The sequence below is a fragment of the Sander vitreus genome, chromosome 7, assembly GCF_031162955.1.
Source record: "Sander vitreus isolate 19-12246 chromosome 7, sanVit1, whole genome shotgun sequence".
Classification (NCBI taxonomy): Eukaryota; Metazoa; Chordata; class Actinopteri; order Perciformes; family Percidae; genus Sander; species Sander vitreus.
This window is the reverse complement of record NC_135861.1, coordinates 20,027,444-20,099,532: the sequence shown is the minus strand read 5'-3', so window position 1 is coordinate 20,099,532 and position 72,089 is coordinate 20,027,444. Positions and strand designations below refer to the sequence as shown.

The 72,089-nt window shown below is 40.7% G+C and overlaps 4 protein-coding genes across 4 annotated transcripts in view; 3 read left to right on the top strand and 1 right to left on the bottom strand.

Annotated features, from left to right (window-relative positions):
* Positions 1-32,970, bottom strand: part of LOC144521010 (sterile alpha motif domain-containing protein 10-like) — a 45,695-nt gene extending 12,725 nt beyond the window's left edge. Inside the window, exons 1-3 of the mRNA XM_078255184.1 lie at positions 32,595-32,970; positions 12,791-12,975; positions 2,510-2,678 (exon numbers count right to left, since the gene is read on the bottom strand). Of these exons, the coding sequence (XP_078111310.1) occupies positions 2,510-2,678; positions 12,791-12,975; positions 32,595-32,607 (367 nt within the window). The 5' untranslated portion in view covers positions 32,608-32,970. The remainder of the gene's footprint in view (positions 1-2,509; positions 2,679-12,790; positions 12,976-32,594) is intronic.
* A 12,932-nt stretch (positions 32,971-45,902) lies between these two features.
* On the top strand, positions 45,903-62,302 carry prpf6 (PRP6 pre-mRNA processing factor 6 homolog (S. cerevisiae)). Its single transcript, XM_078255183.1, has 21 exons — positions 45,903-46,135; positions 46,745-46,907; positions 47,079-47,197; positions 47,338-47,416; positions 48,595-48,771; positions 49,365-49,478; positions 49,583-49,677; positions 49,772-49,928; positions 50,183-50,345; positions 52,378-52,496; positions 53,211-53,429; positions 55,526-55,648; positions 55,747-55,868; positions 56,079-56,217; positions 56,324-56,443; positions 57,502-57,678; positions 57,868-58,001; positions 58,280-58,371; positions 60,145-60,259; positions 60,419-60,545; positions 60,812-62,302. The coding sequence occupies exons 1-21, from the start codon at positions 45,948-45,950 to the stop codon at positions 60,962-60,964; spliced, it is 2,895 nt and encodes a 964-aa protein (XP_078111309.1). The 5' UTR covers positions 45,903-45,947; the 3' UTR covers positions 60,965-62,302.
* A 984-nt stretch (positions 62,303-63,286) lies between these two features.
* Positions 63,287-65,998, top strand: LOC144520318 (uncharacterized). Its single transcript, XM_078253986.1, has 5 exons — positions 63,287-63,713; positions 64,224-64,358; positions 64,647-64,703; positions 64,979-65,119; positions 65,438-65,998. The coding sequence occupies exons 1-5, from the start codon at positions 63,711-63,713 to the stop codon at positions 65,570-65,572; spliced, it is 471 nt and encodes a 156-aa protein (XP_078110112.1). The 5' UTR covers positions 63,287-63,710; the 3' UTR covers positions 65,573-65,998.
* Positions 65,999-66,441: 443 nt separating this feature from the next.
* Positions 66,442-69,247, top strand: aar2 (AAR2 splicing factor). Its single transcript, XM_078255182.1, has 3 exons — positions 66,442-67,590; positions 67,669-67,898; positions 68,521-69,247. Exons 1-3 carry the CDS (start codon positions 66,825-66,827, stop codon positions 68,686-68,688), a joined length of 1,164 nt encoding a protein of 387 aa, XP_078111308.1. The 5' UTR covers positions 66,442-66,824; the 3' UTR covers positions 68,689-69,247.
* The last annotated feature ends 2,842 nt before the right edge of the window (positions 69,248-72,089 follow it).

Sequence of the window (72,089 nt, the reverse complement as noted above, 5' to 3'; positions counted from 1 at the left end):
GGTCTTTAAATCACATACCGCCATGCCACCATTTTCACTGCCAAGCATTAAACGTTTACAATCTGCCGATATTGAGTGTAATCTAATGCATTGCTTTGCTGCAATTGCCCGTCACAACATAGTGGTGGCGGTACGGTGGAGGTACAGTTTTCAGATCTTTCACTTAAAGCGACACTTTGAGACTTCTGAATGAAGAAATAGGGCATTCATTCTTTAACAGATATAAAGTTAAGCTCAAAAGCAATTCAATACACTCTACAGGTCTCACACAGGAGTTTTTGCTTCTAAAGCCTTACTTCGTCTAATAGGACATGTAGTTTATGGTGGCTAATGTTAGCAAACTATTGATATATGTTAGTTTCTGTGTAATTCCATTAGTGCTGTGTAACATTATTGAGCTAGTTCACTGACTTTATTAATCTTCTTTTCCTTTTACACTACATGTTAGCATTTACCATTATCCTGTAATTGTTACTTCTGGCCACAGTGGCCACTGTTTAGCAAAAGTTACACAGGATCACTTTTAGAAAAAGTAATAAGGCCAGTGTGAAAATACACCTTTACAAATAAAAGTCCTGCATTCAAAATGTTTTTTTCAGGTTTTAAGTAGGTTTTAACTTTCAGGTATAAACTACTGCACCTATGATATACATTTAGGTAGAGTAGTGTAAATTATAATAAATCGTAGTTTATCCTTCATTGAGCATGCAAAAGCTGCAAAATAACTAGTAACTGCAGATGTCAAATAAATGTAGTGAAGTACAACATTTCTCTCTGAAATGTATTAATAGTGGTAATAGAAGTAGTAGTAGTTGCACAAACCAGAATATTCAAATAAAGTACAAATAACTAAACATTGTCAAATATAGAAGAAGTGGTTTGCCACGAAACCAAAACAAATTCAACCTCAAACTTCTTTATTCAAACATTTTCTGCAAGTGGGTAAGCAGGCAACTTGTTTCCAGTTTGCTTCATCAAACTTGCTTGTATAGAAAAAGCAATCACTGGTGTGATATAGGGAACTCAATTCATCACAAGCTCCACGTACATTACTGTGTGTTGTAACAGAATTATAATCACATTGCACACATAGTCTGACAGACTAACATGCTTTTGACCAGCACCCAACTAAACTACTGTATCTAAATCTTGTCTACTACTACTACCAACAATATTAGTAATAAAAACAGACAACAATAAACGGTACAACAAAAAATGATAGCATGAATCTTTACACATATTAAATATAAAAGCTTCAGAGACACTGAGGAAGCTACACTGATCTCCTCAGGCAGTTTGTTCCACTGTAATGGTGCCCTTACTGAGAGACTGAGAAACATACAATTACTTTTAGGTCACTGAACTAAGATGATACAGACACAGAATCCATTTCTCGGCTGATCCAACATCCTTCTGTTTATTGATGCGATTCTTTGATCCTGTCCATATGCATGAACAACAAAAAGACATATTCACCCAACATTTGCACAAGAAAACACAGGAGCTAAAAACCCAGGCAAAATGAAATCCAGCTGGACATCAGCAAGTGAATGCATAACGTATAATTGGATCTACAGTAAGCCTCTGTCTCTCTCTCGCCCTCTCTTGGTTTGAGAATACATAAATAATATGAGCAGATCAGAGCTGCTGTAACTATGACGGTAGCCGCATTGTTAACCCTGAAGCCAGTGTGTATGTATTTGGAAGTCTGTGTGTTTGTGTGTTTGTGTGTGTGTGTGTGTGTGTGTGTGGGTATGTGTGTGTGTGCATGCAAATGTAAGCGAGTGGTGGCTGACCCTACGGCGCAGAACGGCAATCTGTTCTCTGTGAGACGTTAAAAAAGAAACTGCTCAACCGTCTGGTCTGTCAGTGTGTGTCAATGAATGTGTATTTGTGTGTGTTTGTGTACACATTTGTATGTACCTGCTCATGTGTGTCTATTGGTTTTGTGTCTATATGCACTTGCATACATTTGTGTGGGCTTGTTAACAAATACGTGTGTGTGTGTATGGGGCAGGGTGTTTTTTGAACTCGAAACACGACAACCCACCATTTTTTCCGCGGCTTTCCCTTTCTTCTCCAAAAATAGGCTGCACTCCTTTCGTTACCTCACACGAATGCCTTTTAAATCTCCTTTGGAGAGATTTGTGTGTGAACCTGTTTCCGGTTGAAAAAGCTAAGCTTTGGAACCACAAACCTGAAAAATAAAACTTGTGTGACATTTGGTAAGCCTTTCATGGCATTTCGTTTGCAATGTCTTATAGAAGCATCGCTACTGTGCTTATTAAACGGAGCATAGGTCAATGGACAAGGTTTTTGGGGATATCACCGTCAAGCAAAAACATCTACAAGAGCACTCCTAGGTAATATTTATTGTTTCTACACTATTAATATAGTTGCAAAGATTAAAATTAGTAATAATGAATTATTACAACAAAATAATCACAATCAGACACATATGGTTTCAACGATGCTTTGTGTGCATGCATCTTCATGTGTTGTACAGTACCTGTGATGGCGTGATGGGAGAAGGCCTCTACGTAGGTCAGGTAGTTGTGAGGACAGTGTTTCTTAAGCCACTTGCAGACATCCTGCTGAGTCCACAGCACCACAGGTTTGGAAAGACTGGACAGAGTAGGACTGGTGTGATACACAGTGAAGGCTTCGCCCGGACGCAACTGAAACACACGAGAAGCAGAAAACTTTCTATTATCTGATGCACTGTACTGTAGCGTGTGTGTGTGTGTGTGTGTGTGTGTGTGTGTGTGTGTGTGTGTGTGTGTGTACACAGTATTAGCAAGAGACAGAGTCAGTAGGTGTATTTGTGTTTTAATTTCCTGAAGTACAATGTGACGCAAGTTGGAACATTTTTATTGTTGTTATTTTCTTTTAGGTAATCACCTTGTAATTGCTCTATCTTACTTAAATATACAACATACTGGATTTTCTAATTAATGTGAAATTAGCTGGGATGATGTGTGCTAATACAGTTTGCAACAAAATCCCTTCTAGTAATTCCCACATAGGAAGTGTGCAGATTGCATATGAAGCAACGGAATGGAAAGCAGCTTATTAAGGGTTTATATTGTGCAGCCTGCAGTGTTATATCTCATTTATCACAGATACAAGCCAAAAACATTTACACGTTAACTATAAACACTTAAAAGGGTAACACTTTACAATAAGGAACACAAAAATGTAGGTAGTTACTGAGGAACGAATGAGGAATGAATGAGTGCCGAATGGTTAGTTAATGATTATTTACTGATTGACTGTGATTCAAACACTAATGATTAGTTACTGGTAAACAGACTGGTAGCTACTGTTAAATGAATGAGTAACGAATGGTTAGCTTATTATTACTCTTATGATTAGTTATTGATTGACTGATTCAAGCACTAATGATCAGTCAATCAGTAACCAATCATAAGCTAACCATTCGTTACTCATTCATTTAACAGTAGATACCGTTCTGTTACCAGTAACTAATCATTAGTGCTTGAATCACAGTCAATCAGTAACTGATCATTAAGTAACCATTCGGCACTCATTCATTCCTCATTCGTTCCTCAGTAACTACCTACATTTTTGTGTACCTTATTGTAAAGTGTTAACCTTAAAAGTTTGAAATGGTTATAGTCTTCCCTTCGCATGCTCAAAAGCACATAATGAGCTCAAATGTAACCCAAATTAACAGCGTACATAAATTGTAAAAGCTTGTAGGCATAGAAGGGCAAACAGATGTTCTTTTGATTAAAAGGAGCACTCTGTTTTTTCACCTTTCATCTCTTATATAGAGAGGCAAATGTAAATCTGCTATCACCATATTTTCTCACACATTACATTATTCCAATTCTGTCATTCAATGTGGCACTTTGCCCCTCTGCCAACAACATATCTTGATACAGTAATTACATTCTATATATTATTTGTATCAGCATCAGTATTGAGGCTGTTGTGGTCATTTTTCACAGGTAATTTTTTCTGACAGCCCCACCTTCATTATGCGGCCAATGCCGCATTAGTGTGATTCTGTCATATTAATCTTTTTTTATTCCTCTCATGCTCCATTTCTCTCTCTCTCTCTCTCTCTCTCTCTCTCTCTCTCTCTCTCTCTCTCTCTCTCCGTCTTCACACACCTTCCTCTGACTCCAAAAAGATGTCAGGTTTTTCTTTCTGTGTCATGTACAGGGAATTAATATGGACATTAATAAAGTCACAACCAGTATAGGCAGGAAACACACTCCTTGTCCCCTCAGCTCTCTCTCTCTCTCTCTCTCTCTCTTGTGTGACTTAGTCTCATATCTAATCCATTCATTCATGCTCTGACTGTGCCAACTCCACAACAAAGACTTTGGCTGATTTTCAACAGAAAAACGCAGAACTGCTGCCAAACGTTCCACTCCATAACTGACTGCATTTAATAGGATTATGTATGCTGAAATGTCATACACACAAATGCAACTTGCACACACTCTTGTTGCTAAATATCCAATGTTCCTGCCACTTTCTTGTTAATGACACAAAGACCAGCTCCCAGAACACCTTCACATCACAATAAGTGATAGACACAGGTTCATATTTACATCTTTGCCTGCTGTTGTAATGAGATCTCTTCCTGTCACCAATCAGCCCTATCAAGTTCTGGCTGGTCCAGCAGCTAAGCTGTGTTCTGCTTTGTAGGCCTTAATTGAAAACAACTCAATTTCTCTGCTCCAGTGTGTTTGCTTGTTTTCTAATTATACACATACTTCTAACCCGACTCAATGGAGTGCTGAAGCCATTTTAATAACCCAAATGTACTGCTTGCCCCCCATCATTAATTGAGATTGAGTTGGGAGAGGTGTGGAAATGCTCTCTCTTGTGGATGATTGAGTGTGGACTAGAGGGGGGTGGGGGGAGAGCATGCTGATTTAGTCCATGTCATTTCTACAATCCTCACATTGACATAGTTGAGTAAATATTGGAGAGAGTGGGGGCTGCAAATGCCTGGATAATCATTAAGTATGGCCAATTTAACAAGACAAATATATTTTTGTCAAGATCAAGTCAAAGGCAACAAGGCCTGCTGTTTGCACTCTAAGGACCAATCAGACAGGTCATAATCCTGTGACCTGGAGGGCAGTCTTCACAGGTGGAAGTTAATTTTGGTGCTGAGTTTCGAGCTGGACACAGCAAGTTAAAATGGACTGCAAGTGACCTAAAGGCTATCTCACTTTCAAATATTGTTTCAGTATTAATCTTCTTAAAGTGATAGTTTGACATTTTGGGAAATACGCTTACTTCCTTTACTTGCTGAAAGTTGGATGAGAAGATTGATACCACTCTCGATAAAGGTAGAAATATAGAATAAAGAAATATACGTACATACAAAACAGAAATACAAAACATGATAGGCCATGTCTAAAGCATAGAAGCAGAGAATTATGTGACTGGATATATGTCAACAGGATACACAGTGATAGACAACACACACCGGTGGCGTCATGATGCGCGTCATCCAGAGTTGATGCTTGTCAATATTTCAGGATAAGCCACTGTACTTTTCCCCCAACACTGACGCTCCTGAACTCAGCTTTACCATAGTCAATACTACCATGACTACTTCTATTATCTGCATAGCACATTCGGTCTGTGCTACGGGTGTCAATTGACAACTGTGCTGCCTACATGATGCTGCCCATGTAAGTTTCACAGATTTCCCAGTTGCCTCCACAACCCATAACATTAAAGCATACAGTAACTCAACACTATCACAGATAGTGCAGTTAAAGATTCAGGAGGCAGATTCATTATAATCCTGGGACCTATGAGAAAATACATTTTAATGGTGTATATATGCTTCCCAAAAGATGACCCACCCAATCTGTAATAACTTATCTTTAATAGTGACTGAGCTCCATGGCATTGCATCATCACAGCTGAAATAAAATAAAGTAGTTTATATTCCCTGTGGCATCATTTAGTACCCATAACAAATCTGGGAAACAGATAAATATATTTGTGTATCAGTTGCAATGATTGATTATTGAATATATCATGATTCACATTTGTTGACACTTATTTAAGTGTACTGTTTATGTCATGAAAAACTACAAAGAAGAAAAAGACAGATGACAGGCAGATAGGGAGAGTGAACACAGAACGACTAAAAGAAAGAGCACAGTGTGCAGGGGAGTGGGTACTCTTTGCGTGAGTAATGGCCTTCATCATCAAGAAGCCAGACAGAAGGGAAATGGAATGATAGCTCCCCATCATCCCTCCTTCTCTTCTTCCTCCCTCGCTTTCCTTCTACCACACTTTGGCCATCCATCAGACTGTATCTCCTCTGGCCAGTTCTGTGTCATCCCCTCTCACTCTTTACTACCTCCCCCCCTCCTCCCGAGACCTACTTCTGTCCAGCGGGAGGAGCTCCCTCATTCATTATGTACAGGAGAGGAGGGGGAGAGATGGAGCGGGATGGGAGGGTGTGCATATATAGGTAAAGTGAAGGCTGTATATGGAGCGGAAGTCTAATGAGAGATGGAGGACAGAGAGGAAGGACAGAAATAGGGGCAAGGTAATAGATATGCTGTGATATGATGTAGTCAGCACCAAAATGGCTGGGACAGTAAGCCAACGTCAAATGTTTGTAACTGTTAGTTCAATTTGGTTCAACATTTAGGGAAATCTGCTATTCACAAGAGAAGATTGATACCATTATGTACAGTAGTGCATATGAAGCTACTGGGCAGCCAGTTAGCTTAGCTTAGCAAAAAGACTGGAAACAGGGGGAAACAGCTAGCCTGGTCTGTCAGAATACAATATGCCTACCAACACCTCTAAAGCTCATTCATTATTTGTTTATTCTGTACAAAAAAAAGACTTCACTATCAGGCAACCAACAGGAAGTCTCTGCATCTGGCCAAGAAATAGCCCTATCCCTATTAAAACACATACCTTGTGGCCACAACCAGGCTAGCTGTTTCCTGCTCTTTATGCTCAGGTATGAGCTAATTGGCTGCTGACTGTAGCTTTATATAGTGTACAGATATGACAACTGTATCAATCTTGTCATATAACATTCTTATTGACCCAAATTGGCATATTCATCTTAAGGGAAATTGAAAGACACCTGATACATTATAAATTCAAATGAACTAATTTTATGATATAATAGCTATTTTAATGCTCTCAATATATTCAACAAGATGAGTTTGGTCTGTGATATCGCCTACCTGTATTCCTGCTTCCTCAGATCCTTTTTCCCTTCCTCATCCACATACTCTCTCTACTCATTGATCATTGTGTTTGTATCCTCAAACAGCTTATTTGTCCTTCTCTGCGTGCGTTGTTCTATTGTCTCTTACCCCCCCCCCCCCCCTCTACCTGCTCCTCATAAATTGTATCCTTTGCCTGCCTGACACCCTCCCTCCCTGTCCTCCCTCTCTCTTGTTTCCCCCCTTCGATCTTTCTTCTGGCTTGACGTTTGTGCAAGGAGCAATTTTTTGCCCAATTATGTGCCTGTGTTTCTCTGTGTGTGTGTGTGTGTGTGTGTGTGTGTGTTTGTGATTGTGTGTGCATGCCCCTCAGTGTAACTGAATTGGGGATTAAAAGAAAGTCAGGGGAGCGTGGGGAATCCTTAAGATTCACTCGTTGTGACCGACAACGCCTTTCTTCCGATGACTACCTCTGTCTCTGCACGTCCACACCCTGCCTGAGACTGATCAATGATGCTATGCCAATTAGCAGAGAGTGTGTGTATGTGTGTGTGTGTGTGTGTGTGTGTGTGTGTGTGTGTGTCTGTGTATTTGGGTAAGTGAATCTATGTTTTATAATCTGCACATCATGTACTGTAGTCCACATCTGCCTTTCCCTCTCTGCTCTGCATCTTTTCTCGCTGTCACTTCTTTTTTCCACAGGTTACTAAACACTCCTCTATCTTCTCTGTATGCTCTGCTGTCTAACCTAACAATTCTCTTTCTATCTCCTCATCTACAGTACCGCTCTATGTCTTGCTGGGCTGTCGTTATAGAATCAGATCTGTCTCCCCACTCCCAGAGACCCTGACAGATCCTGACACATGATTCTTCATATCTCCTTCTCACCTCTCTCCCCTTTTCATTTCATCTCATCCTTCATTCAGTAACACTGAATCCTCCCCTTTGTCCCTGGCAGTTTCTGTTGCATCATTTAGCACCTTTGTGTCTCCCACTGCTCAGACTAGCCTTGTGCATATGTGTGTTTAAGTGTGTCACTGTGATTCTGAAAATGTTTATGTGCAAGCTTTTCTGAGTGTGCATGAGAGTGTGTGCAAGTGTGTTAACTGTCAGCTTTCATTAGCTCTGCACAGCTCTGCCTTTGGTTGTCCTCGGGACTTGCAGTTTGTAAATGTCTTGCACTCATGCGAATGTGAGCGGGCTCTCAGTGGGAGGACAAAGGGCCAGATGGGATTTTCACAAAGCTCTCTATTTAGCATGAGTCAAACATGTGTCTCAGACAGAGCAACACATCACTGAGTGGAAGGACAAGGACAATACAGGCTAAAGCATTTCTGCCTCACTGCCCAGCAACTCTCTTATTTTTCTCTCTGTGTCTCTCTACTGTGTCTTTCAAACCTCTGTTCTTCGCTGCATCATACTCCAACACAGTGTTGCTGGCACATTAGGATGACAAAAAGCAAGTAATATAGTTTCAAAAACAATTCATGTGAGGGTTGTATGATCTGCCACCTGTATGGTTTAAGTTTGGTCAAATTTAGGCATATAAAATTACTTGCAGGTTAGGCTTACAGATAGTCAGGTTTATGCAGAATTTTAAGCAGATATAATGTTTACCATGCTCACTATTGTGCAAGTAACATTTGCTAGCACTAAACACAAAGGACAGAGGAAGGTGAACAACATTACTTTGGAGGTGTTTGGTCCTAAACCAAAGTATTGGACAATTTGGACTTTTGACCTGATGATGACATGAAAAGTTAGGGGATCATAAAAGTGATTATAATTCCTCCTGAGGGGGGCATGGATATCCTGACCCAAATTTCATGGCAATCTATCCAATAGACTAGCTGTTGAGACATTTCACTGAAAACCTTAAATGTCAACTTCATGGTGGCACTACAGGAAAAGTCAGCAGATTAACAAAGCAAGACAATCATAACAACAGTAACTAATGGTGGATTACATATATTAATCCAGTTTGTGGCTAAAATAATGAGCTCAACTAGAGATCACCAGCCTAAAAATCTAGGAAGAAGCAGGCAAAGTAAGAGATCTGTGTGTTTGTGTTTTCTGTCCAGTAGTTCACAGTTTTGTGAAGGTCAGCCACTGTGTTCTATAATGAGAAAGGAAAAATAATCACAGACTGGTCTTACTCCTTCACCCACCCAGCAATGCAAATTAGTGAATAAGGGCCTCACTTCCTGCAACAGGCTTGGTTCGGATATAAGAAGGCACAGTGGCTGCTGATATTTCCTAAATTGTGTCTCTGTTATTCCACCTATTCCCCAGTGTCATTTAAAGGTTCAATCACAAGCTGTGTGTCAGACAGCAAAATGAGCCACCCACAAACCCCTCCCCTCACCCCATCTGGCTACCCAAACAACAGCCAATTCAAGGATGCCACAGACAGTGTGCCAAGTACATATTGAGTCATTATTTGGAAATATCCTATTAGTGGAGAGGTCTGCATAGAGGTCCACCTGCTGAAAATTACAAAAAAAAAGCGATCACATAGGGAATAAATAGAATTATCTCACCGTTGTATTTTTTCTTTCTTGTTTCAAATGATAAATGCTGAATATTCCATTGTGAATAAGACAAAAACACATATTGTTGCATGTACTTTGGAAACAGGTACATCTGCCTACTTGGTCAGTACTGCAAAATAAACGAGCTGGGAGCATCTTTGATAATGACAGCCATGTTTGTGCATGCATGAACAGCAATATATAGCTAAGATGTCTGTCCTTTCTGCTGTTACTATTTCTTGTCTTTCCTGGTCTGCATCAACATATCTGTGTGTGCGTGTGTGTGTGACGTGTGTGTGTGTCGTGTGTGTGTGTGTGTGTGTGTGTGTGTGTGTGTGTGTGTGTGTGTGTGTGTGACACGTGTACGTACAGGAGTTTGCATAGGAGTACATAATGTGTTATATTAGCTTTGTTAAACAGATGAGGAAGATTCCCCAGGTCCCACCTTATAGTATACAAAAGCTGAGCTGTGTTTCAATTAACTGGCTCCCTCATTACAGCTGATGTGTGCACAGCCAGTGTAATGGAGAATAATCTAATCATCACTCTTGAGAGAACTGGTAGCACGGTCGCCTAGCCACACAACTCGCACACACACATGTGCAGACCCATGAACACATGTTATTAAGCTAGAGGTGCACACATGGACACTGCCGATTTTGCTGGATGGAAGAGACACACAGAGACATCAGAGAGAGCTGGACTGCTCCCCCAGTTGTTGAATAATGCATAAAGAGGCTTGTTGCCACAAGGAAATGATAAGCCTTACTTCTCATGGTATAGAGGAGGTTTAATTACCCAGTCTCTGTGTAATCACATGGAAACAGCTTCCCACTCGTCTTTTATTAAGCCTTTTATAGCTGTTATAGCTGAGGGGGCATTCTTTTATGAATTATTGAGCAATCTTGCCATGTATTTGTACATCTTACAGCCTCACAGTAGCAAACTTTCTTGAAGGCAGTGGGAACACTAAACAAATGACCTCCACTGGACTTTCTGCCCTCTTTCTTGTGAGCAGTAGGAGCCAGGAAGGAGGCTGTTGTGTCATGTGCTGTTTTAGGTCAAACACAGGCAGAATACCCTAAAATAGATTTTTTTTTTCTCTTTGTTTTGCCTCTCTCTGGTGCTGCACAGATGGGATTTCATTTTGCACAAGAGCAATGTGTGAAAGTAAATGATGCTCTGGCTGCTGTGCTTACATTATACTGCTGAGACATTAAGCCACCAAGCAGACATTCCTCACCAGCCATTCAGCACTGAAAAGACTTTCATATCCGGTGTTTATACCAGTCAGTTCTGTTAAAGCTGTTGCTGTGGAATAAATGAGATCTTTTAGACACATGGGTCAGACAGTATTACCTGTATATTTCTGAGTCCATTTTCTATGCAGTATGTGCTCTCTTGTACAAGCACTGTTACATCACAAGCAGTGAGGTAACAGTTCTCGTAGCACTCCTACGTTACATAACCAGTTTCTCTTTGGTGGTATCCAGCACCGGCTAAGGTGAGACCAGCCAACATCATGTACAAGATAAAACAATTAGACTTCCTGGTACTACTGAGATTTGAAAGCTAGAGATGCAGCACTGACGCTGATGCACTAATGCTCTCTGTTGTCTGCTAACAGATTATCTGCCACAGTGAACGTATAGCTTTTTATCCACCCAAGTCAGGGCAGCTTCATTACAGCACTCTTACTCTTATATAGTTAGAGAGACTGCTTTGAAATTGAGCTACCAGTTAATACACACAAGACGATAATACATTACGGCAAAGCTCCCCTCATGGGAAATAATGTGTTCTTAAATAAGCTACTTAAAAAGGTTCTACTTTATTAAAATATTTCATCTACCACTGTGATGTAATTCAATACATCATTCAAGTGAACCATAATATTAATTATGATTTATGTTAAAACAACAGCAATAATTGAAATAAAAATAATTTAAATTTTATTTTATCATATCTTTTTTAACAGGCATGTGAAAACATGTAATGGCTCATCTAGTACCCTGTAATAAGACAGCTTTTAATACATTTCACCAGTTTGTTTTTTTCTTTTAATTATACACTGCAATGACAACAATAAACCACTAAAAAGACTAGATCTATATGTGGACTTGGCTGAAGTGAACCCAAGCTACTACAAAAGTGGAAACTCTTATGATCTTCTGGCCTGACATCACCAGACCAAATCACAAATGTGAGTTGGAGCGTTTTTTATTTCATTTGCGATTTCCAAGGAGCATTATCAACAGCCGTAGTAACTGTAAACGACAGCATGCAGAGATGAGCTGTCATGGTGTAGCATCAATATGTCTGTGTACGAGTGTTGCTGTTTTTGCCATCAGAATTTTTATATACTACTTCAACAGAGTTCCACATTATGTGCAGCCATCTTGTTTTTTGTTTTTTTTGAAAATGCCTCAACGGCACTCCTATTTATTAAGATTAAGGTTTATGCTTGATTAGTGTCCCCTGTGTGAGGGTGTGTGAGACAAAAAGGGGATAATCACGTATTTTGCATAAAGCACGAAGGCACCGCAGGTTGTCCCCATATGAGATAAACAGTTGTGATTTGCCCCACCAGGGCCTGGCCGGCTGGAAATCTGTCTGAACGAGAAGGGGACCAATCACATCTGCCGGAGCAAATGAAACATAAACTCATAGATTTGTCTGGTTCCCAGGCTAGAAATCTTCCTTTTTAGATTTTAAATTGTGACAAAATGTTGTTTTTTTTCACAAACTGCTGTGATTGCCCGGTGGCTTGAACTTATTCCTTTTGAAAAACCTAAAATCAGCAAATCAAAGCACTTCACAGCAGATTGCTTCACTAGTGAAACCAAGTATGGCTCAGGCCTCAGAGGTTTTCTGTCTCTTTCCAGAGAGAAAGGTTGGTCCAACCTGCCCAATTCTGAGCTGTCCCTTCCTGCCTTTATGACTAATTCTAGCAATCTGTAATCTGTCTTTGTAAGCAAAAACACATTTGAAAGTCATACACATGCAGTGAAAACACTCCTCCACACTGCTTTTGGTTTGTTTGTGTGGGCGTCTTTATACCTGGATGCCCTCGGTGCCGGGCTGCTGCAGTAGTTTGACGGTGCGTGTGTGTGCTGTCCTCTGGCCACGGCCGTCGTGCCAGGTCAGGTTGCTGCCTCCGGCGCGACGCGGCAGCTGGTAGCTCAGCTCCTCAGCAGACACCGTGTGCTCCAGGGAGGCACGGCAAAAACTGAAACTGGACGCCGCTGAGGGGAGAGAAAGAAAGAAGAAGAGGAGAGGAAAAACAGGACAAGCAGAGGGAGAAGAACAAACACTGATAAGCACTCACTTTATATTGTCTTTGTTTAAGGGGCTTGCATACCATTGTCAATGAACTGAGCAAACCTAAAAAAAACAAAATAAATAATTGATAATCCTCTAAAAGCTTAACAGGTTGCATTCACTCCAGATTACATTCTTTCTGGACTGACTCTCATAAAGCTACAAACAGATGGCTGTTTTGTTGATGGTGGTGGGCAGCAGTGCTACCTCCCTGTGATCTTTAATTATGCTGAGTGCATATTCACAGAGGCTGTGCATTATTTTTTGGATTGTGTCTCCTTTGCTAGATTAGTCATTGATTATTTAAATCCTACATCATGAATATTTTTTATTCTTCCCTCTCTTTGTCTGTCTATCCTCCCCTCCTTTTCTCCCGGGACTGAGTGTTAGCTGTGAGACAAGTTGTCAATGCAAGGTCAGAGTCAGAGCCACAGGGCATCTTCTGCAGTTCCCATCAAGTTGAACAGGCTACTGTCATGTGGTTGGCCGTCTGTGGCAGTGGGTTTATTTTAAAGGGGACAAATACAGCCATTGCTCCCCTTAGCTAGACACAAATGTATTAGTCATGTGAAAGATAAAAGAGGATTTGACTGCACATCAGCCAGACACAACAGAGAGGACACAGTGGAAGGGAGCAGAAATGGGCAATAGAATTCACGACCGAGAATAGAGCTAGAGATTCTTAAGAATCCAGATTATTGTCAGCTTTCAGATTTTGTAAACAAGAAAGCCATTCCTTAGGCCTTAAGAGAAACCTGGTGACACATAGCTAGATTTGAAACCTGATATTTTGTACATATACATGTACACACTTCAGTCAAGTCAAGTCCAACCAGAACTGAAATAACAAGTTACAGGGCAATGTAAGGAGTAGAAGGCATTTTTTCTCAACACAGAAGTCTGTTCAAGTAAGCAATGGTGAATACAGAGTTTACACAGCCATGATGGAGGAATAAAAAAGAGGGTAGAAATGAAAAATAAGAAAGGCCTGTCAGGAATCACTGATGTGTAACCTTTTCTGCCTCTTTCCCTTCTCTCTCTCTGCACTCCCACATTTCTATACGCTGCTACTTAGGTATCTTCTTATGCAGCAGTATCTTTCTTGTTCCCCTTCTTTTCTTGCTCTCTCTCTCTCTCTCTCTCTCTCTCTCTCTCTCTCTCTCTCTCTCATTGTGATTGTCAGATCTTTGGGGTCGTCGGGACAAACCAAGCCCAGCCCTGATGTAATTACTTCCAGTCAGACTGAGGGGGAGGAGACAAGAGGAAAGAACTTGGGAAGAACTTTCTTTCACAAGCCATAAAAGACAGAGCTTTACAATTATGAGATGGAGACCACCCTACACCTTATAGACATCGCTTTGTAGATGAGGAAATTGCGGCATCATGACTGCAGTTCCACTGAAATCTCAATCTCTGACACATCGCCAGACCTTGCCAACTCAAGCAATCATAAAACGGAGACAGAGAGCTCATTCTGCAAGCTTCAATGGACTCGGTCAATTTAACCTCCTGGCACAGGATACAGCTGAGAATTTAGAATCACCCAAAAGTGATAAAATGTCTATAACTTCCAGTTCACGTCTCTTTTAAAATGACATTGCAGCGTATTCTTCTGTGTATTCTTCTGCCAGTTGCTTACAAAAAATGCAATATATTCTAAATGAGGCTGAATGAGAGGATTGTGATAAAGCTTAGTGTTTTTAAATGGATATTTGCACTCGGGAGTGATAACCGTGGTTAGCATTTAGCAGGGGGATTATATGTCGCCTTTCTTCATCTGACTCAAGATGCTTTTGATCAACCTGTACAACCACCAAATCTCCTCTGTGCTATTTGTCACTAACTGGTGTTGTATTATCTCTCGCTGCCCTTGACTGTGACTTTTATCACCTCTAGTTACGGGAGGGGAGAGAAGATGAGGGATGATGAAAGGTGGATGGAGGGAGGCAGCGTAAAAAGCATGATACGTGTCTTCTAAGTCAGTAATAATAAAAATAAATAAATAAGAAGATATGATGCAGTGCGATTTTAAAAGCTCAGGAATCTGTTACTTTGGCCTCACATACAGATAAAAGAGGAGGGAGGGAGAGAGTGCTGCTGGTGGTAGAGGTGCCAAAACCAAGGACCAGACAGGTGTTTATGTGTGTGTCAGTGTGTGTGCAGAGGGTAGGTAGGTCAACACGACTTAGCCCAGTGAAGTGTAACCTCATATCACCTCCTCTTGACTGAGCAGCATATCTGCCGTGCAGAGTGGCTGCTAAATCTCAGAGGTATTCTCTTTTGAAAAGGTAATTAAGCTGTTAGGTACAGAACCCCGGGAGGTCGTTCCAAGCCAAATCCCACAGTAGATTAACATGGCATCGCTGGACATTACTCATTTGACTCCAAAAGCGAGCTTCTAAATTAGTCTGTGTGGACTTATTTTTGCTGTGTGGGCTTTTTGTAGAAGTTTGATTTTTGCATAACCTTGGCATCAACTTCTGGAAGCATGTGTATCCCCTTGCATGGAGGATGAGGCAAGTGGTCTGGCTAATCCACCTTATTCCAGGCATCACAGAGAGGATGCCATCGTTGTGTATTTCAGCAACATGATATTGGCATCAACTCCCTCCCTACCTACCACCCCTTATTCAACTCAAAGATAAAATGTCTATTTGCAGTCCAGGTTTTATATAAAAAGGAGGAGAGAGAAAAAATCCCAGTCTTCCTCATTCCTATGTAATCTGTAAAGGGGTAAAACTTCATCATGCAGTGATTTCATGCCTGTAAAACCTATTTAACCTCAAGTCCTAAATATAGCATTGAACAGACCGAGGCTGCCAACTCCCACTATGTCTAGTACACCTACCAATGAAACATTTGTTGGTCCTATAGTATGTTGGGGGTAAAGCGAGAGGCCATTTACAACTCTTCCACTCCACCAGACCCGGTCTTAACCCCAGGAATGAGCCATGGAATTACTCTATTTTGAAAGAGCGAGGAAGACGAATTTTTGTTGTAGCTTTAAACATAAATATAAATCCCAGGACCCCAGCGGCTTTTCCTGTGATGCATTGCAGTCTATTACCCACTCTGACATGAGACACTGTTGCACAGGCTGGGGCTGAGTTTTACCTCTCACAAACCATCAGTGTCACGGGAACACGCACATAAGGAAATGGGAGTAAACAATGGACATCCACGACGCAGGCTGATTGAAGATAACAACACACCAACTCTCATCAGGACACAAATGAGGGAAACGCCAGTTAAATCTGTGTGTGTGTGTGTGTGTGTGTGTGTGTGTGTGTGTGTGTGTGTGTGTGTGTGTGTGTGTGTGTGTGTGAAATTGTGTGTTTCAGCAAATGCTGGCATGCTCATGCATACGGGAATGTGACTCATGATGCCAGCATGAAGATTCGCATATCCACACATCTGTATAATCATTGTCTGCTTTCGTTTAGGCCAGCGGATTGGAATAAAGCTGCAGAGAGTCTGTACATGCAGCCATGTGGACAGAGGCTGAATTCTGGATTTAAACTGTGGGGCAATTATGGCTAACAATTCACAGTGTAGCCCAGAACACAGGTGGAGCTGGCATTTCTGCTAGTCGCTGTAGAAGTCCAGCTGCACCCTGAGAGTACAGAGAACAACAAAAGCTTGTGAAAAATGCTGAGAAATGCCACAAATGCCACAAAGTTTTATTCTCTAACTTTCCACTCTGGCACCCACCACACTTCCCACCGAGACAGACAGAACTATTGATTACCCATCACTTTGTCAGAGAACATACAATTACAGATCACTTTAGATAAAACACACACACACGCAGACAGGCACACACACAAACACATTCCACCAAACTCCTCCCCCCGAAGACACTGGCTGTCATATTCAGTACCGCTCAAAGGAACTCACTACATGTTTCGCACAAGAAGTGAAGAAGCAAGAATGACACAGAAGAGGAGATGAGTACAGGGGTCTGACATGGTTGTGCCTTCTTAAGAGGATGAAGGAATGAAGCCCAGGGTAAAAGTATGAACAGAAAGCCGACAAAACGGGGAAGATGACATGTCACAGAGGAGCGAATAGACGGAAAAAGAAGCTTCAGAGCAGAACATTAATATTAATTGCATCAGGAAATGAAGGAGGACAAGGAGGGGAATGATGAGCAGATGAGATCATGTGATTGTCCGCTGTTTTCTCCCCTTCTCAGCCCTCATATGATTACACGGGAGGACAGATTAGATCTCACTGACAATCGATAATTCAGAGCGAATGTCAGAGGAGGAGGGAGGACGAGGTCGAGTAATAGGATGTGAGGTGTGATCAGGCTTGATCAAACTGCGGGACTGACAAGACCACGAGTGCCTTTACATGTGCACTAGTGTCCCGGTTGTCTGGTGTTCTTGTTCGTGGAGTATCTCAGTTATCCTGGTTTTGAGAATATGCTGGCCAAAACCCAAAACGAAACCACCTGGAAATTGAAATAAAAAACCTTCGGTATAATAGAAATTGGATATTAATTTCCATTACAGAGGTGAAAGCACCAGCGTTCAGGCAGCTGGAAGCCAAACTGTGTTCATGCTGAGCTGTTAAGGTAACTCACTAGAAAGGAGTGGCTGAATAATCAAAGATACCTGAACTCAGTTGATCAGAGACATTGATGATCATATATAAAGGGATATGAATAACCCAATGTCTCATGTCCCATTTAAATTTCCCCTGAATAAGATCAAAGCTAGTACAAGACTTATACTGTACAAATGTGCATGTAAATGTAGTCAATGATGTTTCTATTAACAAGACCTTTCAGCAAAAAACGTAAAGCCCCCTTCAAATCTTAAAGCAGCTATTAAGTGATATTTCTCTCCACATGTACTGAAACCAAAACCCCTTTTGCGAATTTGGGATTTACCAACTACTGCACGCATATGTTGTAATCCAGCTACTTTGACCCTGACACCATCCGCATAGAAGAGCAATGCAAGTTCCCGTTAGCTGCATTTGCATAATGAATCCATAGTATAATCATCATAGTGAATCTAGCAAAAAAAAAAGCCTGAAGTGCCAGAGCTCTTCAAGGGCACACACTATCTGTGTGTATTTGCATGATGTTGTTTATGAGATATTGATTTATTATTCAACAAGCTGGCCTAACTGGCAAGGTAATCAGATGAGGAATCTCGTTCACATGAAGCTACTATACTGATATCATTCACGGCTCATGAAAACCTTTGACAAATCCATCCAAATTAGTCTGGTTAGGACTTTAAAATGGATCGTTGCATCAGATGGAACAGAGCACAACATGGGGAAAATTACATTAAAAGGTCAAGCAGGCAGAGCACAACTGTTTAAACAGTTTTAAATCCACATGGCGGTTGTATCCACAAGCAAGCATTATAAAGGTTAAGCTAAATTGTATTCCATCTGATTGGTTGAATAATTTAGTATTGTGAAAGGTCAAATGCAAAAAGTAACTGGTCGAACACACTTTGACTTGCAGATTCAGAAGATCTCAGATGTTTTAATGCAGTGAAAGTGAGAGAAAGACTGACATGTTCTTCTCTATATCTTGAATTACAGTCATTTCAGCTGTAATATAAGAATCACACATTATTCCTCAGCTTTCAAATCTCAATACATGCTGTGATCTAAACTGTCTTCACAGTTTCTCTGTCAAGAAGATCGTCCTCCTTTTTAAACATTTAGTGTTTGTTTACAGCTGTTCCCGTGAGTGGCAAAATGTTCTGCCTGAGTGGATTAACGGATGTTTGGTATAAACAGAGGTGTCAAGTAACAAAGTACAAATACTTCGTTACCTTACTTAAGTAGAAATTTTTGGTATCTATACTTTACTGGAGTAATTATTTTACAGCAGACTTTTTACTTCTACTCCTTACATTTTCACGCAATTATCTGTACTTTCTACTCCTTACATTTTAAAAATAGCCTCGTTACTCCTACTTCAGTTCGGCTTGTTTTCATTCCGGCTTGTCATCGTTCAAAAAAACACACTAAAAAAAAAAAAAAACCCTATCCAGATAAATCACGCCATCCGGAGAGAGTGAATTTGATTGTGGTTGGATGAGAAGTATAAACATATACCATTCCGACACCCTATTGGTTTGTATGCGATCCATCGCACCTGCACAGACCCGGTGCTAATACGGCACCGGTGCCTTAATGACTGTTATCTACCGGACCGAATAGCAACACAGATCTCAGTGCCTTATTAGGTGCCACTTAAACGTCTGCGCTTCTCTCTGATGCTCCAAAAACGGACGTTAGAGGGAACTGAAACATCGCTGCACAGGACGCTAGTTAACACTAAACTTGACAGCAGGTAACGTTAACCTACTGTTAGCTAGCAGCTGGAGTAAACACGGTTAAAATGCTGACAGCTAAACAGTGTAAAAGTGTGTCTGTATTTCACTGTAGAGGATTTTAACACCAGACTGTAGCTGCCGTTGTCTGAAAAACACAGACTAGAGAAATAGAGATAGAGAGAAGAGCCGTGTCACCTTTTTCAGCCCTTCTGAGTTTGCAGGTATGATTTTAACATTATAGTTATTATGGCTTTTAGAAAATTTTGTGGAGGTGGGGTAGTGCACTATAGACCTCTGTGGGGGCTAAGCTTTTGTCCTTAATGGCATTTTTTCCCCTTACATTACTTTTACTTTTATACTTTAAGTAGTTTTGAAACCAGTACTTTCACACTTTTACTTAAGTAAAAAGCTTGAGTTGATACTTTCAAACCCTAGTATCTATACTTCTACTTGAGTAATGAATGTGAATACTTTTGACACCTCTGGGTACAAAATATATTTTTTTAATTACTCCGTTTCCATCTTAACTTGGTAGCCTGGTCTCGATAAAAGGCACACACTGAATTGACAGCAGGAAATAAGTGATTCAACAAGTTACCAGAAAAACATTGTCGGCATGCATTTCAATGTCAAAATATAATCTTTTGATTTCAAGTGCAATTTAAGCTGATCATTCAGAACCAAGAGATAGAAGGCAGATGGTCTACTAATGAACTCTAAAGTGATTCAAGCAATCAGACAAACAGATTTTGCCGTTATCTCTTTTTTACTACACTGGAATTAAAGAAGCAATTTACCCAAGCAAAACGTAGCATGCTAGTTCCTTGAGTTCACAAATACCTTCAGAGATTGCCTGCATGGCAGTCCGACAGGGATCGACCACACTCTGTCTGCTGAGCATAGAGAAATCAGCTCCTTATACTCCATGTGCAGAGGTTAAGCTTGCCGGAGTAAACCGAGTGGAGTCTGGAGCCTGAATGGACTACAGTTCATTGTGATTGTCACATGTGGTCTGTAGATCGATGTGGTGCACTCACGCTGTGGAATGGTGAGAGACTGGGATGTGGAGGAGTTCAGCACTCAATACTTTATTGAATGTCCTTATGCTGACTATCACACAAGTACCCTACTTTGTATGTCACTGCTCACAGACCTCTGCGACATATATTAGAGAAGAAATGTCGGAGCAATGTAGCAGGGCAAAAATAACAACCTGTCAATAGCACAAAACGTACATGTACACACACACACACACACACACACACACACACACACACACACACACACACACTTGCACAAACAAACACAAAGGTTATTGAGCACCGAGGGGTTTGCAAACAATGAAGTGAATAAATGACCGTTAGTGAGAGTTAGTTGATAATCTGCTCTACACCATCACTGCGTCCACACAAAGCAAAGAGGATGAGGGGATGAAAGATAATAAAAAAGGAATGAAAAAGAGGGGGAAATAGGCTTATAGAATGGGCAGGGGGCTGGTGGAGAAAAAAAGATTAAAGTTAATGCTCCACAGAAGCTGAGAGGTAAACAGAGAGAGAGAGAGAGAGAGAGAGAGAGAGAGAGAGAGAGAGAGAGAGAGAGAGAGAGAAAAGAGCACAGGGGAGAGAGAAGGGAAATGTGCCAATGAATTTGAAGCTAAGATAGACGGGGAGAGAATGAAAATAGTAGACAGGGAGTTAGTTTGTAGATCCATAAGCAGCATGAATGATTAGAAAAAGCAACTCGGCAGCAGCAGCAGTGGTGGGGGTTGTGGAGGTAGTGTGGTAGTGGTGGTGGTACATCTTCTTTCAGCCAACTGAAAGCTTTGAAGTTTCTAAAAGTTTGTTGTGCTCCTGTGTGATCCAGCAGGCTGCCTCTAATCTTTCCCGGAGGGGAGGGAAAGGGGAGACAGAAAGAAAGACGAAAGGTGGGTAGAAGATGCAAAGGTTGTGGCAGGGGGCCACACAGAGAGGTTGAGGCAATACTATACTAATACAATACTGAGTGGAGAATTGCAGCACCGCCACTGGCAAAAAGTATCAAACAGAGACATAAAATAACTCCATGCCTTATTTCAACAAGCAACAGAAGATGTAAACCTGAAACTTTGCCAGCCCTATACCTCCTTTTAAAGTGTGCAGTTTGGAGTTTGAAAGAAATGCAAGAAAACCAAGATTTTTCAAAGCAGCTGTAGCAGCAGCAGTTGTCTTCGGTGGGATAGTGAATGGTATGTGTGCACAATACAGTCAGACGTGTTTGGTACAGGCCCTTCAGAAGCTTCCTTGTTTTCAGTCTAACAGCGAGACAAATTAGCTTACACCTGGGGGCACTCGCCCATTCTCCCTGTCTCTGCGTCCACTCCTGCAGTCCCACCTGTCTCTGTGGGTCTCTGCAGCATGATGTGCTGATTGTGGGTCTGTCAGCTTAATTGCCATGTTATCAGCTCCACTCCTGCACTGCCACTTCGCCCAGGCCTTTCAGTTAGGTGGACATGCCAATTACCCCTCCTCCACACACACACACACACACACACACACACACACACACACACACACACACACACACACACACACACACACACACACACACACACTCCCTTGTTCTTCACTCACATGGTTTCCCTCAGCTGTGCTGTCAGGTAACATAGCTAAGATAGACAGCAGCTGGTACAAAGCGTACAGTTTGGGATGAAACAGGAAAGAGAATTGAAGCTCTTTGTGTAGCCCTTATGCACACATGCTGACAAATACACACATCAATACACATCAAGTCCCAGCAGGAGCTTCTTCTCCAGGCTGAAAGATCCCAAGGGAACCTTTCCACTCCCCCTTTCCCCCTAATCCTTTACTCTAAACAAACTAACACTGTCTTCCATTAATTTCTCCTCTCTTTCTTACCCCCCTCTCTATTCATTTCCTTATGGTTTTCTTACCTTTCTTTTTCTTTAAAGGGACAGTTCAACATTTTGGGAAATAGCCTCGGTTTATCTAAAGCCAGCAGGTAATTAGCTTAGCTCATGACAACGTGTTAATGATTACGTTTTAAGTGGTTTTAGGATAGGCCCAGGCTACCTCTTCCCCCTGCTTTACAGTCTTATATCTCCTTCTTTCACCTCCGCAACATCGCCAAAATCAGACCCTCTTACACCCCGCGCTGCTGAAAGACTAATTCACGCCTTCATCTCCTCCCGACTGGACTATTGCAACTCACTTCTCCTTGACATCAGCTCTACCTACATCAACCGACTCCAACTAGTCCAGAACGCAGCCGCCCGACTCATCACCCGCACCAAATCCTGGCACCACATCACTTCAGTCCTAAAACAACTCCACTGGCTTCCCATCTCCCACCGGATCACCTACAAAATCCTGGTCCTCACCTACAAAGCCCTCTACCATCTGGCCCCCTCATACCTCACTGACCTCCTTTCCCCCTACCAACCCTCATGGTCCCTCAGATCCACCTCAGCCGGTCTCCTCTCCATCCACAAGTCCAACCTCCGCAGTTTTGGGGACAGAGCCTTCTCAATCCTTTCTGCAGATTGACTTAAAACACATCAGAAGCATACAGATAACATTCATATCATATTTTATATAGAACCAGCATTCAATGTTGTCATGCCTATTTTACCTAACAATCTGACTTATTAGTGTGATTGAACTGGCTATCATCCACACTACAATAGTACATTTCTTTAAAAATCACTACAGTAATAGTCAATGTAATTAGGTGATTTAGAAACTACTTTCTTTACAAATTTGTTGTGGTAAATACATCACAGCACACCATTAATGCCAGGTTTTCAAACACTATTAGCTCTCTATTAATTTCCTGAATGTTGACTTTTAATGACGCCAGATGTTTCATAGGCGGCACAGGGAAGTAAAGACTGCTTAGGGCTCCTCTTAGAGACCCACCAATTAATCAACCTCTGTGTGTGTGCCTGTCAATGCGTGTGTGCGCTTGCTTGTTAATGCTGACACAGCCACTTTTCATGGTGTGTGTCACAGTGATTTCAGTGATTCTGTTCCAACGTAGCAGTGCCAAACCAGCTCTCATTCCTACTCTCTCTTCCACTCCGCTGAACCATCTCCTTGTTTCAACTACTCAGATGTCACAACTGCACACGCGCGCACACACACACACACACACACACACACACACACACACACACACACACACACACACACACTTAAACACACTCCAATTATCCCTCAGACACATCATGTTATTAACAATGGGGCATTAATAGCACATGCGTGAGCAACCCCGTTTTTTCTATTTCTATGTCACACACACACACACACACACACACACACACACACACACACACACACACACACACACACACACACACACCTGTCTATGCCATTAAATCATATTACACTGCCTGATTGTGGGACCATTTTCACTTTAGATGAGAGGACAAGAGAGAGGAGCTTTATTATCCAAACTAAATTATTTCACTTTCAGCCATAGTAGATGCACCTCGTCTGACTCGATATCCTTCACTACAGTAACTACACTTCCCCCTGCTGTCACCCATTACGGAGGCCTCTAAATTTCAATTTAAAAATATCTGTCTCATCTCTGGTGATCTTTTCTGAAAAGCTTCTATTCCATCTTTTGACGACACAGACATTCTTGCAAATTTAATACTCAACTTTTTTACTCCCAGTGGAAAATCTTTCTCTGTGTCACAGTTGGTGGCCTAAACTGTAAATATGTGCGTGCGTACACTTGAGTGCATAACTGTATGTATGTAGCTTGAGATATGTGTGTGGAAGTATGTGTGTCGGCTTGTGTTTTTTTCCTCTGCCAAGATCCAAAGCCTGCAGAGCACCAGTGAACTGATATGTAGGACAAGACCGAAACGCCGGGATGACAGCTTAGAGCCCGCCCCCACTAACTCTGACTGACAGCCCCGTAACCTCGGCTGCCTCCTGCGACAATGGTTTGGTCCTGCTCCCACTTTAGCGTCTGTCATTCCAAGCTCAATATAACAACTATTTCTGGGACAAAGTTCTAAAAAAAAAACATTGCAACAGGACTGGAGGACAAGACCAGACCAGATGAAGTGGAATGAGAAGAAATAACGACTGTCAAGATCTGCAAAAGTCTTACATTGCCCCGAGTGCTTGTACAGAGTCAAAATGGCTGTACATGTATTGCTACAGGATTTTTCTGTCTTTCAGTCCTACAGCCTTTGTGACCAATGCAGCACTTAGGCAATCACATCCCACTGCTTCAATCTCCCACTTTTATGGGACAAATCCCTCCTAATCTTTGTATAAGATACAACAGCCACATGTCTCAGTGGATTTCAACAAAATCAGGCCAAAAGGGTGCAGACACTCTAAAGAGCATTATTGTTCACAAATAGTGCACAGCCAGTTTTCCCACCACAAGAAGCAAGAGACCAAAGTAAAGGATTAAAACAACCACAACTCCAAAGAAAACTGGGGTCCAAATAAAAACAATGCCATCAAGAAAGAATAATTATAGCTTCAGCTTGTGATCTGGGCTATCAACAAACAGTTTTAGTTATATAGTATTATTTCGTTTTGTAAAATATGATTTGTAGATGTAGTATAAGAGACTGGCATTGTAGTCCCAATCTCTTCTGAGAATGAATCATTTAATAGTCAGCCAGGAGGGGGTACATGAGGTAGTGGGTTACATTTAGGCTAAAAGGGATCTCTTCTGTTCAGCCTCCATGACATCTTCTGTGCTGACATTAAGCAAATCAGAGTCAATTCTAATTTGTGGCTGAAAGGCAGAAAATCAGATTATATGTACATGCAATCAGAACCCTGAAAGTCGCATTATCGTAAACTACTTAACTATCCATGCAGCTTGAGCATGTTATAAATCTCTACAATATATATTTGACATGGCGTAAGGCATTTCTTTAGAGTGCCATATGGCTTTTATTTATCTCATGTGAGCTTAGTGCGTTGGGGAGGGAAAAATTGAAGTTTGTCAAGTGAAAACCTCACATTGCCAATGAGCATGCAACGGATTGACGTGATTGGAGTGGGTCTTTTTTTTTTTTTTAAATGTAACTCCAGAGAGATACCATATGGGGATGACAAGAGAGATGTGTTGCAGAAAAATAAGAGGATGAGTTGAGAGGAAACATGGAAAACAGACAACAAAGTATGAGAAAAAAAAGCTGCAATGTAGAACGAATGTTAGTTCCAGAGGTTAAAGAGAGTCAGAGAGTTGAGCTGAATTTATATGTAAACAACTCTTTCTCTCCACCTCAGCTGTGGAACTGACACGCTGCCTATTGACATGGTAAATTGAGGGTCCATTTGAGCAGCACTGTGACAGCCAGAGGAGGCCATAGACCCTGTCAGAGATGTATATATTCACATGGCACTACAATACACATCACGGGACACAGCAAGAGAGAAGAGGGAGAGACAGCGGAATATGCACAAAGAAGTATGCAACAGAAGGTGAACCGTATGGAGGTAGGACAATAAAAAAAAAAAAAAAAAAAAAAAAAAAAAAAAAAAAAAAAATATATATATATATATATATATATAGGCTGGAGCAGCAAGAGGAAGAGCAGAGAGAAATGGAACAGCTAAAAGGCTGATATGAGGAGAAGACAGAAAGCAAAATTGATTTCTATTTTTGGAAGAGGTATGACCGATAGATAGATTGAGTCTAAAACATGTTCACTTTCAAAGTCACACACACACTCACACACATACTTTTTGTATATGCATATAAAGTATCTCACATTCAGAGCTAACCTGCAACACATCATGCTACAAGATTGCAAGCAGCAATGTAATTGCTTTTGCGGCGGATTAATGTGACCCGTGCTTCTGAGTGTCGGCCTTGTTATGGTGTAGGTGGGGCCATTAGCCATTTGGTTTAATGGGCAATCTGCACCACAGGCTCCACTGACCTCCAGCACTTGGTAGGAGGAGCAGGCCAACCTATTAACAAAGAGTGAAAAGCTCCAAGCTTACCCCATAACACAAGGCCACACTTAATTAGACTGTTTGTTTAGCTGACTCTAATGGGACGGATAGCGAGTGGGGGGAAAGGTTGACTGCTCTCCTTGAAACTGCAGGCTAAAAGACATCTGGCCAAGGATGAGACAGTCGACACGTGGACATATTGAAACGTGGACTCATAAACGTTTGACGTTATCTCATTTTCTCAGGACAGATGGTAATGGTGGAGAGTAACAATGGACAATATTCATAAATGGTCAATTGAGTCATTACAATTTCATTAACATAATTATAGTTTAAAATAAAAGTACACAAATGCTTTGAAAATTGTTTGACAAATGTCTGAAAGGCCAAACACTTTGATGAAATGAATTAAGCATGTGCTGGAAGGGAAAATACAGAGAGACAGAAATGGAGAAAGAGACAGTGATTGAGTTTATGTGTATTTAGTCAGTCAGTCAAGTAACAACAGTGTGGCCCATGAGGGATACAACCCCTATGAAATTATACCTAATTAGTGCAATCCTTCAGAAAAATTACATTTCTCTTTATCATCTATCCCTGTACCCTTTCAGCCCCTCTCTCTTGATCCCTCTCCCTGTGCAGAAGGCTAATTAAAGGAGAGAAATTGGATATGGGCCTGTGCACACTCTAATTCAAGGAGAGAAAGGAAAGAAGGAGGGGGGAGGTGAGGGAGAAGTCAGACCCGGGACAAGGGCACTGGATCAGAACGGTGAAGCCTTGTCATTTCTGTGAGTATTAAAGGGATGGCAAGGTTAGCGGTGAGGCCATACTAGATAAAGCAGTTGAAGTGTGATGCCTCAGAACAAAATCCACCACACTCTTTCACTGCTGATTGATGCCGAAGCAGACTCTCCTCTTTTACCCCTTCATCAATCTCTGAGAGGCCTGTAGGACCAGAGCGTAAATGTTTATGTACTGAATCATCCTCCATCCATCCCACCCTTGCACACTGGGTCAGAGGTCAAAACGGTTGGCGAAAGGTCTGTAAGAACCACTTCACAAATTCAGTAGATCAATAACTCATTGGAAAATGTTCTCCATCAATACCAACTCTCTAATAAATGTCTGAGTTTGAATGGAATTGATTAGGAGTCAGAGATACGGTATTACCCATGGGTTCCTTTCAGGATAATTCCTGTGTATTGCAACTTTGGTCTTATTTCCATTGTTTTGGCCACAGTAATAATCCTGTACTCACCAATTGAATTGATGAGTTACTACATCAATATCACTTTAAACAAGTCATAAAGGGTGAAACACTTGAAGGGGAACTCCACCAAAACTGTCCATCATGAGTGTGATAATGTCATAGGAGTGCAATGCTAAATCAGTGGAGAACTATTTTGAGCTGTAACACAATCATACAAGTTTCAAACAAACTCCCAGTTTTGCCAAATTTATTTGGAAGAGAAAACAAAGACAAACTGTAAAAATATCATCATCACCTTTTAAAGATTTATTTGCTAAACTTTGCGTAGTTATGGGGGCAAACAATTTCCCCATGCAATGAGTGATTGCACACTTTTGTTTTACATCCAAATAAAGCGGTTCAGATAATCTGGCAAAACTGTTGGCTTGTTTCCACTCTGTCTGGTCATCTGGAAACTTGTGGTTCTTATAGCACTGTTAACTGTGTTCCCAGATCTTAGCAATTACTGTGTTTATGCTATCATAACCAGAGAAAATGACAGACAAAACTGCAACTATAACCCCCCAGGTTGTAATACAAATCACATATTATCTTTTAAGATGTCACTCAACTGAGGGAACAATTTATGAGCACTTTTCCAGTCAATCTTCATTGTCAAGACATTTACAGAATTTCAGACACTGAACCAGTTTATACAAACACATCCCTCTCTGTCTCCTCTCTCCCTCTGTCCACTTTGTCTTTATTGCTTTCTCTGAGATTCTAAAATCCACAGGCTTAAGCCAGGTGCAGTTGCAGGGCTGTGGTGGATCAGAGTCGATGATGGATAACAGAGTGTGTGTGTGTGTGTGTGTGTGTGTGTGTGTGAGTGTGTGTGTGTCAGTGTGCTCAAGAGGATTCTCCATGCATTATATTGAGTGACACACTCCCTGCTGTGGGGAGGAAGGGGATGGCGATGGACAGGGGAAAGAGGTTAACAGCTTGCACGCTCTCTCACATGCACACATAAAATCACTTTATAACAACACCGTGCCACTGTAACTGAGAAGGTTAACACACTATTACCATATAACTTTACTACAGAGGCCAGAAACACATTTGGCTCCAACACCAATTGTGCCAAATGGACTCTGTCTCCAGCAGGCAACGTAACGCATGCCAGGAAAACAACAAAGGGTGTATTTGTCTGTGTAAAGCTAACAATCCACAACCCCGCTTCCCCCATCGTCCCACCCACTGAGGTGCTGGCTTCCCTTCTGCTTCATCTGCATGTTCACACACACAAACATAAACACACCCTAAACACATGCAAGAACCCACATGCACACATACAGATTGGAATCCTTGGGCATAGCAGGAGTGCCCCACTAGAAAAGGCCAATTATTCTACAGTTGAATGAGCAAACAACTTTGTGACCCGATCTGAAGGAAGAGTGTGTTTGTGTTCTGTGGGGGTTTTAGGGAAAGGGTTAACAACAGTCTAGATGGTTGACAGTACTTTGGATAGCACAACCATAAAAAAGATCAATGTTCGACACTCTAGATACATACGAAACATAAGAAAAGAGGATAGACTGCTAGCTGTGCATGTTTTCAATAATTTTGTGATGAAAGTATGGTTTCTAAGAAGACTACAAGCAAATGATAGTAATACGTTTCTCAGAAAAGCATCAATGTTTATCATTTATGTCATTTTACTGTCCTTTAAGAAAAATAATCCTATTAAATCCTCTTTGTTTGGGAGACATAAACTGTCTTTCATTTCTTCACCATCCATCTGTTAGCCACCTTCCTACTCACATGTTCATCATGTAGACATCAAAAAAACAACATTGATCCTCCTACGGCAGACTGTCTACCAACATGTTTAAAGAGACCTGGGGGTTGAGATAAATAAATTGTTGTTTTTGGATTCGGAGCCAGCTGTATGCTCGCCTCTATGTGAGCCTGTCAGGTTGATGGTGAGCATATATGTCGAGCAGTGTACGGATGGATGGAAGCCACCCTGGCATTCTCTGCAACGACCCAGATCTTTGGATATCTTGCATGCTGAGCTTAGCCAGGCCTGCCTCTTGGAGTAGACATACACACAAGCACACACAGACAAACACAATGTGTTGCCTATTTTTTGTTATGTTATTAAGGGATGGACCACGCCACTCTCTCTCTCTTCCTCCTCTGAAAAAAAATACCTGCTCCTGGATGACGTGCACTGGACAATGCACTGGCCCAGTAGCGTCATTTGTATGGCTGCTTATCTCAAATATGACAATACAGCCAGATGTCCTGGGCGATTTAAGGAAACGTCTGATGAATTTCATCCACTCTGAAAAGCCAAAACATGGAGGGGGCATAATTATATAGTGTGACTTGTGCAGCACGCAGCACGATTGAAAATGTCATTCTCTCAGCAATTTCCATGAGACAAATATTGTCCATTATACCATTTAAAATGTAGATCACCCCTTGTTATTGATAGAGTCACAGGCTTGTAGGTCACCTAATAATGAGCAAGCAACATCCTGACAAATATAAATCAATGCAAACATTAACAATCAACTCAGCTATTATGCTGTACATACACCACCTACATATCCAGTTATGTATCAAATGGCATATACAGACAAAATCAGACAAAATCCTCTCAAATAAGAGTCTGTGCTCTAACATGTATGAGGACAATCTGAGGGGTCCCTGGTTCTGGTTGTTGCCCCTGGTTGTATATCAAACCCAGTGTATGTCCTCAAAACAGTGCTACACTCTTCAAAGTTTAAGTGGCACAGCACAGTGTCAGGGTGGCGTCAACGCCCATGGCACTGAGTAAATTAATGATGCTTAAGTAAACTATGGATTAATTATAGATAGCCCAATGTGTCACTAGGCATATATGCATATCTGACTGAGTGTCCTACCTGCAGCCATGCTAATGAAGAGCTAACCTGCTTCAGTAGACAGAGGACAGATGGAAAACACACTTGCTCTCACACACCTTATTGCCCTTGAGCAGAGAGAGCCTCTGATTAGGCTTCACTTAAGTTAGTTACCCCGGCGCAAACACCGGCCAGCCAAACACAGGAATGATAAAGGGATCGAACAACAACAACAACAACAACAAGGATACAAACAATCCAAAAATACTGAAAAGCTCTTTATGCATAGTATATTAAAGGCCATTCAGCTTTGTCCCTGACGCTGGAGAAGTGGGCAAGCTATCTCAGAGGTTTAAAAAGAGACATTTGTTTTAAGCTGAGGCTGCATGATTCTGACCTCGTAAGGACGTTTGATCAATTAAAACATATTCTCTCAGAAATGTGATGTTTGTAACATGGTTAATAATGCTTCCACTTGCCATTTACTAGAAGTGTATTTGTGTACTTTGGTTTAGTGTTCTGTCACTTTAAAATATGTATGCGGTCGTTTTTAAGGGAATGACGCACCTTACGTTCTTGCGTATAAGCGGTAAGTCATGTTTATAACACTGTGCAGATTATTTTAAGAGATTGTTGATTTTTCTTCATTATATTGATGTATATTGTATGTACTTAGAGGAGTTTAAATGTGGACAAAGACAAAGTGCAGCTGTTGATTTGCATTATCATTTCTTGTCTAAGAACAGCGGCATGTAGGTTATGTTGCTAGCTAAATTAGCTAACTACTAAGCTGTGTGTGCGTGTGTGTGTGTGTGTGTGTGGTATCAAGTGTTTCCATATATCTAGTGTCATCATTGCCGAGGATGAACAAGAACAGTCCAGTGACCACACTTTGTCTTTTACCAGAACAAAACAACTCAACTGTGATGTCTTTTCATAACACAACGCAATATCACACCTGTTAGACTATGAAATCCAAACATACACACACACACACACACACACACACACACACACACACACACACACACACACACACACACACACACACACAGACACATAATTAATCAATTAATCAGTCAACAGAAGATTAATCAGCAACTATTTTCTATAATGTAAATAGTTTCAGATTTTTTCAAAACTACCAAACATTTTCTGTTTCCAGCTTATGAAATGTGACAATTTGCTGATTTTCTCTGTTTAATAACATAATAAATTGATAATCCTTGTGTTGTGGTCTATTAGTCAGACAAAACAAGCAATTTGAAAATGTCGTCTTGAGCTTTAGAAAATGTTGATGGGCATTTTTCATTATTTTCTGAAGTTCAATTGAGCAAAGAAATGGCTTGATTAATTGAGAAAATACTCATCAGAGTAATCAATAATAAAAATAATCATTTTCCGATTCCACACAAAAGAAAAAAAAAACATTTTCCCAGTCTCCACTACACAAATTGTATATGCATTGTATTCCGATATATATAGAATATAGATATTCCGATTTGATTTCACACATCAGAAGAACATATTTGTTTTTGTATAAAAGAGCACATCTGTTTACAACAGTTTATCTCCATCTTAGTCAAACAAATGAGAGAACAAAATATGCTGCCTCACTGTAATATCCCTGAGGTGTAATTTATCCAGGTGAGGTTGATGCCGGCCTACAAATATAGACCGGCTAGTTGAAATAGACCATGATAAACACTGAACCTCCAATATAGGCTAGTTCTCTCTCCAAAATAATGTGTAGGCTACTTAACTGCAACGAATATTAAAATATTCTAAAACATCTGCATCAATGAAACAATACTTTGTGACTGCATGGGTGATTCATACGTTTCAGAGTGGATTATGTTAAATTCAAACTCAACCTGACAGAAGATCAGTGGAGTCACACTTTGTCTTGACAGCATCTGATATCCTGTCAGATGATTTATTTTGGTCAGGAAAATAATGGAGATCCAGAAGGTTATTACAAAATCAAGGGAATTACAAGTCCCTATACGTACATTTATTTTAAACATTTTTTAAACAAACAATATTACATTTCAGAATAAGCACATGTCCCTATGGAAATGTTCTAATGTGCGATAAAAAAACAAAAAACAAAAAAACAGTGAATCAAAGTACTGTAGGGTCAAAATGAACACTGTTTTTGAACGATGGGGCTTGTTACATGCTTTTAGTGGAAGGAATAGTAAGCGCTCTTACCGTCCACAGCCATAGTCGGTCTCAGCGTGTATCTCTCCGTGGTGTCAACAGGACTCTCCCATTCTTCTGCCAGATGGATAAAATGTTCTGAATGTAAAGGATAAAGAGCGCTTTCTCTGCCCTCTCTAACCTACTATGTGAGCATGGAGACGGCTTGCACTGTAGTCGTACACAGAAAAAAGAGAAACCTGGATCATCACAGTCTCCCTCTCTGTCGGTTCACGGCCATTTGTTGTGCGGGACGCCGGGACAAGTCCGATGTGAAGCGGCTCCTTCTGAATCTCCGCCCCCCTCTCCGTACCTGACCGCCGGGAAGCAAAAGGTCATTACGCCAGCTGTTACTGGATACAGACTGGATACTGCTCTCTCTCTCTCTCTCTCTCTCTCTCTCTCTCTCTCTCTCTCTCTCTCACGCAGAGGCACTACAGGCTACAATACGAATATTAGGCTACTACTTTTTCCCCTGTGAATACATTCCAGAAAAGTATATTTTGCTGTCACTTAAACGTTGCAGCACCATACACTTTGCCCTATACAACAAGGATTGAAATTTGGTGACAAGAGTATTGGTGATATTACTGCAGCACTTATAAAGATATGTCCATCAGCTATGCTATGGAGCTCTTTGTGTTTACTTTCAGTAATTACTGTAAATTATTTCTGTTGATTTCTTTTATGAGAGCTGAATAATTCCAAAAGTTTCCAATTCCTCTACAATTGAGGTGGTGAGTAAAACATTTCAAAAATATGAAAATAAGGTCCAGGTTGTCAAATACTGGAACTTATTATTGCACATGCATAAAGTTGGGGGGCACAGAAGAGATACAAAAAAAGAATGATTAACATCAAAGCAGCAGATGTTAAGATATCAAGTGTAGTCGAGCTTCAAAACCTTTAGATCCTATAATTCAAAAATGTCCTCCCAAGCGTATAACCTTTCAGCAAGTGGCCTAAAACAACATACAGTGATATTATGTTCAAGTGACAAAGCCTGCTAGCATGTGCAGTAATTATGAGGAGAGCAAAGAAAGAAGTTAGGTGATGTTTGTATATACCATGTGATTATCATATGACATCAAAGGACCCCTACCTTAATGAAATAGTCATTTTAACCCAAACCCAATGTTTTCCTAAACCTAACCAAGTCGTTTTTTATGCCTAACCAAAACTTAACCATAGTGTCACATTGATCCATTCATATCCATCTGTGTGATACGGTTGTAGTTCAGTAGAAAGAAAATAGTTACCGCTCACAACAAGGTCAGTGGATTATCTTAACTAAGTGGGTCCTGATTTCTGGAAAGCCACATTGCTGTAGAGTTTTTCAAATGTATTTTTTTGGCGCTTTGAGCACCACAAGATGAGTGCTATCTAGTTGCATTGTATTTGAGAGAAGGCAGACATCTCTGCCGCTGATATCTCCCACACTGGGCAACTCACACCAAAAGAAATCTAGATTGATAAATAGCACTACCGGTAAGTGGACACATATGTTGTTGTTTTTTTTATTTTGGGGTGAACTGTCCCTTTAATGCTGGCTGAAACAGTAGAAAAGTCAGCATGTGTTAGCTGCTATCTATGCAAACACATGATATTTGCACAAACCAAGAAACAGACACAAGAAGGATGCTTGCAGAAAAGCCTAAAAACAGCCATCCGTCAGTAGACACCCACGTCAGCTGCTATTTGCCCATCAAACAGCCAAACTTCACTTCAAAGCGGAGAATGTGGGAGCAAGTTGTGAACGCATCTTTGTCAATGTAATCCCACAACATACCCAGCTAATTGATTCTGCTGGTGTTCAGATGCACGCAGACAGCTCAGCGCCGGTGAAAAAACAGTGAAACGATAAGTCCCTGAAAGACTTCAAGACAGTCCATCAGTCTGTCTTGTGAGATGAGGGCTTTTCGAAGAGTCCAGGCACTGGATCATCAAAGGGCAAACTACGAAGAACAAAGGACTAGCTGGTCCATCAGGGCTTCACTAGAACACATGGTGACTGGGAGGGAAAGCCCTATACTCACTCGCCGTTACATGCACAGATACATACACACTCATGCAGATTAATGTATCAGACATAAAAAGATGGATGGGTATGAACTTTCTGCTGTTAAATGCTGATAAAACAGCTAATAGTAGTAAGACCAGCCAAACATGGTCACTTGTTTAAGAATATGTGTATTAATATTGATGGTTGTATTATCTCTGAAAGCTCACATCAAGGCTATTACCAATACAGCATTTTTCCATCTCAGTAACATTGCAAAAATTCGACCCATCTTATCATATTGTAATGCTGTATATATATATACTGTAATCCATGCATTTGTGTCTTCCCGATTTAATTATTGCAATGTCCTTTTATCTGGTCTTCCAAACTGTGCCATTAGAGGCCTTCAACTTGCTCAGAACACTGCAGCCAGAATCCTGACAAAACCTAGAAAATATGATCACATAACACCTGTTCTGGCTTCTCTTCACTGGCTCTCAGTGCAAGCTAGAGCTGATTTTAAGGTTCTTCTTGAAACATATAAGGCCCTGCATGGACTAGCACCACCTTATTTATACCATATACACTGGCACACACTCTCCGCTCCCTTGATGCTGGTCTTCTGGTCATTCCCCTAGTAAACAAAAAATCAGTTGGTTATAGAGCATTCTCCTACCGTGCCCCTCATCTGTGGAATGGCCTCCCACTACATGTTAAAGAAGCTCACTCAGCTGACATTTTTAAATCTAGATTGAATCCCTACCTTTACTTATTATACTACAGCCAACCATAACACACCATCCTTATGCGTCCTTCACAAAGACTTATTCCCTTATGTTGCTGGTTTTCTATTGTTTATTATTACTGCTTTAATGCTGTTCAATTGTTTTGCTGTCTGTTATTTCTGTGTTCTTTTAATTGTAAAGTGCACTGAGACCATGTTTAATGGTGATTTTACAGTTTAAATTTGATTGATTGATTGATTAACCACATTGCACTTACTGTCTTTTTCTTTAACACACACACACACACACACACACACATCATAAAAGGCCGGGACCTGCAGAGATCAAGGGGTAGATAGGTAGGGGTAGGGGTAAAAACATAAGCAATTCTTGTGGAAATAAATGTTTGTACAGTGTTGTCTGGCACAGCACAGATAAACATGAGGAAATGAGGAGCTCAAGGAAATGTAGTCAGTGGAGTTTCCACTGAGAGTTTGGTTAAAGCATCTTTTCTTGGTGATAAGCAGTTGTGAAAGAGTGAAAGGAACTCAGTGAGTGTTGGTGTCTCCATACAGCCTGTACATTACATCCTGTAACTAACAGATGATGCCATTACACTTTTATTGTCAGTGTTATACCATCACATGTGGCCTGTTCTCCTTGTGCCAAGAGACCTTTATTCTTTTGCTGTGACAGATACATACACACAATCACACATAAACAGTATGTTTAAACAGAAACATTATAATATGATAAAAAAACAAGTGTCTCTTGCCTGTGATATATATATATATATATATATATATATAGAGAGAGAGAGAGAGAGCGAGAGAGAGAGAGAGAGAGAGAGAGCGAAAAAGAGAGAAAGATAGAGAGAGAGCGAGAGAGAGAGAGAGAGAGAGAGAGAGAGAGCACTTCCTCAAGACAAGCTATTGATACTGGAGTGTGGTATCAGGCTTGCCAAAGCTGGTTTCATGGTGAATGGCTGTCCCTAAGTTGGCAGTTAAAAATAATGGTGCCAAATGTAGGACAGAAAAAGTTGGAAAGAAAAGAGCAGTTGAGGAAAGACCAGAATAACCTTGGGTGCATCTAAATTTTCAGAAAGAGAAAAGATTCAATGAGGTTGGCTTTCAATAGAACATAAGCATTCTCTTCTGCCTGTCCTTAATCTGATCTGAAAGGGAGGGCTCTTTGAGGTGGAAGTGAAAGCAATCTAATGAATTCCCACAGGAAGCTATTTACTCCACTGAGATAAGTGAAGATGGTAGAAAGGAATCCACTTTATAGTGTTAAGTTGTTGCCCTGAGCTGTTTTCATAATCAGAGACCTGGGAGAGTTTTCCGTAATTCTGTGGGCATGTTGTGGAGAGGTCTCCTTTGAAAAGCTGTGTCCCCTCTCTGGATTTATTCAGGATGTGGAGCAGAAGATGACAGAACCTATTTAAGAGATATATTCCCTTTGCCACTCCCTGATCATCACCTCTTGTCTCCTGCTCTGCACCCTGTGTGTGTGCCTTTGTGTGTGTGTCGCAGGGGCGCCGTATAGGGGGGAAAAGTTAGGACAATTCCAAGGGCCCATGACTGACAGGGCCCCCAAAAAATAGGTAAAAACTAATTTAAAATTATTAAACCATCATCATTCAGTATATATATTTCAAATATAATAATAAAATTAATGATCTCTCTTTTACTTGTTTTTGGCAGTAGCATCCATATAGACCGACCACCCCCCTGTATCTGCATGAAATGGTTTGGTCCTGCCGTAGCGCACTCGGTGACAGTGTTTAGTTGCAGTCAGCAGCGTTGCCAATTTAGCGACTTTGTCGCTAGATTTAGCGACTTTTCAGACCCCCTTAGCGACTTTTTTTCGAAAAAGCGACTAGCAACAAATCTGGCGACTTTCTGTAGAAGTCAGTATTGTCCAGCGAGCACGCAAGGTATTTCTCTCCTGTAGCCGCCAAAACAGTCTTCTGTTCTGTGACTGAGGAGCAGCGGAGCAGCCTCTCCCCTCTCTCCTCATGTGCAGCAGCACTGCGCACAGTGGGCAGGTAGTTAGAAGGGGAGGGGGACAGGGTGTGCGGGGGCCGGTGTAGGTAGGAGGGTGTAGGTAGGAGAGACAGCGGGACGGGACGGGAGAAAGACGCCGCTGAGCTGGCCTGGACCTGGGCAAGCCAAGCCTTCTTTGAGAATTCTTTATCGATCTTTTTCCCTCCCTTTGTAGAATTTCATTTTTTTTAACTTCAAAGATAGGCTACCTAAGTAATAATTATAAGGTAAAATAAATTCCTGTATTGAATTTGTGATTATTTGGCTAAAGAGTTCTATTTCTTTCTATCTACCTTTCTGACACAACCACTAAGCTTTATACAAATGATTGCGTAATGACGTCAAAAAATATGCAAATGACCGTATGATGTCATCTAGCGACTTTTGATGACTTTTGGAGCTGGTGCTAGCGACTTTCATTGGAAAAGAGTTGGCAACACTGGCAGTCAGTAGATGCAGCAGAACTACAGTGACCACAGTGTTGCCAAGTAACGTTAAATCAAAATCTGGTTTTCAAAAAAGGAAAGAGAGAAAAGAGAGAGAGCAAAGACAAAGGAAAGGGTGTCAAACTGTAACCCAGTTTTTCACCAAGAAAAGTGGGTAGCCTATAGTCTGTGAGTGGTATTAACCTGTTGGCTTAATGTCCATAGTGAAATAAGCTAGCTAGCTACAGACTAATGTTAGCCTACATTTAATCACCATTTAATCAGTGCAGGGAAACGTTTAGCAAGATATTCATATTAAATCATTGTCCCTGCCCCTTTTAGCAGACTTAATAACAGATGAGTCAGCAGCACCCCAGTCTCCCCTAACTGTGCCCCTCCCTGTCCCAGTGAAGAAGGTGAGCAACATTGTGTTCAATGACATGCCAGTTAGCATCATTGCAGGGAGTCTGTGGGGATTTCTCTGTCTTTCATTAATAATTATAATAATAATTAATTTTGTTAAGAGAATTTTCCATTTTGTCAAATTCTAGTACTAGTTTTGAACAACAAAAAGCAAGACAGTTGCAAGCCTTTAATTAGAGTTATGTAAAGCTTTTGATGGGACAGTTAGGTCCTAGAGATGTGGTGACAACAGCTGCGCAGAGGGGGCCCAATTTGATTTTTTTGTCATGGGGCTCAAAATTCCTGGCAGCGCCCCTGTGTGTGTGTAATGTATGGGTGCTTCTTCTGTGTGTGTGTGCATGTGTATGTATGCACATATGTGTAGGGAGGGAGGGATGGGAAAGGAAGGCAATTCAAATTCCGCTCACTCACTTGATGGTGACCTCACTGTTATGCAAATGACCACAGTGTAACAGACAGTGTCTGAAGCTGAGCCGTGCTACAAACACAAACTCTCTCTCTAACTCAGGCTATGCTTGTGGGTACAGGCACATATATCTAGCTATCTTTGTTACTTACATAGTGCCTGTTTCCTCCCCTGTAAAGCAAAGTCCTAACTGAATAAGGGAGAATGCCATCTTGAGCCTGTGGCTGAATGTCATTGATTCTTTTAAAAGTGTGGCACAGAAACAAAATGGTCTATATGTGTGTTCATGTGTGTCACAGTGAGAGAAAGATAGTAAGAGAGATAGAGAGAGGAATATTCCCTTTACAGATGGGGACAAAGGAAGGAACAATCTGAATAAGTGAATGGAGAAACATAACAAATGCAGATGCAAACTAGAAGGGCACTCGGAGAACGCAGACCTCCACCAGTGCCATGCCCTATCTAGCAATGCTAACAAAAGTGAACAAACATTTGTGCATCAGCCCTGTGATTCTGATCCGCTCCAAAATGTATTTCTTCCTTGGCCCATGCAACATGAACATGGTTTGATGAGTATGAAAACTATGTGAATGATATGTTAAGAGCTTTGCAGTCAGATCTCGACACAACTGAATATATATGGGAGATTTCGGACCATCGCTCTCCATCAACAAGATCAAATCAAATCATGGAATATCTTTTGTAATAACATGCTGTTTCAACCCTCCAGTCGAGTTTAAGAGACTTGTAGTAATCTATGTTATTGAAGATGTTCTGGCAGCGCGTCCTAACACCTTACTATGGCAATTTATGTTGGTTGTTCCTTTGCTGTAGCGAATTGCAATTTTTAAGCCACCTCTGTCTCTGTCAATTTGGATAAAGTTGGAAGCCGGACTGGATAAGCATTTCCGGCTTTGCAATCAAACAGTAATGACTTCTTTCTACACAGACTGAGAAAAGAGTAAACCCCAGCCTAAAAATAAAGACACTGTAAAAACCACAGCTAATGAAAATAGCAGACCCTGTAAGTAAAAAACTGAGAAAGGCAACAATTGCACCATCACTCATCATCCCTTCACTACGGTGGCCCTGAAGTGCAAATCACAACAGCAAATAGAAAAATGCAACAGCAAATCATAAAACACAACGGCAAATAGGAAAACAGACCGGCAAATATGAAAACACGACAGCAAATAGGAAAACACTTCAACAAATCATAAAACACAACGGCAAATAGGAAAACACGACAGCAAATATGAAAACATGACAGCAAATAGGAAAACACGACAGCAAATATGAAAACACGACAGCAAATATGAAAACATGACAGCAAATATGAAAACACGACAGCAAATATGAAAACACGACAGCAAATAGGAAAACATGACAGCAAATAGGAAAACACTTCAATAAATCATAAAACACAACGGCAAATATGAAAACACGACAGCAAATATGAAAACACGACAGCAAATAGGAAAACATGACAGCAAATATGAAAACACGACAGCAAATAGGAAAACAAAACGGCATTAACTTCTACCGGAAAAGGTAGGGCCTGTCTAGCAGAGGACGGAGCTTCCTGATTGGACAGACGGACTGTCTCTCTGTTAAAAGTAGGCGCTTTTCTGTGTTTTTCACCTTTCCTTCCTGTTAAAAGACAGACAGTGTACCTTTTCCGGTAGAAGTTAATGCTGTCGGGTTTTCATATTTGCTGTCGTGTTTTCATATTTGCTGTCATGTTTTCATATTTGCTGTCGTGTTTTCCTATTTGCTGTCGTGTTTTCCTATTTGCCGTTGTGTTTTATGATTTATTGAAGTTGCTGTTGCGTTTTTCTATTTGCTTTTCTATTTGCTGTTGTGATTTGCACTTCAGGGCCACCGTAGTATGTAATTGTTTTAAGTGCACCAAATGATCTCAAAAACACAAGCTATATCATTTCTAATAAAAAGCACAATTGGTGCATTAGCACAACTTAAAAGCACTAAGTACAACAGAAATAGTCTCCATTTATGCAACACAACTAGTTCTACTGCTTCTAAATACATGAATACATTTTGTTTCGTATTGCTTAATAACTTTTGTTTTTATAATTGCCATACGTATATATTTATAAATTGAAATAAAGCCATCCTAATATTGTGTTAATGTACATATAACTGTTTATTGGGTTTTGTCTGATGCTTTGGTAACATTGTTATTGAAACTTTCATGCCAATAATGCCCCTTGAACTGAATTGAATTGAACATACAAGTCCACAGATTGTATACCTGAATATACCTTTTACAACTGGAACACAACTTTTTTGTTTTAATCCTCTCTGTTGTTATGACAGCAGTTCAATAATATAATCAACTCTCTCAGTCTTCATTCACTTCATTATCTTCCTCACAATGTCTGTTTTTATCTTCACAAAGTAATGATTCTTTGAATGCAAAGCACTGAAAATGTGAACAAATATCATAAATGTATATTGTGCCTTGGCTGAATTAAGACAATACAAAGACAGATGTTCTGGCATTCAATAGCAGACAAGAAGACGGTGCCACATTCACTTTCATCTTTTTCTATTAAAAAAGACCTCTTTGTGTCGAGTCTCCAGGGATAATTCTGATTGGAAAAGATCCAGGTTTATTCAAGCTTCATACTTCTGAGTAATGGCAGGGTTGTTCAGTGTGTCTCTCTCTCTCTCTCTCTCTCTCTCTCTCTCTCTCTCTCTCTCTCTCTCTCAGTCCCTCCGTTCTTCTTTTTAAATCCAACTCATCTCTTGTCTCTCTTTCTGTCTCTTTCACTCAATGAATTTCTGTTTTGCTGTCCATACCTGTCTAAAAAACTCAAGCAGCATCCTCTTGTCTCAGAAAAGACAGGGTCAGAAAAAACAGGGAATGCATCATGGTCTGATTCACTGTGTTTAAATAACCCAGCTAAATACCAGTCTTGCTGAAACAACAGATCAGGTCAGGAGAACAGCTTCAGTCAATAATTTCATATGTCTGCTCATCCATCGCGGAAACAAATCAGCTTTACCTTGGATCATGTTAGCTGTCAGACTTTTAATGTGGAAAATATGAAAAACTCTTACTGAACCAGTGTGAGTGTCATTGTGTGACTTGCCATCCTTTCTTCTCCCACACTGAGTAAAGTGAGTGCTTACATGGGGGAAATGTAACATGGCAGCAGGGGGATGACATCAAGTAAAAAGTAAGTATGCTTTGGGATTGGGGAATACGTCAAGCATTTCTCATCACTGTGAGTTTAATGCTGTTGTATGTGCATCTGTAAGTATCTGCCGTGCAAGTGTTCTCCCTCAGACTCAAGGTGAACCTATTACTGCTTAAGGAGAGGATTGGAAGGGGTCCTTTATTTTGCACGGCATTTGGCCTAATGAATCATTTCCATTATGATTAACCCACAATGTATATATGTCACGTTTGTCAGTGTGTTAGTATTCACAACACGCCATCTTTTTTCTCTTTTGTTCAGTGCCTCAGATCCTGCCCTAGACTAATTACCAGACTGTCCTAATTCAAAGCTTTTGTTGTTGCACTAAGCTCAGTGGATCAATGGAATTCCATTTGAGCATCTGTTGCCCAAAACGACTCTGGTTGGCCATTCCTAAAGGAAGGCCCTAATAGCAATTTACTGTTGTCCTTTCTCAAGGACACCACTCTTTGTTTCAGAATAATACACAGTCAGTAATAAGCTAAATAAACCATTAATCCTCTCAGAACTCTTCTATGTACCAAATAACGCTTTGTGCACATAGACTGCTTTCAACTAAGAGACGGTAATTTAGTTGAGCATGTGTGTGTAATAGTGAAAAATTATGATGTCCTATTTTACAATTTTTTGCTTCCTGAGCCCACATTGTATTGTTGAATATAATGAGCTAAAATTAACTCAATATGCAGCTCAGGCATTATGATTGATGTGTCTGTGTTTCTTTGTGTGAGTAGGTGTGTGTTTGTAGAAGTGCACGTATATCAATAAACCTGTCATCCCCACACATCTCCTCCTGTGCTTCTTTTCTTCGTACAGCAACTCTCTGTCAATCAGTGGACCATAAATGGAACATGGTGTTATTTGCCATTTCATCTTTAATTCTTGGTATCTTCCTTTAGACTGCTTCTGCTGCATCCATGCAGCCCCACCTACATACCACAGTACATCTACAATTATCATCACACTATGGACATCTGCTGGGACAGATAGGACGGATAGTCCAGTGGTCCTCCTCTCCATCTTGTGTCATATGCACTGAATAAACAGATTAAATGGAGTCATGCGTCCACGTAAAATGGCACACATGAATGGATAAACATGCAGAAACATGCAGATTATTTTATACTTGCACGTAAATAGACACACTATTCTATGCACAGTATGCCAGCTATAATTTGCCTTGTTTATAGCAGAGTGTAATTTACATATTACTAATTTTCTCACGCATAGGTTTATCACCATATCGCAAATTAAAGTATTTATTCACTAAATGAGGCATATTATTTTGTGAAACTCTCTTATTGAAAATGCAATTGTATCTGAACGAAGAGATTAGTCTTTGTTAAAAAAGCTTAGCCATTAAATGAGTGTCTTTCAGCAAACCACACTAATGGTTTACTCTTAGACAAGGAAATTATTAATATTTTTTGCCTTCAGCATAATAAAAATCTTCAAATGGGTTGTCAGTCACAAACCCAGTATCAATAAAGATCACTTGCATTTATTTTGAAAAAAAAAACCCTATACTTTTAGTGCGAAACAGATGTTACACACACTATAAATAACTCTTTGACATTGACAGCAGTTCCTTTTAGTCCTCTGTGTCATGATACCAAGTTGTCTATAATGCAGGTAAACTAGAAAAAGATGTTTAGAGTTTTTTTCATTCTGCATTCTGTTTCCAGCTCACAGCTTCATTAACAGGAAGCTTTGCCAAATGTATTATGGCAGCACATCAAAGGGAATGATTATGATAAGATTTTTGGTAGGACTCACGACCCCCAAACAGATATCATATCCTGCAGTTGTCTTCTGCTGCTTCCACAATTATAGATTTTAAAGTGTGCATCTGTGTGTGTGTGTGTGTGTGTGTGTGTGTGTGTGTGTGTGTGTGTGTGTGTGTGTGTGTGTGTGTGTGTGTGTGTGTGTTTGTGTGGTGGAGATTGGTGGATCCCTGCTGAATGTCATCATGCTTATGGAAACACACTTTTGTTACCGAAATACAATTTATCAGAACTTCTATTTTAGTAGTTTGGGTGTGACTTGAGGTCACTACTCATATATTAGTCACAGCAGAGATAAATGAACCCATTCTTGTGCTAATTAAACAGGTGACAACATGTGTGCTTGGACCAGGCTATAAAGGATTTTCTTATTGTTAAAATTGGCCAGTATTACTAATCAATACAGCATAGTATCACGATATTTTCCGTGGCAATACTGTGTCGATACACAGACGCCAGGTATAGATCTTTTCTTATACTGTATATGTGTTGGTCAGTTTTTCTGCTTGACAATCCCATTTTGCAGCAACAAAATTGAAGTGAGATGAACCAACAGATAAATGTATCTTTTAGATAAAACAGATGTTTCCATTTGGGGACATAATTTGAAATTGGGAAAAATTTGAAGTTGGAAAAAAGGTAACACATTGTAATATATCGCAGAATATTGCAATTTGTTAAAATCGCAATAATATTGTTTCGTGACATAAGTATCGGGATGATATCGTATCGTGAGGCCTCTGGTGATTCCCACTCCTAGCACACATATATGTAATCTGTGGTTTTGTTAATTGTCTTTCACTTATTGTACAAAACATTTGTAAATTTAAGATGCACATTATGCCAGTTTCTAGATGTGATTATAAAAAGCATTAAACTAAAATGAAATGATAATTGAAATAATCACAAGAAAGTAAAAGAGGCCGTATTAGAGATGAAATCAAGGCATGAGTTGCGCTTCATGTTTAAATTGGTCCTCGGCTGTGTGAGCTATATGTCTTCTAATGTGTCTGACAGTCCATTTTCATCATAACGTTCTTCTTCCAGGAGTGAAATAATGTCTGCCCTCCAGGCAATGTAAATGAAGAAAAATGTAAAGGCCTGCATCTAAGATCAGACAGTGGATGGGTGAAGTTAAACGTGATTTAAACTAATTGATGTATGGCCTCACTTCATCTCAAGGGATGAAACCCAGAAATGTCATGTTAGAATGTAATCACTTTTATTGTAGTCTCCATGTTTGAATATATTCTCCAACATTGATATTTTTCACTCATAATGCAAAGTTATTGCTGTAACACAGTGTCTGTCAGAATCACTCTAAAATTACTTCAAATGTATGCTGAATCAACTCTACGATCTAAACGTCCTCTTTAAGACAATGGCCTGAATTCCACTTCAATATGTCATGAACTACTCTTACTGAGTGCCAGAGCATGCTTCAGTTAGGGTTCAATAAACATGGTTTTACTGTGGAGTAGGCCTACACTGATCATTTTTAAATGCAGGAGTCTAGTTAAGCCCTGACATTATGAAGGATGGGATGGTTCATTTCAGTTGGGCAACCTGCAACCTTCAGGGCCTGATTGTTTATTTAAACAAATGCCAGCTGTGTCATATATGCCATGATTGGGGTCACAGATTCATTTGTTACACTCTGTCAAGGGAGGAAATTAAATAGTCTCATAAAATGCTCAAAGATCATATTATGTTGATTACTAAATTGAATTAAATTAGGCTACCAGGCCTTTTGCATATACCTTTAAAGTTTACATTAATGATAAGATGAATTGTGAGACTATTACAATGAAGTAGAATAATGTACAAAATATCACAGGAAAAAAATCCAAAATATGCCCCCCAAAATGAAGTTGAATTTGCTGGGAGTACAAAAACATCATCAAGTTAGTTCAGGCAATAAACTTCAAACTCATGGGTAATATTTCACCGCAAAAACACTAAGTTTAATTAGAAATAGTAAGCTATAAAGCCTACAATAGTTATTTTTCAGGATGTGGCGCCCTCCTGTGGCTTCCGTGGAAAACTGATATTAGTATGAACCATAATCAATATTCTAAAGAAGTAATTTAAAGAACACAGTTACACGGTGAGACGTGGAAAAATAGGCACGTTAAAATATTCACATAAAAAATTTAGAACTAACAACAACAACGATCATAACAGAAGTGAAAATAAAGAGAAATCTGCCTGTCCTGCGGGGGCGCTGTTACAAACATCAACGGGAATTTCGAGAAGGACAGGGTTTGCTACTAACGGAAGTGCGACTGTTGTTTATCCGGCAGTTAGCCTCCTCGTCGTTGGCGTATAACGATGGCCCACGCTGCAGGAAAACAAGGACCTAAAATTGTCTCCAAATCATCTGCGGGAGGCACCGGGGCTGCGGGGGCTGGTGGTGGGCCCCCGATAATGCCCCTCGCCTCTCCGCTCATGGGGAAAAAGAAGAAGCCGTTTCTGGGGATGCCTGCTCCTCTGGGCTACGTCCCCGGTCTGGGTAGAGGGTAAGCTAAAACATGCCTAGCTTGCTTGCTAACTAGCTAACTTAGCTGTTAAGCTAGGTGATGATGAGTGCTCATTATCAGCAAACTATCTTGCGTTATAATACGCCAAAGTTGGCAAGTGAGCTAAAGTGAAAAGACATCGTAACAACGCGCACTAATGCATTAACGTTAGTTCTATTTAGGCACACAATTGTAACGTTAGCTAGCTAGCCTGCTAGTTAAATGAACGAAGATATCAGCTCGGTAATGTCACTGGTTGCATTAATTTGATGTCCTCCGTGTCGTAATGCCAAATAAACTAAAGTAAAAAGTGGCAGGGACTCAATTATTAACTTTATATTGGTTTATTTCTGACCTCGCATAGCCTGCTGAAAATCTATGCTGGTAACATAACTGTTGGTATCTCCTGTTATATTAACGTTATATGTTACGATCTAACGTTAATTAGTCAATCAGCAACATTGTCAAAACATTGCGTAAAGCATATATAAACTTGTCAAGCAACCACCATAAGCTGGTTATGTATTAAGTTAAAAATCCCAGTGCATGCTTATCACAAGTCCACCTATTTTTATTTGTGTACAATTTAAATGAATTGCTTTTCTTTAGTGCAACTGGCTTCACCACCCGATCTGATATCGGTCCTGCTCGTGATGCCAACGATCCAGTGGATGACCGACATGCACCTCCAGGGAAGAGGACAGTTGGGGACCAAATGAAAAAGAACCAGGATGATGATGATGAAGATCTGAACGACACAAACTACGATGAGGTGCTTATGATTGGACTGTCTCTAGCTGTTATTCAATGTTTATAGGGCTGTTTGCAAGGACTTAATTTATCCACTCAAGGTTAAAGTTAAAGTTGACTAGACTATAACTCTGCCTATATAATGATTTATTTTGTCATTTTTTTCCCCGTTATGGTGCATTGTGTCTTGTAGTTTAATGGATATGCAGGTAGCTTGTTCTCCAGTGGTCCCTATGAGAAGGATGATGAAGAAGCAGATGCCATATATGCAGCATTGGACAAGAGGATGGACGAAAGACGCAAAGAAAGAAGGTCACTAAAATTAGTCTATTTCCTACCTGAGTTTTAGGGAGCACCATATCTTTCCCAAGTTTTACAGTGTATGTTTGACATCCTGTGCACTGGAAACTGCATGTGAGTGTAATTTTTAATTCTGTCCTGTTTATTTTCAGGGAGTTGAGAGAGAAGGAAGAAATCGAGAAATACCGTATGGAGCGACCCAAAATCCAGCAGCAGTTTTCAGATCTAAAGGTACAAAATTGCACATGATTCGCCAAACTGTCTTTTTTTCCCACCTGTGATCACATTGATTTTTCCTATACTGTCCACTTCTTACATCGTCTCTTACCCTTATACGGACATATATTTTGTCACTGGGAAAATCTCTATAACAGGATTTTAGAGATTGTCACAGGACAATAGCAGTATGCTGCCATAATTTTATTACAAAGAAACCACATCTTAGCTAGGGTTGGGTACCGAACTCTGTACTTTTTTGGGTACTGACCGAATTACGTCAGTACTACCGTGGACTAATTCACGCTAAATCAAACTGTGCCAAATTTCGGTACCTGAGAGCGAGTAAGGGCGAGTTTATAGATAGCGGGGGTCCGACACACACACGATCAGAGGTGCGGACGGCGCAAACTACGTCGTCTCGGCGGTGAAGTGGTTGCAAGTGTGGTTACACTTTTCAAAACTATGCACACACTGTTCGCGAGTGGTTAAATGCCCTGGTGACTGACTGACAGGCTGAGGTTGTAAGGCAAGGCAACTTTATTTCTACAGCACATTTCAGCAACAAGGCCATTCAAAGTGATTTACATAAAACACAAGAACAATTAAAAACGGTCATGAAAATAAAACAGGCTAAAATAGAAAAATATACAAATACAAGAATAAAAATTACTTGAGTTATTTTATTTATATAGAGACAGGTTTTGGAGGGGAGTGGGAGGGGTTTTAGTTTTGTTTATTTAGTTTTGAGTGTAAATGTTCTAAATAAATAAAATGTTCTAAGGAAATAGGATGAATAGTACAACTGAAATATATTTTTTTTTATTACAGACCAAAATAAGATACCGTTGGGTACCGGAACTGAATTTAAGGTACCGTTATAGGTACCGCTACCGATAAAAATGTGAATGGTACACAACCCTAATCTCTGCTGAATCAAAAAGGGAGCGGAAAGCTGAACACTGACACCCTTGTCAATTAGAGGAGCACCAGGGGGAGGCAGAGTAACGTGATTTTTGACAGTTTGAGCAAATATGACAACGTTTGTTTTTTTTAATGAAATTTATCAGCTGTAACTTTAAAATGAGTGTGCTGTCCTATGATCACAGAGAAAAAAAAACATTGCTGACATTCCAAGTTGCTTCACATCTCTCTTTTGTCGGTCTTTATTCTCTCTGCTTTTCCTTTTTCAGAGGAAATTGTCAGAGGTGTCAGAGGAGGAGTGGCTGAGCATCCCTGAGGTGGGAGATGCCAGGAATAAGCGCCAGAGAAATCCCCGCTATGAGAAACTCACCCCTGTCCCCGACAGCTTCTTCTCCAAACACCTGCAGACTGGAGAGAACCACACCACTGTTGACCCTCTGCAAGGGGTCAGTATACATACATACACACATCCACATACTGTAGACATCCACATGAAAACACATGATGTAGTTTTAGCCTGCACCAGCAGGAGTCATGATATCTCACTGGAAACAAGCAAATAACGTTAACAACGTGCAATTTATGCAGTTTGCAAATGCTCTTGTTTTTTCGTGCAGTCATGTAATCTAAGTGGATAGTAATCCCTGCATAGTTGGGTTGCACAGTATGGCAAATATGGCAATGTTTTTCATCAAAACTTTGATTAAGAATAAATATCAATATCTTTTTAAAATATTGTAAAGAAAGCAAAAACTTTGTAATTGTAAACTGTTGGCCTGTTGTTTGATAAGTTGGCCGTTTCTGCCATGTACACATTGCATTTTTGAATTTGACATTATTACAATGATTTCACCACTTGGTGTAGTTCAGCCCTGCAACACAGGAGAGTCTCGTTCACACTTACAATTTTCAAAGGTATCATTTACAGTGCTGAGAAAAGTGTCATACGATCTTGGCCTATGTTTTCATTATCTTTTTCACCAAGCCAAAACAATGTGTATAATGCGCCTCCATTATCACTGTTTCTTCTCTCCACTAGCTGGGAGGTCTGAACACACCTTACCCAGGAAGCATGACACCAGGGACAGGAGAGCTGGACATGAGGAAAATCGGTCAGGCCAGGAACACACTTATGGATATGAGACTCAGCCAGGTAACTAAGGGTCATCCTACTTTGTTCTATTATAATATCGGTGCTGTCGATACACAGGATTTATTGTTTTCTCTTAACCGTGTCTGGCTTTAATCAATCTTCAGGTGTCTGACTCGGTGAGCGGACAGACAGTGGTGGATCCTAAGGGTTACCTGACAGATCTCAACTCCATGATCCCCACACATGGAGGAGACATCAGGTAGAGACACACTGGCGAAAGAATAATTTCTTAGGGGGTATTTGTGTTAATAAGTTGTGTGTGTGATGGTTTGTATGTGGCTTTGCATGTCTAGTGACATCAAGAAGGCTCGTCTACTACTGAAATCTGTGAGGGAGACCAATCCCCATCACCCGCCTGCCTGGATTGCCTCTGCCAGGCTGGAGGAGGTGACCGGAAAACTGCAGGTGGCCAGGAACCTGATCATGAAAGGCACAGAGATGTGTCCTAAGGTAAAGGATGGTGGTCATTAGCTCATCCAGACCATAGATTGTGTTACATGTATTGTTCTGTTTATCGGTTGATGTTTGGAGGAAGGAGCAAATTAAACCTATAACATCAGTGATAGATAGCAGACCTTTCAATCTGCTTTGCCAGCTTTTTAGTTGAATTACAGCTAAGCTGAATAGTACTATTCAGCTGAGCTGCAGTGGGGGAAATGGTCCGTGCCTACCTGTGGATGTAAGCATTTTCCTTTGCCCACCAGAGTGAGGATGTGTGGCTGGAGGCAGCCAGGCTCCAGCCCGGAGACACAGCCAAAGCCGTGGTAGCCCAAGCTGTCCGCCACCTGCCTGGGTCTGTCCGCATCTACATCAGAGCTGCAGAGCTGGAGACCGACATCAGGGCCAAGAAACGAGTCCTCAGGAAGGGTAAGGCTCCCAGATCATATCAATTGTATGTATATGTATATTATATATATATACACACCGTATTTTCCGGACTATAAGTTGCTCCGGAGTATAAGTCGCATCAGTCAAAAAATGCGTCATGAAGAGGTAAAAAAACATATAAGTCGCACTGGACTATGAGTTGCATTTATTTAGAAATTTATTTCACAAAATCCAAGACCAAGCATGAAATAACATTTAAAAACATGTTAAAATATATATATTTTGATATATAAGTCGCACCTGACTATAAGTCGCAGGACCAGCCAAAGTATGAAAAAGAAGTGTGACTTATAGTCCGGAAAATACGGTACACGTGTGTGTGCACACAAAATCTGACTGTATACACTGTATATTGATAGTAGTGGTGTAACGGAGTAGTGGTGTATCGTTGGTCCGTATAGATCAACACTCACGATTCGGAATGCATATGATTAATTGCTGTTGCTTAAAGTAGACTGACAAATCTCTATGGCGGGTTGCTGTAAATACAGGCAACGCAATTTTCTGTTAAAAACAGTTGACTGAGCATGAGCGACATAAAGTGAGCGTTATTGCGGCGATGACAGTCAAGTTTAGGCACCAAAACAACTAGTTAAAGCTACATTGTGTATATGACAACCAACTGAATATTATTTTCTAGCCCTTCCTCCTACGGTGGCCGAACCCGAAATTTGTTTACACGCAGCTGTTCTAGCCACTCCAATTTTAACGTTGGTCTTGTTGCTTTAGTTTTAGGTCGCGTTGTCGTTTTAATTCTCTTTTTCGCTTCCCTGGCGAGTAATCTCCCCCTTAATCTCTTTGGCTAATGGATTTTAAAGATGGAGGCGCTACATGGCTGCCGTCATTCGAGCGAGTCGCTCGTATGTATTCTGAATGATTCTGAATGTCAGATTCTACGCTTACGAGAATACTTTGATTAGTTGGTGGAAGTAATTACACATGAATGAGTACATATTTGTGAAAGAACAAAGGGTTTTTTGCTAAGAATCAACTTAAAAGAATTACACAATGTAGGTTTAAGTTTAGGAAAAAGATTGTGGTTTGGATTAAAACATTCCCAAGAAACGCATTAACGAGGTTAATGTCATTTGTTTTCCCCAGAAAGCGAACTCCGCTCTCTGTGTTTTATGACAGTTCTTTACCTTTTTTTGTGCTGATCAGATCCGTGACCCCTAATTGATAGTCATATCAATTGTCAGATTGTAAGGAAGTCCAAAGATAAGTTGCTGTTATGTTGCTATGAGAAGCTTTTTGTGTGCTTTCTCAGCAATACATACGTGAATGAATATGTAACAATTTCCCTGCCAAAAGGAAGACACTAATTTCTTCTGGGGAATTTAAAACCAGTCTCCATCTGTCCATTGTCCCATTTCAAACACCCACACAGACAGTCCCTGCACACACAAGATTGCATAAAAGATTTCATAAAGAATACATTTGACAGCTGTGGTTCTGACTTCTTGTCAAGGCCAGGCACCCTTTTTAAACCATGGTGTCAATGCACTTACACGCATGCATGTACACACACACACACACACACACACACACACACACACACACACACACATATATATACACACACACACCAGTATTTCCCAGCAGCATACCCCACTGACAGAGATGGATGTGGAGCTCTCGCCGCCTCTACATGTTCAGTTGCCTCTGCTCTACTTTTCTCCATTACAAACACAACACTCTGCCCTCCCACTAAGACACTATTGACTGTTACTACTAATGCAGGAAATGCAGTTTGGCGTTTGTTTTTATTGCCTGTGTGTTCACTGAAATCTAAAGTGTCTCCGTTTCCTTTTTGCCACTGTATATGATGTCTTGCCAGTGTAAATGTAGTTAATGTCTGTGTATTTTTAGTATTAAAGTTTGCTCCAAGAATTAAAAAAAAGAATTTTGTTACAGTTTATTGCCTTGAGCAACATGCTTGCATACTGTAAATCATTTTGAATCAAAGTGTCAATGAATTGGCTTAACGGTTGTGTAATTGTTACCCATGTAGCCCTGGAGAATGTGTCCAAGTCAGTTCGACTGTGGAAGACAGCTGTGGAGCTGGAGGAGCCAGAGGATGCCAGGATCATGCTTAGCAGAGCTGTGGAGTGTTGCCCTACAAGTGTGGAGGTACGCTTAGCTGTCGTTTAATTTCCCTCCCTCCCCCAACATGAACCACGCACGTACGACTAAAGCGTTGGGTATACACGAGCGCAACACCGTGCGCGGGCCGCTACGAGCATGCACGGAGACGTTTATGCTCAAGGCATTGTTCGTTGCAGTATTCTCCGAAACACCAGAGGACGTACAAACAAAATACTTTGTGAAGAAGAAGAGAGCGGCCTGGCAACAGAAGTAAACGCATCCATGATAAACGGACTTCCCGCGAAACATAACATTTATCGTCGTTTTATTTGTAAAAGCAATTAAAAACAATAAAACCAGTAACTATCAGGTGAGAAATGTAAGACTATTGAATGTGGAAAGCTAATCTGAAGAGGTGTGTTTTGAATGTGTCCAGGTCAGTACAGTCACGGATGTGTATGGGTAGGGAGTTTCAGAGGGAGGGGGCTGCAATGGTGAAAGCTCTGTCACCATTGTTGAACTGAAAGTGAAGCGCATGCAGTGGGCGCGTAGTTACTTCAGAGGTGCACAACCACGCGCCGCGACAGCTTGCGGAGCCTTCGCGCTGGAAACGACAGCAGTGGTGATGTCCTTTTATGGCTCGCGCCGGGAATACCGCGGCTACCATAAACTAAGCTTAACAGGATGCCACAAATTGCAGTACAACATATAAACCATTGCACCTACCTATATATCTAACTATTTGTCTGTCCTCTCTAGCTGTGGTTGGCACTAGCCCGGTTAGAGACATACGAGAACGCACGTCGTGTCCTGAACAAAGCTCGAGAGAACATCCCTACTGATCGCCACATCTGGATCACTGCTGCTAAGTTGGAGGAGGCCAACAGCAACACTCAGATGGTGGACAAGATCATTGACAGAGCCATCACTTCTCTGCGTGCCAACGGCGTTGAGATCAACAGAGAGCAGTGGATACAGGTGTGTTCCTGCAGCTTTGTGGTTACTTTGACATCATAGAGAGTGAGGTGGGTTTCCTGCGGCTGTGTATGGCAGAGGGAAACTTCCTCCACTGAATAAGTAAATGCATTTCCCAAGGTCATAAGAAATTGGTATACTTTCAGGATAGGAAATCTTTAAGGTTAAAGAGGACAGAAGTATTACTTTAAACTGCAAAGACTATATTTAATCAGTAACCGTACTGTATAGATTAGATTACAGTATAAGGTGTTTCTACTATACTGGTCCCCTCGTACATTTCCATTCCACTCCATTCCAGACAGAATACCAGCTGAGATCAGTTGCATTGTTTTTTTAATCAGGGCAGCAGTTTTCAGATTACATTATGTGCTTACATAATTGCAAAAGGGTTCTCGACTGTAGAAGACACTGAAGAAACGCTTGAAATCCATTTAGCATTATGGTCTAAACGTCATACCCAAATTAAAAGTGGTACAGCTCCCATATACTTTGACACTCTGGGGTGTGCCTGGTATCATTGGAAAGGTGATTGATGTGGGTGTGTTTGTGTATTTGAGAAGTGTTGTATTTTGTAGTTTTTTGGATTTTTTCTTTGCACTTTTCAAATGAAAATAAAAAAAACGTACAGACATATCTGTAGGAAAAAAATCATATAAAATCCATTTTTGAGTCTTTTGGCTTCATTTTTTCTGTAGTAAGCTGAGACATGTGGCTAATGCCCTGTGTTGTCTGTCACCTGTCAGATGTGTTTACAGCAGTGTATTCTAATCATTTTACAGATGTATGACTTGGATGGAAATAAAAACCCTCCATTCTAGCCTCTGTAACTCTGTCAGTAAGGCCTAGAATCACCCTGACACTTGTAACACAAACTTGAGTGTTTCCTTTCCAATGATACCAGGCACATCCCAGAGTGTCAAAGTATATGGGAGCTGTACCACTTTTAATTTGGGTATGACGTTTAGACCAAAAAGCATGAATTTTTTTTTTTCAAAGTTTCTTCAGCCACTTCTGTCTATATATAATAATCGACCTATAGTAATAGTCGACCCTTTTGCAGTTATGTAAACACATAATGTAATCTGAAAACTGATTAAAAAAAACAATGCAACTGATCTCAGCTGGTATTCTGTCTGGAATGGACATTTCTAAATGACCCCCTTTTGACCAGTATTGTATGTGTATATATATGTGTGTGTGTGTGTGTGTGTGTGTGTGTGTGTGTGTAAAATAGAAAATAAGAAAGTAGAAAATAAAATATTAGAAGTGATGATGATTAAGTAGAACCTTTTTAACCGCTTTTGATCCAAATTGTCACTGTCAAGGTCTTTCAATAAGCTGCACTAGAAGTAATTCTAAGTTAATACTGTTTTTTTATTCTGTAACTAACACATCAGTAATGTTTATAAATGCTGGGGTTAATCCTATAGTTTCAATTATAATCTGCAGATAAAACAACATTTGAGATGTTTACATCTAGATCATAAAACACTGAGCACACTTCTGAATTATAACGTCAAAATGAATAAATGTGCCTTTAAACCTTGGTATGAGGGCGTAGAGACTGCGTCACGCATTTGTCAGCTTTGATAGCATGCCAACATACTTTGGCAAAGCTTCTCCAAGCTTTTTCATCTGGGTGCAACAGAATACAAGCAAGCACTGTGACTGACATTTTGTTGTGCAGTTCACAATTGTTTTGCAATAATAGGCATTCAATCCAATTTCACATAGAGTTCTTTTCTTGTCCTTCCACCCTAGCTTTTTGTACTTGTGGCAAAGAATGTGGTTATTGTGGTAGGCTTATCAAGGCTATTTGCCAGTACACACATCGCAACACAAACAGATGAACTTAAAAATGACATTCTTAAAAGAATGCTTTTGTGTATGGGACCCTTTTTTTTCTGCCCACAAGAATCTCTCCCTCATAATTATCTAAAAACTGTAAGCCATCTACATGGATATCGCCATCATTCTCCTGAATTTGTTAACTACTATACTTTTGGGGTCAGCAGTTTATGTCTTAAATCTCTTGCATTCCCCTTCCATATACCACCCACAATCTTTTTCCTCCGAAATGTTCTCTTGTCCTGCAGGATGCAGAGGAGTGCGACAAAGCAGGCAGTGTAGCTACCTGCCAGGCCGTGATAAGGGCCGTCATAGGGATTGGCATTGAGGAGGAGGACCGCAAACACACCTGGATGGAGGATGCAGATAGTGTGAGTACTGATGTATCGGTCACCTAGAGGGGTCATTGATATAACTTATTTGCTGTCAGCGTTTAACTTAACTGAGATGCTTTTCTGTTGTGTTTCAGTGTGTGGCCCATGGGGCGCTGGAGTGTGCCAGGGCCATCTATGCCCATGCTCTGCAGGTGTTCCCCAGTAAAAAAAGTGTCTGGCTTAGAGCTGCTTACTTTGAGAAGAATAACGGCACCAGGTGACCAGATTTAGTTTAAAAACAACAAACAGTAGTAGTCAAATGCTGACTTTATCACTTCACGTCTTTGTTTGTAAATGTTTTAATCAATCACTGTATTAAGTCTGTCTTTAACATTTTGTTTTTCTCCATAACCGCTCATGTGCTTAATCAACTGCCACTGTGCTCCTCCCCCTCCATCACTCTTCCATGTCTCATTGCATCTCTCAGGGAGTCTTTGGAGGCCCTGCTCCAAAGGGCCGTGGCTCACTGTCCCAAGGCAGAGGTCCTGTGGCTGATGGGGGCCAAGTCCAAGTGGCTGGCTGAGGATGTGCCTGCAGCCAGAAGTATTCTTGCTCTGGCCTTTCAGGTGATAATGATGATGATGATGATGATGATGATGTTGTTATGCAAACTTTGACTTGTTCACATAGTATCCATGCAAGCCTGTGTCTTAACTTTGTTTTCCTCAATAGGCTAACCCGAACAGTGAAGAGATCTGGCTGGCTGCTGTCAAGCTGGAGTCTGAGAATAATGAGTATGAAAGAGCCCGTCGACTGCTGGCCAAGGCCCGTAGCAGTGCCCCAACCGCCAGGGTGAGTTTGTATGTGTGTGAGCGAGAAAGTGGAAAAGAGAGAGATTTCCCTATTTCAAACTTTCATGAGGATCCATTACAAAAAAAGAAATCTACTGGATCTGCTGGATAAAAGTAAAAAAAATTGTCCCCAATAAGGTTTTAATATATCAGTCTTGTGCTGTATTATTTTGTGTTTGTTGGAATGGAATACAGCCTGAAAAGATGTCAACCAAAAAGAGTACTTTCCTTAGAAGGTTGATGGAATAAACACACATTTCCCTAGTTTTCTTGGCAGTTAAATTGTACAGGGGAAGATTGAGACTCTTAACAGCCTTTCTGTGACCCTCTGTACCAGTACTGACAGTTTATTTTTCATTATGCAACGTTGATATGAATAGAGCTGCAACCCATGTTGGGGTGGCTTTATTATCAGGCTTTTGTTCTTCTCTGAAGACTTAAAAAAAAAAAAGAAGCTTAAAGTGTTTAATAATGATTTGTACTTGAGATATCTTCTACAAAAATGCTGTCTTTCTCAGGTTCAGGCTTGCCAGGTTTCTACACCTCAAAACAGTCTGCACCTCTCAGGTTGACAGATGCTGTCAGCGGTGCTCTTAAACTATCACTCTCTCTATCGGGTGACCTGGCTACACTCCCTTAAGTTATCTCTATTGTATTTGCTGACAGGTATGACTAAGAGATCCTGCTTTAATGTTGGCTGTACTGATTGTCCTGTCAGATAAGACAACTGCTTGGTGTTATTGAAGCATTAAGGCTATGCCCTTGGAAGTTGGTATTTGATACATCTGAAAGCTGATAATTGGGGCTACAATACAAGTATGGTAAAATATTTGTGTTGTGCCATGTATAATAAGTTCCCAGTGGAATTTGAAAGGGGGAGTTCATGGATCTGTACTGTCTATCTATATATATATATATATATATATATATATATATATATATATATATATATATATGTATGTATATATGTATGTGTGTGTATATATATATATATATATATATATATATGTGTGTGTATATATCCTGGATGAAACGCATGTGTGTTTGTTATCTCTATAGGTATTTATGAAGTCAGTCAAGTTGGAGTGGGTGTTGGGGAACATAGAAGCTGCCCAGGAGTTGTGCACCGAGGCCCTGAAACACTACGAGGACTTCCCCAAACTTTGGATGATGAGAGGCCAGATAGAAGAGCAGTGTGAAAACATGGATAAGGCCAGAGAGGCGTACAACCAAGGGGTGAGGAGAGGCAAGGGTTTGTTTGGTTATTATAATGACCACAAAGGCAAGGGAAGCAATGCAATGGCGTTGGACACTTTTTTTAAAGTGCATTTTTTGATCATATGTGCTTTGAATAGAAAATGAGTGTTTCCCTAATGATTGGTAAAAAAAAAAAAAAAGTGGTAAATGACTGGTCTGTTCCCATAGTTGAAAAAGTGTCCCCACTCGAGCGGCCTGTGGTTGCTGCTGTCTCGTCTTGAAGAGAGAGTGGGACAGCTGACCAGAGCCAGAGCAATCCTGGAAAAGGCCCGACTCAAGAATCCCCAGGGCCCCGACCTATGGTGAGAAAATACACTTGAATGCAAAAGCAGAATGCTGCCCGAGAAAGAGCTTTTAATAAAAATGTGTCACCTGTGTTAAAATTTTGTTTTTTGTGCTGAGCAATTAGAAATTGTTACTTTGGTACTCAAGAGGCTTCTCTCTTTTCCCTGTCTTGATATATGTTTATCCTTTTACCACATTCATTAAAGAAACTTAACTTAAAAACAGCACAGAAACACAAACTTGGAACAATGTCAAAATGAGATCAAACTGACACACGTGTAATTCTGTGAACCAGGTTGGAGTCGGTCAGACTGGAGTTCCGGGCTGGACTGAAGAACATCGCCAACACACTGATGGCCAAAGCCCTGCAGGAATGCCCCAATTCAGGTGAGAATATATTCCTGCTTTTGGGAGAAGAGCTTTTCTAACCCATTTTTTGTCCTTTATGACAACAGGTTTTGTAAGGACCTAATAGGGCAATGAATTTCTAAGAAGTCTGAAAAAGTCCATGTTCTAGGTCTCTAGTTCTCTGCTCTAGGTTCTAGGTCATTATTTCAATATTAACCTTGTTTTTCTCTGAATTTGCTGATTTCTTTAACAGCAGAATCAAGTTTTTTTTATACTAGCCAAAGTCAAGCTAATGTTTACCTCTATATTACCTCAATATACTTTCTTTTATTATATCTGCCACAACCACTTGATCTGTTCTACATAAACCCGACTGCCCAACCAGTTCTAACTCCGAACTCGTAAAATACAGACGTTAATGACAAAGGCACCTGACACAGTGTCCATATTTTACGAGATGAGAGTGAGAATGTACTGGACTGCCATTTATTCACCTGTCATACTCAGCTGTAGAGAGAAATCAAATAGTGCTGCCACTTACGACTAATTTTGTAATGACTAATCTTTCGACTAATTTTTCGATTAGTCGACTAATCTAAACAACTAATTTAAAAAAAAAAGTGTTAAGTGTTTCTTATTTCATTGTGTCCATTTTATTTTGAACTCAACTGAAGGGCCAAAACATAAAATGTCACCTGTGCCATAAACCATATAAATAACTAAAATGTTACCAAATAAAAAAATCTTCTTCAAATATTGCATTCTTTGGCCTATTTTGCCGTCAATACTGCCGACGTTGTCTTTGCTGTAATCAAATCAGTATATATTTATGTTTATGGGAAACATACATGTGTACAGACGAGGCTAGCGGTAGCAACGCAACTGACACGGGACAGAAACGCCACGCTCACACCACGCAGCCAATGAGTCTGGACTAGCCTACTACGCTTAGCTTAGCTCCCCCCGCTTAGCTCTGCCTAATAATGAATCGCGCTGAAAGCAGGCAGACACGCAGCTATGCTTCTCACATTTACACTTGCGAGCATTGCGGGGTTTAAAACATTACTGCCAAAGTCTAAGTAGCCTGTTTAACATCCAAAGACGTCATTATACTTCTCAAGAGTTAATAAACAGTACCGACTTGCTCGCCGTTTCATTACTGATCATATACTTACGTTGTATTTTCCTTTTCTGTGGGCGCATCTTGAACAACTCCTGTGTGTTTCCTTTTTAGGTGCTCGTGCTTCAAGCAAGTGAAGTTTGACAGAGTGTACAGACCACTTTTACCAGTTGGCCTGAAATACTCTCCCATACTTTGGAAGCTTTTGGTCTAGTGCTAATTCTCGGACTTGAATCGGAGGACTCATCTGCCTCCGCCATTTTTCAAATCAAAGCAGTGAAGGCGAGGGGGAGGGGGAGGGGGAAGAAAGAGGATAGCAGATTAACCAGCAGGGGATTACAGTGAGCCGTTTGAGACAGGAGACCAAACATAAATAGGGGGTCAATAGTAAAACGACAGGTCAACTAAAAAAAATTGCCGTCGACTAATCGCGGCAGCACTAAAATCAAAATTGCGCGTGATCTTTCAGTTACAGTAAGATGAGTTGCACAAGACAACAGTACCTCATTCCTGTTCATGTATATTTAAATGTATTCCAAAACAATATCTAGAACAAAACTATGAATTGAATGAGAATATTTGTGTTGTCAACCGTATTCCTATTGTCTAGGTTGCAGATTACAATTGCTTCATGTATGTGTCAGTAATGTCAAATTCTCTGTTTCACCCCATTCCCATTTCCTTCCTGCAAGGTATCCTGTGGGCTGAGGCAGTGTTTTTGGAGGCAAGGCCCCAGAGGAAGACTAAGAGTGTGGATGCTTTGAAGAAGTGTGAACATGATCCCCATGTCTTGCTCGCTGTAGCCAAGTATGCCAACATCTTTTCACTGTTCTTTTTCTCAGTAATAAGCTTTGCTTATAATGCAAGTCTTTATTATATAATATTTTCTCTGCGGTTTAACACTGTGTTCAGCAAACCGTTAGGCATGGATTTCATTTCAAATGCATTCTTGTGCACACCTTTTAGGTTGTTCTGGAGTGAGCGTAAGATCACCAAAGCCAGAGAGTGGTTTCTGAGGACAGTAAAGATTGAGCCAGACCTGGGAGATGCTTGGGCTCTCTTCTACAAGTTTGAGCTGCAGCATGGCACAGAGGTATGGATCTTATTATTGACTTTCCTTATCTGGGTACAATACTGGGTCAATGGTCATGTTTACATGGAAGTACTATCAAGCTCACATGGTTCACTTTTGACGATAGAATGACTATTATATTCTGCAGTCAGATGCAAGCTCAGTTAATGTATCTTAGTTTATCACGTAATAAGAGCTATGACTGCACTTGGCGGCTAATATTCTCATTGTATCATTTACCACTACAAATGGTGCTTTATCTAATCTCGCTTGTTTGCGTCCATCAGGAACAGCAGGAAGAGGTGCGAAAGCGCTGTGAGAATGCGGAGCCCCGCCATGGAGAGCTGTGGTGTGCTGAGTCCAAACACGTCCTGAACTGGCAGAAGAAGACAGGAGAGATCTTAGCAGAGGTAGCCAGCAAGATCAAGAACACATTCTGAGAATGGGGAACATTTGGACTGAAAACACCTGGAGGACTCTGGCAGTCACCAATTGAGCAGGAAACGGCTATGGACATGCTCAACTATTGTTCTCAACCAGGACTTGCCCATCTGTGGCAGATACAAAGTAATCAAACATACCCCCCTTACCTTTTTCAGGTTTACCATTTTACGAAATGGAATCACAGTTTCTGTACTTGCCAACAGAGAATGATAATTTAATCTCAAAGTGAAACCTAAGTACCAATTTAAAACTCAAAATCACTGATTACCGTCTTCAAGTGAATAAATAGTAGCGACAGTAGTAGGTTTTTGTGGCTAGGTCTGTGGTCTTTCAGGTAGCACAGGGACTGTCATTGAACTGTAGTTTTCAAGTCTTCAGATGGATTGAGTTCAGGACTTTGAATCGGCCACTCCAGGACAAAATATTGTCTTTAAGCCCCTCCTGCGTAGCTTTGGTTTTACGTTTTGGCAATTGCTGGAAAGTAAACCTTCTCCCAAGTCTGCTTGCAGACTGCTGCAGGTTCTCTGGGATTTAATTGTATTTTGCTGCAATCATTTTACCCAGAGCCTGCAGCAGAGAAGAATCCCCACAGTATGAGGTTGCCTCCATCGGTTAATGGTGGAGATGGTGTGTTTCTGGTAATGTGGCTGGTTTTGCCTCTATTGTTTTGCCATGCTGTTGGTCCATGTGGCCATCGGTTCAGGTCTGCATAAACTGCGTGTGCCAGTTCTGTGTGCTGAATTGAAATGGTGTGAAAACCATGCCCCAGCAGCACTGTACCATCCAGGTTTGGGAGAGGACACACAGGTGATCTCTGTGCAACATATAATGTGAGTTGCACCAGTAATGATGTAGGCGTGTTATAGTAAAGGGGGTTAAAAGTTAGAGGTAATCAGTTATTTTCTTTTATATTTCTACTAAATTAGGATAAATGTTGATTTGTTTTCCCTTTGACAGTTTCTGCTTTTTACTGTTGAAATTCAAATTTCAGTCGTTGTGAAAATTGTAAAACAAACATGAAATGGGTACTGTGAGAGAGAAATATACAAAACACACTCATGTTGATTCCACCTTTACAGTATGTCTGGACTGAACTCTTTCGGTATTGGGTGTTATTGTCAAAACTTGTTTGTTAAAAAAAATTAGAACATCTTATTTCTGTGGAATTTTATTTTCATGTCTGGATTTGACTGTCTGTGAAGTAATTGTATATAAACTTGTCAGGGATTATTACATGCTTTCTCATGTTCTAGTAGTGATATGCTTTTTTACTTAGCATGCTTGAAATGTGTTTAAATACTTTGCAGGCATCCAATAAACAAAATAACAGTTAATTGCAAAATGTCCTGTTTTTCCTAAACAAGTTCTATTATAAAATGTCCTGTTGTGATTTGACTGTCAAATCTAATTCTGAGTGAGTCCAAGAGTTGTACCCACTCTAATTCCTCCCATGCAGTTCCCATGCATGGTCAGCATTTTGGTTGCTCTGTATGGGGTTTTCTTTGTAACTGGTTTGTTTGAAACCATTTTGGAATATGGCATCATGCACATTTTTCAACATTATAACCATTAAGCACCGTTTCATTATTCGACAGATTTTTTTGTTGCTCAAACTATAGTTCTGGGGCTCCATCCCCATCTAAAACTACTCTCACAGCGCAAGTCTTAATGCTTAATTCGGAATTTTTGCTCAGATCCGATTTCTTGTTTGGCAGTTCATATTACCTTTTAAAATGTGGCCTATATCAGAACTGTTTGGTTTCGAACTGACCCGCATGCGCAAAAGAACTAACAATGACATCAGACGCAACACGCTGTTGCACTAAAGTTAGGGAGGTTATGGAGGAAATTAGCATTTTCGCTTTTATTTCAAAATGTTTGTGTAATGGCAGCCGTAACATTAATGAGCAGGTGCTGAGGAGGAGAAGAATGAAGAGAGAGGTTGACATTTGCGGGGTTATGGCTGCAAATTCACTACTGAGGTCTGTGTGGATTTCCATTTCGTTTGCTATTTTTTTTTACGGTTACGGTATGATCCTTCTAGTTTTGATTGAATTGAAGTATCTCCCCATACACTAATTAGGTCTAACATCTCATTCTCCCTCCATTGACTTGCTTCATCACGTGTTCCATCCATGTTTTTAATTTTACTGTCTGTCTGGGCTAACTCCCGAGGGCGCAGAATTGTGACAAATGTTGATGATCCGCCTTGGTTGTTCACACTGCGGCCGCACTTCTTAAGAAGTCTGACCTGGTCACTTGACCCCCCCAAAAAATCTGATTTGGGCCACTTTTGCCTGCAGTCTGAACGTAAGCCACCCACTGTGAACATACATGCCCAAACGGCGCTTTGGATTAAAAAAAACAAAACATGCACCAAATCCACCCGCTCTTCACACCACTCCTCCTCGGCATCACGTCTTTCCAACGAAACCGAAAGGATGAAGGCAAGTGATTAATTTCAGAAGTTTTCGTGAAATCCTAAACCCCGCTTCAGCAATCCATGACGGGAAAGGAAATTGGAGCAGCAGTGACTTTGGTGATGTTGGAAACCACGGAGCACCACATCGGAAGTCTACCCGCCACCGCGTTAACCTATCCACCTGAGGAAGTGTAAAAATACTGAGGTTTTGGAGACAATGAGCGCAGCCAGAAGCCAGATGAGGAGTAATTCCTTGGACCTCCTTGCTACTGTTAGAGATGCCTTTGCTTGTCTGAGGATCCTGCAGTAGAACGTGATAAATGGTAAGTGGGGATTTAACATCTGGTGCGTATTTACGCAACAGATGGGCTAATGTAGAAAAGTATTGCAAGTTGCGCCGCTGATGGTGAAGTCTACACACCGCTGTACTTTAGCTGTATTCACAGGTTATTATGGTATTAACCCTTGTGTTGTCTTCCCTTCAACCTTGGAAAAAACACTTTTTTTTCCTGACATTTTTGACACCTTTTTTTTCACAATTTGTTTTTTCTTTTTCCAACGTTTTAAATTTTACAATTTTTCTTCTACACATTTTCGGCGCTTATTTCTACTTCCCATATTTTCTGATATAAAACACAAATTTAAAACGGGTAAATGTGACTCGAGGTCAAGTGCAAACGCCTGGAAACCGACGGCCTTTGCTTGACAGTGCCAGCTGTAGCGCACACGAAGCCAATTAAACATTGATTCGTGTTTTTGTTTTTTTTCATTGTAAATCTAGAATGGACTTTTCCTTTACATAATGTATGTTATAACAACTATCTCTTTTATAGTGTCTGACCGGAACTCTACTCCGTAGTATCCTGTTGGTTCTCTTGTTGGCCGACGCTTGTGGTAGACGTAGATGTAACTATAGAGAAATCCTGGGCGCCTACAGAGAGGTCATCTTCGTTGAGCTGCAGAATCTGGTATGAGGACATTGTTGCGAGAATGCCTTTGCGACTATGTGTGCCTCACGTGTGACTTTGACAAATTTAGTTTCTAGTTTTATTTTTATTTTTCTATTTGATCCATTAGCTATTAGTTTTAGTTCGAGTCAGGTCAGTTGCATTAATTAAACATGTTGGAGCAATGCTTGAATATCCTGTGATAGGCTGCAGCGTTCCACTGTTTGCAACTGTCTTCAGTACTCCAGTAAAGCTCATAGCTCGTTTCTTCTCTATTGAATAAATCCATGGTTGCTTGTTCTCTTGCAGAATTTGACTGGCTCATTTAATACCTCCAAAGTGAGAGACCCCTGTCCCTCAGGAAAGGTAAATGGCAATACAGTATGTGCACTTTCATCACCATTGACAGGGTAATAATGACTCATAACAGGCTAATTTGTCCTGATACCGTTAAACTGTGGGTTTCACAAGAATCTGTCACATAATATGCATGTAATTAAAGATTTGGCAAATTCAAAAGAAGAATCCCCCCAAGGGAATTATGGAGTGTAACTTAAGTTTGCTGTATAGTATAATCAACTGATGAGCTATTTTAAATGCCATTTATTTAATTCACTCTCTGGGCTACTGTCTCATGGCAGACTCGTCGCATCCTGGTTTCGATCTATGGTATGACACAGCAGATGAGGTGTCAGAGGGGCGGCAAGCAGACGTCTGACCTGGAAAAGCCACTGATGAGCATGGAGCAGCTCATCGGTCACAACTGCAGCCCTGATTATCTGGTGAGGAGAGAGCTAGATTCTTCCATTTGTATTAAATGAATATATCTATTGAGTTTTCATTTTCCCACAATGAATAAGGATACACCAAAGAGCAAAACAAAACTGCACAGAAAATGATATCCCATCCCCATACCAACCCTCTGATACATGAAATAAGAAACAAGTAAAGGTTGGGCTAGGGAAATGGTTTGCACATGGTACAAAGATGCATAAACCTCCTTCATGATGTGACCCTGATACGAACAGTAATGCAGATAACTGGATAAAAGCCAATGTTTTATCTGCATAACAATTCTTTTTCTGGTTCTATGCTTTCAGGGGAAGAAAGTATCTTGTTCAGCTGTCCAGAAAATACGAGGAAAGAAGAGAAAGAGGATCAGGTTAATTAAAGTTATCAAGGCACTGATCACTTGTTGGCAAAAACTTCAGAGTGCCTCTATGCTCTCAAAGTAGGACATGACGTGTCTTGTTGTGGTTCCTGTTAAGCCTGTGCTACATTCAGGTGCATTTCACCGCATCAAACAGGATATTACGTGGCCAATGACCCACTGTTTTTTCAAATGCAATATCATGAATGTTTACTGTTGTCAAGTTCTCAGTGTTTTGTGTAAAACTATACCAGACTTTGCATGTCAGCATTGCTCCTTGTTTTATGGAATAGTTTTATTGTAACCACAGATAAGCTACAAAGTATCCACAATGCATTGAAATACTTTTAGAATATGCACATTTTCCAAAGTCTATCTTGTATTAACAACTATTTTTGTCTTTGTAAGCCATATGTAATCATCATACCTATGAATGTTCTTCAGTTTATGTTTTGGAGTATATGCAATATAATAAAACAAACTTTTTTAAATGTTTAATATCTACTAATGACCGATTGGTACTGTGATTATTATGATTGTTGATTATTATTATTATTATTAGTGATGGTGGTGGTGTAGGTGCAGTATCAACAAAATATTTGTATACTGTTAAAAAATATCTTTATTAACATAATCAGTGTACAACAGTCAGACTTCCAATATATTACAAAAAAGATAAAACAAAAGTAAAATAAAAGTAATTATAGATCATAATGAACTGACGTTATGTCACACTTCAAAGCCTAATACAAAGTATCCTTGTTATAAAATAATAGAAAAAACTGTATATGGTATTAAATTAACATTATAATCAAGTTAATTTTGGAGTGAGATGGTAGCTGCACTCAAAGTAAACAATAGCTTTGTGCCTAAAGTCGACCTCCTCGGTAAAGCCCTTGTTGCTATACTTTTACTATAGAAGCGGAACACTTCTAATACAGCACAGTTTCCGCCCGGAGCGGAAGATATGTTGCACAGCGTCGACCAAACGATTTTCTATCCATACGAAACATCAACAACCAGCTGCACGTTGTGGTAAATACGCTTCAATACTAACGCCTTTATACAAATGTACGTTTAAAACTTAATTTAAACGTATTTCCGTTATATTGTCTCGCTTACATTTTTACAGACAGACAAACTGCATCCGTTTATACAAAAACATTGTTGTGTTAATTGTCGGACTTAGCCAGACATTTTGACGAAATCCTACGGAATGTTCTGAACATGAAAAACTCTCACTTAACAGCTGAAAGCGAAGTATAACGCTTGTGTTGCCTGGTTTGGTTTAGTCAGTAACGTTAAGCATACGTCAAGTAGCCCTTGACAGAGTAGACATGGCCAACAGCAACAGTATAGACATGGATCCAGATGTTGCTCTGAGGCTGTTTGAAGAGGGAGCTACCCTGGTGTTGCTGGGTGTTCCTCAAGGTACAGAGCTGGGGATTGACTGCAAGAGTTGGCAGGTTGGTCCCCGCTTCAAGGGTGTGAAGATGATCCCCCCAGGCCTGCACTTCCTCCACTACAGCTCTGTTAACTCGCCAAGCTGTGGAGGAGAAATTGGCCCAAAGACGGGCCTCTTCCTCACTCTCAAACCCAAAGACATCCTGTTGGCCAACTGGGATTCCAAAGAGGAAGATCTGGACTTCTCAGCCTCCCAAAACGAAGAGGAGGTGAGCCGGATCAGGGCGACCTTGCAAGACCTGGATCCTCACCTGGGGCCCTATCCGTACGAGGTGATGAGGAAATGGGTGTCCCTCACTGACCGTCTGAGTGAGGAGCTCGCCAATAACTTACAGCCTCTTTCAGGTCGAATATGTGCCTTTAGTGACGTCATCCCTGAGCTTCAGCTCAGACACACCAAAGACAGGGCAGAGCAGCCGAGGAATGACACAGCCTGTCAGAGCATGAAAGAGGGACTTAACAGGCTCCCCAGGATGAAGCAGAGGGAGGGAACGGAGTTGCGCTTCTCTGTTATCCCCGAGAAGAAATACCCTGCTGGGGCTACACCGGCCGAGATCACCCAGTGCAGCCTCGACCTGAGTTATGCCCTAGAGACTGTGCTGGAGAAGAACCATGAGCTGCAGCCTCTCAACCTGCTAGGTATGTGTTCATCAAAATAGCACATGATTACCTTTTTTCACATAAAAAGCTAACCACATTTCATCTCTCCCCTCTCAGGTGAGCTGCAGTTTGCCTTTGTGTGTTTCCTGATTGGAAATGTGTATGAGGGCTTTGAGCACTGGAAGAGTCTTCTCGCTCTCCTTTGCCGATCAGAGGAGGCAATGCGAAAGCGCAAGGAGCTGTATCTGGGGCTCATCGCCGTGCTTTACCACCAGCTTGGAGAAATCCCACCTGACTTCTTTGTCGACATTGTGTCTCAGAGCAACTTCCTCACTTCCACACTGCAGGTAGATGCACAGAATCTCATAAATGCTGGGATAAACATGATCTCAAAGTACATACAAATGAAAGAAACAACCATGTAGTGTCTGTCAGAAGCTTTATCAGGATGCATAGACACAACAATTGTTCTGAGCTTCTTATGATCTCAGTAGCATATCTAGTGGAAGGATCCCGGAAGTGGAAGTACAGTAGTTTATAATGTCCTACCAAATGTTTACTGTCCCATCTCAACATAAGGAAAAAAGAAAATACGCAATTTGTTTTTAGATTTATAATTGGCTGTAGAATTGTGAATGCATTTAACCTCTGAAATTAGAGACATATTAGACAAGTCAAGTCCTAGTATTTAAAAGATCAGGGTTCTTATTTATCAAGAGTAGCAAGGTAGTCCTTCCTGTCCTAAATTTCTCACATTGACCAGAAAAGTAATCTTATCTCCGCCAGGATGTCATAACCTGTTAGGAGTTCCCAGGAGGTGGAAAATAATATGGGAAATATTAACACACATCCCAGTTGTTTTGGAAATATAGAATGCCAAAGCAATGCCTACATTATTATTATTATTATTATGTATTGTCAAGGATGTTCACATTTACAAATAATTACATTGAGTTTTTTTTCTTACAGGACTTTTTCCAGTTTTCCAGTGGAGCCGGTATAGACGGCACACTGCGTAAGAGAGCAGAGAAGTTCAAAGCTCACCTGACTAAGAAGTTTCGCTGGAACTTTGATGCAGACTTGGACGACTGTGCCCCTGTGGTGGTGGAGCTGCCGGAAGGTGTTACAGTGGACTGAGACTGTGTAGTATGGATTCAGTGTACATGCTGGAACCATAAGCAGGGGACAGGACTGAAAAAATCTGACACTGAAGGAGAGCAGTGAAGCCTGGTATTTAACACCAGATCCAAAGGTTCTCAGGAGGCTTGAGGAAACTTAAACATCAACCTCTCTTAGTTTCAGTCACACCAGTAGTTCTCTAACAGTGTGTGTTGAGAGTGTTACATGTAGGCTGCAACACTGAGGACACACTTAGTGTAACCTTAATTTCACCAAACCTTTCTTTCTAACAATTCTAGATATACAGGATTTAGCTAGAAGAAAACAAAAGTATAGTATTGTGTGACTGTAGTAGTTCTATACCTCCTTATATTAAATATAAATAGTTTTGTGTTTATTGATCATTTTTGTTGCCACACTGAAAAATGACAAAATCACTGTTTGTAATGGTAAATTGTTTAAACAAAAAGACCACATCTCAGCTGTTTTCTTCAGAACCTTTCTTAAACTTAAGTTGTTTTTTTTAATGATTTATTGGATCCAAATTCCCCTGAATAAAAACACGTTTGATAGAAAATAGCTGTGTACTGCTTGCTGTCTGTCAGGGCCATCTAGTAAATGTTGATGCACGTTTTAATACCTGCCAGGAGTCTGTCTCTCTCGCCTCCACTAGATGGCATTCATGGGCTTTTTGTGAAATTTACAACTATGTTTCTTGATAAGGGTATTCATTGTAAATGTACTAATGTGCATTCACACATAATGAAAAGCTGTTGTTTTCTGTGCTGGGGAAGAAGAACTAGGTTGGTTGGAATTGGCAGTGTTGCTCAGCATGACTGTCTGGTGGAAATCATCTTTAAGCCTTTTCTGAACAAAGATGATTTGTGAGGACTGACAGGTGGAGGAATAAATGTGGGGAACACAGACGACAACTGGATGATTATAATTACATGCAATTTATTAGGTGTGTGTGTGTGTGTGTGTGTGTGTGTGTGTGTGTGTGTGTGTGTGTGTGTGTGTGTGTGTGTTTGTCTGTCTGTCCCCTTCTTTGGCAGTGATGGATGGGACAGGCCTTGTGTTAGCCTGTTGGTCCATCAATCCATTTACTCGTTAATTTCTCCTCTGCCCTCCTTGAACCTTTTTTCTCTCCAGCTGGACTCTGCTTTGACATATCCCAGCTCTGTGAACCCATCTATAACCATAAAGCTGTTGTGAAAAGGACTAAAGCCATCTAATGCAATTATGTGTATCAGTAGTCTTGGCCTGTTGATGGAGATCCAAATGCCAATACAAGAAATCCATTCTCTTCCCAGAAGACAGATGGTATTGTGAAATCAGTGGTAGTGTTAGGCTTTATGATGAAAACTCCCCCTTTTGAAAATGTACGCACATCTTAAAAGAAGATCAGTTCTGTATTTGTGGTCCACTCTGAGACCACTGGGGCCCTGTGCTGCTTGTTATTTTCTTTTTCGAATGCAATTAGATGGAGAAAATGGCTTGGAACACATGGTGGAAACATCACAGCACAACATGGAAGGAAATGTACACCAATTATTGGTAGATTCAGGTCCCTCTCTGGGGATTAAGTACTGTACATTGTCAATGAAGACAGTCTCAGAAATTACACTTTTGGGACGTCCTTGGCGTTCCAGCCCCTCCATTATGGCTGAAATTACAGTGTACAGAAAGTCAGAGGACAACTCATTAAGTCTCCAGCTTTTCTGTGCCGCACGTACTCTTTCACCCTTGGCAAACGCTCTCCTGCCATGATCCTGGTATGGCAACCATTTTCCTTTTAATCTCTCTTATTTGTTTCGTTTGGTGTGGCCGCCCTGGGGAGTGAAGCACGCTGGGAAATGGATTGAGTTGATTGTGAAGAATCTCAAAGGCAAGCAGGCCCTGTCAGTCATGGTGGGGCTTTCTCTCCATTAGATGTGAGCTGGTCATTTTCATGGGGCTTCACAAGCTGCTCACCCTGCCAGTGTAAACACAAACCCCTCTGTTTCTTTCCCAGTCACTCACCGCTTCCCCCCCCTCACGGCAGCAAGAAGGATGGATGTTGGTGTGCGTGCATGTGATTTCTTGACCGAGTATTGACTCCGGTTTTGAGCAAATCAGGTGTTTATTAATTGACGCATTGGTTTGTGATCACCTAAGCATCTGCAATAAATGGGCAAATTAGAGTGATTTTGCTGTCCACTACAGTGGAAATTTAGAAATACAGTGAGAGATGTGCAGGATTATCAGTACCCAGAGGATCCGTTCTAGTTCACCGTTGTTGTTGCATTGCCGTGTGTTGTTGCATTTCCCCAAATACTGTATTTTTGTAGACGTTTTAATTTTAGGTTGTCGTTTCTCATGTTCTCCATCTTTCTGTACAGATTACTTGCCAATTCTCTGCCTGCTCTTTGTTTTTCAACCATCGAGGTGAAGTCTGTTTCTTTCTATGACCACTTTGATGTATGGCTAGATGCATACGAATAGCCTGTCAAAAAGAGGGCTTTTTGGTAATTGCCGTGTCTGTAGATTACACAAGGGAAAACATGTTGGTACAGAAGTGGAAAGAGGTGTTTACTCATTGACCCCTTTTTAATGTTTTGTGAAGAAAGTATAATTACAAACATTGGGCAGTGTGGTTTAGTTGTGGTGAAGTTTTCTCAAAAACCAAATATGAAGGCATGTAAAGTTTGTGCATCTGTGGTGTGGATTCTGTTCTCTGTCCACACACATCAGCTGCTGCTTCCTCTCACCTTTTTGTCTTGCACTTTTCCTTCAGTGTCTGCCTCATAAGTGTTGATGACTAGCCTGCCTGTAATCCCACTGTATTCCCTCTCTTGTGCAGTACCAGCGGAGCTTCACGTCTGACACGCATGACCCAAATGCGAGGCAGGCACGTGTACATTTTCCCAGGACGTGTATATGAGTGTGCGGTGTGGGGCGCGTGTACATTTTGAACTCTGGTTCCCAGACATATGGACAGGGGCGGGTGGGGGAGAACTAAAAGCGGGGATGGACAAGGTTAAAAATCCCTCCTGGAAATTGTATACACAGACAGACAGACAGACAGACAGACAGACAGACAGAGAGAGAGAGAGAGAGAGAGAGAGAGAGAGAGAGAAATATGTTCTGTCATAGTGATCTGCTGAAGTGTTTAAAGGCGGTAGACCTTTTGAGGTCTGGTCAGCAGGCATGTGTGTGTCTGTCTTTCTGATCATGTAGCATGAGGGCACAGCAACTGGGCCATTAATGTCCCAGCCTAACTAACTCAAGTTGTAGAGGTGAAACAAGCACATGCTGTGATTAGCACACAGACACAGCAGCACAACAGAGGCAGAGATAACTTCTGCTGTCATGTCTCCCTGTTGTCACAGAGCTCATAAAAGTGTCTGCGCCTGTGTTGTATATCCTCCTTGAGAGTC

Bases quoted from the DNA above. Each gene is read 5' to 3' on its own strand.
- prpf6 (XM_078255183.1), top strand. From the start codon at position 45,948: ATGGCCCACGCTGCAGGAAAACAAGGACCTAAAATTGTCTCCAAATCA. The intron at 46,136-46,744 runs GTAAGCTAAAAC...GCTTTTCTTTAG, and splicing joins GTCCCCGGTCTGGGTAGAGG to TGCAACTGGCTTCACCACCC. The intron at 50,346-52,377 runs GTAAGGCTCCCA...TTACCCATGTAG, and splicing joins GAAACGAGTCCTCAGGAAGG to CCCTGGAGAATGTGTCCAAG.
- aar2 (XM_078255182.1), top strand. From the start codon at position 66,825: ATGGCCAACAGCAACAGTATAGACATGGATCCAGATGTTGCTCTGAGG. The intron at 67,591-67,668 runs GTATGTGTTCAT...CTCCCCTCTCAG, and splicing joins GCAGCCTCTCAACCTGCTAG to GTGAGCTGCAGTTTGCCTTT. The intron at 67,899-68,520 runs GTAGATGCACAG...TTTTTCTTACAG, and splicing joins TCCTCACTTCCACACTGCAG to GACTTTTTCCAGTTTTCCAG.
- LOC144520318 (XM_078253986.1), top strand. The intron at 64,359-64,646 runs GTATGAGGACAT...GTTCTCTTGCAG, and splicing joins TCGTTGAGCTGCAGAATCTG to AATTTGACTGGCTCATTTAA. The intron at 64,704-64,978 runs GTAAATGGCAAT...GTCTCATGGCAG, and splicing joins ACCCCTGTCCCTCAGGAAAG to ACTCGTCGCATCCTGGTTTC.